Genomic DNA, 72,089 nt, shown 5'->3' on the forward strand with positions numbered 1-72,089 from the left:
CTGCTAGATGATATGCTTGTATATTTTTGAGGTTTCTCATAGAAAATTTTGGTTTTGACCACAGGAGGATCTAGATACTAAAGCGTGTTTAGGTAATTTTGTAAATCATTATGTAATACCACTAAAATCTCTAACACAGCTAAGAATTTTATAAAACAGGATATGGCTTTGGAAATACTGATTAACAGTTACTACAGCTCCTAGGCTTTGCATTTGCTTTGGTGGGGCATCACCAAGCCATTCTTGCAACTGGTTGTCAAAGGGAGGCACTAAACTGACCATTGAAAACTTGAGCTGACCAAAAATGTCAATTTTGGCTCAGGTCCTAACTAGGTATATGGAAGAAGAGAGAACATGTGATAAATGTAATGGATTTGATTTTTCCTGAAATCAGTGGTCAGCTAAGGATTTTCACAAGGCCTCAGAAGGAGTCAAATGATGAGCACAATTGTTGTGAGAGAAAGAGCATTTCTGAAAGCTACTGCTGATAAGTAGTTGAAGCTATTCAAAAGCAGCTGTTCTGAATGTGGAAGTGCACCTATGAATTGCCAGACTCACAGCTGCTGAAATACCTGCACTGGATTATAGGTATTTACAGATAGATTAGCCATGCCATGTTCTGTTTGGGAATGACTTGTGGCTGGAGCCACATTCCTTACAAACAAATTGGAGAATGTGGCATAACCTCTTATCTAAGAAAAGATTGATTATTTCTTAAGAGTTTTCATGTAAATTATGGGTTTTATGAAGAGAAATGTTAATTCTTGGTTTTAACTTAAATACTTTACAATGAAAAAACCCCAAACAAACAGTAACAATCAGTACAAGCTGATACATACGTGCTTTGGTTTATCTGCTACTAAGACATCAATATACGTTTAATTGAAATATCACGTTTCCCATTCAGACAAAATATCACCCATCCTGAGGAACTGTCTCTGCAGTTTCGACATGCAGGGGTCTAATAGCTAACAGTAAATATTTTTTTTTCCCAGAGCCTATTTCCACTGAAAGAGTGAAGCATTACAGTAGACTGGATGTTTTAGGTAATTTATTTTGTTTTTGCTTTCGGTCATTTTACAGAAGCACTTCTGCTCTCTAGCACTAAAATGAGAACTACTCTACTCCCCAGATATTACCCAGCAGCACTTGGGGGCTCTTAATGATTAATACCATCTCAGTCCAGCCACAAACCTTTCTGGTGCAGATAATGCCAGGCAGCAAGCACGCTTGACACTTTTAATGTATAATTAAGTAGAAAAAGTCAGCACTCAGTATGCAAATTTTTCAAAATGATAAATGATGCCATACAGCAGTAGGGATTGATTTGGTGTAAATGAAACTAATTAAGGAAATGTCAAACATAATTAATAAAACAGGTTTAAGCTGCAAAACATTGTCAATTGAATGAATGAGGAGGCATTGGCTCCCATTGTTTCTGCTTTATTTAGGGCTTGTGTTTAGCTTGTACTCTGTTCCTAAATGCACTTTCTCTACCTCATACACTCCACTACCAATTCCCAGAGAGGGGGAAAATAAATTTGCTTGTCTCTCCACTGACTGCAGAAATTAATTGCAGAAATCTTGTCCCATCCAAGTGTTACATTCACTCACAGGACATTAACATAACTAATTTGAAAGAGCCCAAATGACTGCATAATAGAACACTGTCAGTATGCCTGACAGTCTTTGGTCATACCAAATTAGCTTGGTTTTCTAATTGAAATTTTTTTCCTAGGACTCTATAATTTTTTTTTCTCAGCTATTCATTTTTGATAAGAACAAAGGTTTTATATTTTACAAAAGAGTGCTTGACCTATAATTACTAGGAGGAAATTAGGGAGGTAGAAAAGTCAGATTTAGTCCTGGTAATGATGCTGGAGACCTTGCTCTCTCTGGGGAGCCTGAAGAATAATGAAATCTTCTATTTTTACAGGCGACCTGTGCACTGGTGCTAACTCTAACTGTGAATCCACTTTACCTTGCAGATCACTTGCTTAACACTAAAAGTGCCAACAGAATCATGGGCCATTATTCCAAATGTCATTCTGTGCCAATGCCATTTCCAAATGCCCTTCCCTTCAAATGAATGAATCAAAGAACATCTGCCAGTCCTCTTATCTTGTCCTTGTAAATCTCCTGCTTTAAGAGTTTCACAAAATGAAAGTGGTATTTAATTTAGGTAAATGGAGTCACTAGTAAGATTTTTGTTTTAAAAAGTATCACTAGGATGCTTCTATTTTTAAAAAAGCTACATAGCCCGACCTTTCACACATACTTGGTTTTAGAGCAGAGGCTCTTACCCATCAGTCAAGAAATGTTTCTGGTAATTTACTGTCTTCTTTTGCATATCAGACTATTTGCTTGCAGCAGACCATTTAAAAAAAAATTAAAAGGTAGAATAGCTACCTAATATCACCTCCCTAAACTTAGGTTAGTTGTTTCTACCCTTTATACAGGATTCAAGTTAGATATATGTGTATATATATTGATGTGCACACACATTTATGTATGTAAATACCTCTGTATGTGTATATAACATATAATATATAAAACATATCTAGTTTCAAATCCATATTATATTTGTATGCATTCATTACGTATCTGTATATATACATTTTATATAAATAAATTCTTATTGTATAAATTCTTCTAATGGAAATTACACATCTGACATAATCTAGGAGTTTTGAAGTTGTTTTTTCTGTACTTTTCCTATAGATCAGAGATGCCAGGACAGTTTGTGGTTGAAACATTAGAAAAAAATCATAATCCTTTTTATGTTATCTTTGATGATTTTTTAAGAACTTTCCATATTGATATGAAATTTTCCATTTCAACAGTAATTTTTATTCTGCTAAATTTGTTAACATAATTTAATTATTAAAATTGCCAGAAAGAACAGTTCTGAAAACAACATATTTGGTTCTTTTCAATGGAAAAAAATTGTATGGAAATAAAATTAGTTGTAAAATTTTTCAAATTCTCTGTTCTAGAAAATGCAATAAATTATAAAGTCAGTAACAGCTTTTCAAAAGAAACATGCTTACACTTGAGGACAAAATTATATGACTATACTTATGGTGTCAGTCAGCTCTGAAATAACCCTGTGCAGAAGCTTTGTGGTAGAGGTTAAACTTTGTAAGCCCAGGTGACTTTTGGGAGCCATCACATCCTGGCCACATTTTCCCTTTCCCTAGAAGAAGCAGTTGTGCACAGTTTCCTGTGTTTCAGGGGACACCTTCCAACTCTGCCTGGGCCTTGCTGGCTTTGGTGCCTCAGAGGGTCCGATGAGAGCTGCAAGGGCCCTCATAAATGGAGAGAGAGATATCAAATACATCCCAATTTACAAACCAAACATCACTCAAGGAATTCGATGTCCTTTTCCGGACTATATAGCAGATAAGAAAATCTCAGGACTTCTATCTCTAAATTTTTTTTGTTATATTTAAAAGTCTCATTCCCTCATATTAATTATTTTCAATAAAATAAAATATATACTTTTTGTTGAAAATACATTTTGAAATGAAGAAAAAATCAATTTAATTTTAATTCTTTAAACCTGGGATTGCATTCCACCATAAATCCCAGTTCTTAGTTTCCCGTACCTGTATCAAAACTTGTGATACTCTCCCCACCTGAGAAGAGACCATTTTACATCCTTTCTCAGATACAAAATACTTCAGAATAATTGAATTTCTCATGAGTTATTTAACCAGATAAAAACTGTTTCCTAGAAGTTGCCTACATTTTCTGGAGGTCCTACTAGCTTACCCAATCTGATTCAAAATTACAGCCCTTTTCCTGTAGTTGTTAGATGAAGTTGTATATCCTCTTTACTGCTACAGTAAAAGGTTAAATAATAAGAACATCCACCTCTGCGCCTAAATTCTATTTTCTTACATGCAAATATTGTGAGTTGAACTTTGACTATATGTGTAATGCATGTAATATTTTAGGAAAATTGTTTTTTATTCAAGTAGTGTTGGTTCAATTTCTTCCAATATATGATTATGATAATGCATATTTTCAAAAAGTAGAGATAGAATAGTTCTCTAACATTTTGAGGGGGGGTTGTTTCTTCCACTATAATGTGCATGTAAGTGCAAAAATAGGAACCACTGAGAACCTCAAGATTTAGGATTATCAGCATGTCTGAAGACTGCTTTGGGTGCATGTGCTTGCTTAACTACACGAGTTTCCATAGACCTTTTCAAATGCTTTAATTACCTACATTTTCAACACCAGGCATTATCCCTGCTTTTAAGTTTGTGCTTACATCACTTGACAGCTTATTACAGTTTGGTCTATTACAACAAAGAAATTAAAGTATCTCAGGTGTATCAATACCTTTCTTAATATATTGGCATCATGGGAGAAATGCAAACTTCTGCATCTGAACTTGTCTTCTATCCTTACTTTGAGGTTCATAGAAGTACTATTGGAGTTTGGTTATTTTAATATCAGGCTAGATAGTGAAAATAGTTCAAATGACTCTCTCCCTAAAAGTGCCTACTTGATTCCTTGACTTCAATAGGAGCTTAGTATGACAAGATCAGGTTAAATCTGTCCAGACATTATTTGAACAATGGTTGCAAACATTACTGAGAGGCCACTCTATCCAAATATAATTTTGGATTATATTCAATGATGTTTGAACTTGTTTTAACTAAACCCTAAAATTTAATGGAATGGATTACCTTCCCAGAGGCTTCAGATTTACATTTCCTGCCTTGACATTATGAGAAAGACAACCCCATGAGATCTTCACAGAAAGACTTCGGGAAGTATCTACCTAGAAAAGTGGATCATTGCACTGTCATCAGCTCTCTTACCGCACATTAACTGAACAGGTAAAAAACAAAGTTGTTTATTGACACTTTTCTGTAGATCCTGCTCTTGTATATCCATGCATCCTTCCTATATCTGAGGACACATGTATATGTATATGTGGATATGTCACATATATATTATATAGGATATATTTTGTGTCAGCAATAATGTGACCAGCAGGACGAGGGCAGTAATCATCCACCTGTACTCAGAACTGGTGAGGTCACACTCAAATCCTGGGTTTAGGCCCCCAAGATTTGGTCCCCTCTAAGACAAGTAAAGCTCCTACTTCCCTACAAGTCTCCCCTACAAGTCTCCCATACAAGAAAGACATTGAGGTGCTAGAGCATGTCCAGAGAAGGGCAATGGAGCTGGGGAAGAGACTGGAGCACAAGTCTTATTAAGAGAGGCTGAGGAAGATGAGAATGTTTAGAGCTGGAGAAAAGAAGTCTGAGGGGGACCTTTTGCTCTCTAAAAACTACCTGAAAGGAGGTTGTAGCAATGCGGCGGTGAATCTCTTCCTCCAAGTAAGAAATGGGACAAGAGAAAATGGCATCATGCTTTGCCAGGGCATGTTTAGTTTGGATATTAGGAGATATTTCTTCCATCAAAATGGTTGTCAGGCATTGGAACATGCGACCCAGGTAAGTGGTGGTGTCCCCATCCCTGGAAGGATTTAAAAGACATGTAGATGTCTTAGGGACATGGTTTAGTGGTGGACTTGGCAGTGCTGGGTTAACAGTTGGACTCAATGATCTTAGAGGTTTTTTTCAGCCTAAATGATTCTAAGGTTCTATGATATTTATATATGTGTGAAGGCCTATGTATACATGCACAGGATTAATCACAGATACCAGTCCTAACTGATAGACTCATTAAGACAGGCTGTGGAGGCTGGGGTCGTGTTTTGTGGAAACCAGGCTTATGGACCTCTGAGTCTCTTTTTAAGATCCACTGTTGGCTACCATTGTTTCTGGAGGTTTTTTGAGAAGTTGGAATATGTGCCAAAATGTAAGCATGCTGTCTGGATGTCCACAAATCCATTTTAAAGTTCACCAGCATGCAACACACTCTGCCAATAACCAACCAACCTGCAAACCTGCCTGGTTTTTTTTTAACAGATGACAAGTAGTGCTGTAGAAGGTCGACTTGATGCATATGGTGTGGCAGTAAAGGGCATGCATTTCACTGCTGTCTGAGGATTCATAACTGCATATAGATAGTTTAAGCCAGCAGATTTGAAGTGGATACTTGATAATATAAAATATGTTTTCAACTGTACTTACTTTAAGGATAAATGATTGGATAAATGACCATTATATTCTAGAAAAAAATTGATTAATAATAATAATGATAATAATAATAATAACAACAAGAAGAATAGTAATTACACAATCCTTAAACTGTTCTGTTCCTCAGAACAACATATGTCATGGAAACAAATAACTTTCAACCTTGAAAAATGTTTTTCTATAAGCATTAAATAAATAATAATAAAAAGCTCACATATACATTACCTTATTGTCTTTTTTCCCCCCTAGGTTCTGATTTAATGAAACAGACTATTTTTCTACACTACTAACGTTCTTATTCTTAGTACATCATGGAAATAGAAACCTATGTAAGTATTCTTGAAAATATTGCTTCATTTACAGTTTTCACACATAGTTTTCCACGAGAAATTTTATGACAAAGATAGTCAAAACAGGAAAAACAATAGAAAAGTTTATGACGTATAAAATGAATTCTTGAAAAGAATTTTCTTTCAAAATGCCAAGGGTTATAAGTCAACTATATACAGCACATATTACTATTTATTACCTTACATTTGGCTGAAATTCATCTCTTTTGACAACCTTGGGTAAATCATGTTACAATTTCATAAAATATGAGTGCTGGACCTTTTTCTGAAGACACTACTTAGTGAGTGAACTCCTTGCTATTGGCCGCCTCCCAGCTGCCTAAGTTCCCTTAAGACTGGGGCTTTTGCAAGGTCCTGTGGCAGCAAACTCAAAGAAAAGGTATTTATAGAAAACATCTGCAAAGAGTTGGTGTCTTGTCCAGTTTTCAGAGCTCAGTTGGAAAGCAAAATACAAATTGAGATATGCAAGTTTCCCTTGGGAGCAAATTTACTGGGTGAAAGTTGCAGTTTTGTTTTGTTTTGTTTTATTTGAATATGTGCAGAGCCCCTCAAACATGCAATTACAGAGCTAATGTATTTTTTACTCTTGAAGACTCATTATTTTACAGTGGGGTTACTGAACCTAGACCGTATAGTGCACATTACTCAGCATAGTATTACTCAAAATATACATGGCAAATGGGATTCAAAACAGTGCCAAATAGGCATCTGCTTTTAACAGGGAACAAAAATGCATGTAGCTCCTTTATTAAAAGGTATTATGGTCCATTTATTTTTAAACTATCTCTCTAACACCATTAACTATCATATAATTTAATGTACTCCCAAGCAACTTGACTTTTACATCTCCTTCAAAACATTAATTTGCTTTTGCAAATTGATGTAAAAGATGCCTTTGACCCCTTCAATGATTCAAACCACTAACAATAAATTAGATTATCCTTTAAAACAAGATCGTAATTTTTATTTTTATTTTTGAATAAAAATGTGCCATTTCTGGAAATGAGATAATGCCATTTACAGGGAAATAAAACTTGGAAGAGTTACAATTATTTATTTTGTCCATCTTTATCTATAGCAGTGTTAAGAGACACGTTTTAGAAAATTTTCAGTCTACTCAAGTGTTTTAACAGATTAAATAAGAAAATTTTGTTTGGTTGTTAGGGATGATTTAACTTCAGGAAATGGTCATTAGGCTAATGCACTTTCTTACTGAAGTCACCCTCAAGTGTGACAGGGCACTCTGTTCCCAGAGATGAAGGAAAACTAAAACTCTCCAAGGACATGCTTATTTTTTAAAAATAATGCAAACGTCAATTTTCTTATTCAAAAACACGCTACTGAGAAGGAAAATCTTACCATTTACTAAAGCACATGGTACTATGGTACATTTGAAGATGCTCAGTAATTACTAGGCTTAGCTACCACAACTGGCTTTATTTATGGAGCAGTTATCACCTTAAACCATAGGAGCCAAGCAGGAGAAATGTCAGAAGAGAACACCCAAATGCATATGAGTTGAATTTGACAGAGCTAATTGCTGAAAGCTGTAACTGATTCATATCCTTATCTTGGATATTACCAGGAGAAGAAGAGAAACCTTCCTGGTGGGTTGTGTTACATTCATTTTCCCCCTCAGGTCCTGAGGATCCACTTGCTAAAACCTGATACAAAGCCTGTGGAAATCAATGGCAAGACTCTTATTAATTTTGATGGAGGCCCTAAGGGTTTGCTTTCACTCCCTTATTTGCATTGTATATTGGCATAAGCCTCCCTCAGCAAAACATCTAAATACACATTTAATTTAAGCACATGAGAAACACAATGGATTATTATTATGCAACTGGTCTTGCTGATTGTGGTCAGAAAGGTGCAATGAGGTCTGTCTGCATACTACTTTAATATTTTCTTTCCAATAAAAGACATTGATTTATAACGCATGGAGATTGTAACTTTTGTCTTAGGAAATGCAGCTGTATTTGTAGTTTCTAGTAGTAATCCTGCAGTTCTACAGTTCCCTACAGTGTAGGGAAAACATCTAGAAAAGTTGATCTCGTTATTAGCCCAATTAATTATAGTTGCATATTTTTAAAGATTTTATGTCATATTTATAAGCTTTCTTAAAATTGTAGAGTGTGGAGCTTTCCATTTATCCCACAGAGAAGGTCTGCACTGATACATATCTAGACGTTCAAAATATATCTTACTACTATACAGATATTGCTAGTCATTTTTATGAACAGCAAGTGACTTCAACTATCCACTTAATGTGGCTCTCAATTTGCAAAGAATCACTTAGATCATATAATAAAAACATGTGCAAATGAAAGAATTACTACACAAGCTTGCATTGGACATTCACCTCTTCTGGCAACTGCCAGTTTCAGATATAAGGATAATAATATGAATAGGGCAATTATTTGATTAGTTATTATAAGAAGGGCATTTCTTTTCAAAGAAACCCAATATTAAAGAGGAAGTGTTTTCATATTTCGAGTTTCAAATGTTCAAAATATTTCAAATTAAATAAGGTTCAAATGTTGTACCATTTTATTATCCTTTTGTGACTTAGAGCATTCACATTTAAGTGAGTACCACTCTGACACAAGATGTGGAAAATGGGACATTTTCCTAAGTTGAAAAGCTTTGCTTTGCCTGCTTTTGCTGCAAAAGGCATTCTTCAACCCTCAGTTGCTCCCTGTTATTCAGAAAGCTGTCTTTAATGAAAAAAAATCCTATTCTGATTTTTAGACACATCTAGGTTGTGAAACTTTAGTATTCCTGACTATGCAATTCTGCTAAACCACAATATATAGATCTGCTTTTGAAAGAAAGAAATTTGGATTTCAATGGGCATGGAGATTACCACTCAAAGAAGCTGTGACCATTCTGCAAGGAAGACCATTTCTGACAGCTGGACACTGCTGAAACATTGGTTCTATAATGCTATCTCCTTCTCCAGAAAACAAGCTATTTCTAGGTTACAGCTGATCTTGGTTTATGGCAGAACAGAACAAAGGTCTGGGGTAAAATCTGGGAGACTTATTTAGTAAATCAGAGTGTCAGGGTCATTTGTTTTATATGCCAAAAAAATGATATATTAATTTTTGTTACCGTTATGTGTTCAAAATTTTACTCTTTTCCCTGTGTTTTCCCAACTTCTTCCCTGAAAAGTCCAAATGTTAGAGTTGGGCAAGAACACATATGGAGATATATGTATAAAAATTTCATTATATGTCACTTATATCGTCCATACTTAACGGTTTAGAGATCTGACTAATAAAAAAAAAAAAAGAGTTATCTTTCTACATATTTTGCAATTTAAATGCAGGAGGAGAATGTGTAGCCCTTTTTTATTCATGCACTTCACCTTAAAGAGTGAACAGGAAAACATATTCTAGCCTGTTTTACTGAGCTGGAAAGATGGATCTTTACAGTGCTTACATGTCTCTTTTTCTCCAAGCCATCCAGCCTTGACCTCACCAGAGATTATATCCTTAGGCTACATCCAACCTTCCTAACACCCTATAATCCTCATTGTTTTGCTCATAAGCAGATCAGTATTGAAAGCTTCTTCATATTAACTGTTAAGCAGCCAAATTCAGATGAAAAGCTAATCTATTCAAAGCAGTTGCTCCTCAAAACAGGTCACACAATTTACTGTTGTATTGAAATGGAAAGTGACTTATAAACTTTTGCTTAGGAAAGTTGTTCTCATGCTATTCCATCAGTCTTGTGAGCTGCTCGGTGAAGCAAATTATCTGCTGTTTCCTTTTCTACCTTTTTTCTTCAGAGTGGTGTTCAAGCTTAGACACATATATAAAAACAACTTCCTATTTTTAAGTGGGTAACCAGTGAGTTTTTATACATATATTTAAATATCCTACAAAAAAAAAATGCACTTTAGTTGTAGAATATTTTTTCCTCGATCTTTTTATATAATGTAGATACCATTCTTACAAAAGAACTTTTTTTTTTTTTTTTTTTTTAACTGAATGCTCATTTTTGGAGCTGGTCACATCAATTAAAAATGCATCCAAATTTCAAAAAGATATTATCAAATATATGTACATGTTGGGGTTCTTTTTGTCATTTAACCAGCTTTATTATACTTGCGAGTGTGTTAATTATATATTCAAGCCTTGTCTTGTGCTTTCTGTCATCTGTGAAGAATGTGTCACAAAACTTAGAGATGGTTTTTCATGTTATCTTGGAACCTCCAGATAATTACTTCGTTTTGTTTTCATTTAAAAACAGCAGGAGAAATTCCTTTAATGTTGTCACTGTAATCTGAACATAAACTTTACAATAGATATAGACACTTTCTCAAGCTTTATTGAAATTAAAGCAGAATCAATAGCCAATTGACAGTAAAAGTATATGAATTACACATAAATATCACAAATATATAAATAATTTTAAATTTGAAATATATATAAAATTATAAACAAATAAATAAGACAATGTAATCTGTTTCTAAAGATGATCAAGAATGCACTAACTTCCCAGAATTTAGGAAGCTCAAACATGACTCAGTTAAATGGATGAAACTAACCAAGAAAAGAGAAAATACAGATTAAAGGGTCTTTTTATTCTTTTGAAAACAGAATACTTACAGCATAGTTAAATTAAAGAATCATGAGTCTCTGCGTGTGATTTGGTGTTTGGAGCAGCCTTGGGAGCTGCTGGGAGTTTTTTCACTGTTGTGGCCCACATCTCTTGCTCAAATGGGCTCAGAATTTAGCCCTGAGGCACTGATGTACCAGGTTAGATTTTAAACCCTGGTTTGCTCTTATCCTGGTAACCTCTTGCATGAATTCATTATTTTTCCAAAAGTACAGACACTGAAGTGAAGGTTCCTCTGCAAGGGCAAAAGCAGATTTATTACTAATGGAAATAGACTACTTATTCTATGTTCACTCTCATAAAACTCTTGCAGTGCAGCAGGGAACAGAAATTAAAGAAACATTTGGAAGGTCAGCAGCAAACGAATATTATGTAAAGAACAAAGACTGTGGATTTCAAAGGGTGAACTGCAGAAATGTAAAATGGGCATCTAGCCTGAACTCACCGAATATAACTTTCCATATACTGTGTTGTTGCATATAGAGAAAAAGGTCCCCTGCCAAGCAGAGCAAAAATAATCCATTAGAGTGTATGAAAATATTGCTGCTGGCAAAAGATGCCAGGTTTTTTTTGTGATTAAATTTAGTTTTCTAGACTTGGAGAGAAAGGAAAAAGAAAAGAGACAAGAAAAATTATGAACTTCCCTAACCTAAAATCTCCTTTGGTTGGCTGCATTGAAAGAGAGATGTGCAACTCTGGAATTATTCAGTGTTTAGAGACAGTGATGGGCACAGACCTGACAACTGTATTTTAAACATGATGGTGTATGTCCACATTGACTCACATATTACATACTAAAACTTCCCTTATTCTAAACTGATAGTTCAAAATCATGCAAGAAATCCTTTTCAAAGGATTTTACCCCAGTTAGAGTGATATCCATGGTGTGGTCACAGGGAATGCACCCTCTTCAGCAGACTGGAATTAGCATGTTTTAAGTATGCTGGTTTTGGTACCTTACTGAACCACTCTAAAGAGAATTCAGGTTGTTAACTATACCAATATAATCACTCGTGTTACTGCAGTGCAGGCATGTGTCATTTTTTTAGGTATGTTATATTTCTGTTTTGAGTTCAAATCCTCCCATAAAAAAAATTTGTTAATTTTTCTTAGCAGAATTTGAGTTAGAACTGGAGATATCATTTCCCTATAAAATCTTTTATTCATTTAACTCATTGGGTCCTATTTTGTTTCTCAGTAGGGAAAGGCATGACTGCTCCGTCACAATCTGAAACAACATTACTTAAACAAAAAACAACAACCCATCAAACAAAAAACAAAACCACAAAATTAGAGAGTAACAGACGTTCTGAAATAATATTTGGGGAAATTTTAATCAAAACACCAGTTTCTTCCCAACCAGCTAAAATTGGAATGGGGTTTTCAATTTTCAATGCTTTATTACTTAGTTATTATCAAAATCATATTAACATATATGTTAATATATGTCAGAAGAGCTGTAATAAGGAATCTAAATAAATGAATCATTAAGGGACTATGTGTTGACCAACAGTCACTATTTATCAGAAATAAAAATGAAAATATCTTGAAATGCACAGAAGCGCATGGCCCTGTTTGAAGCTCACATGGCACAACAGTAACCCCTACAAGCAGAAATGAATAGTTAAGCTACAGGCTTATCCTCTTGGAAGATTATACCATAGGTAGGATTAATTTGTAAAATAAATCATATAAAGAATAATAAGTAGATTATAAAAGAAAAACGCTGTTAAAGTCAACACCTGCACTCTATAAGGAGTAGATTTGGCAAATGTTTACATGCAACATGGCTGAAAAACTAATCTGATCTTTAGTGGTATATTTGGAATAGTAACATTAGGACAGAGTTATATGTTCCCTCAATACAACTGTGATAATAACTCACACAGATATTACTGTAAGTTTATAAACACTTCATCACCAGTGATAATGGAAAATAAGTATTTCAGAGAAGAACCCTGACCATGATTAAGAGATTGGAGGAATTAAAATATGAAAAAAAAAAGCACTGACTATATATTTATGGCTTGGCAATAAAAACTGGAGGGATCATAATAACGGTGAATATTTGAAGGGAATATTCACTGAGAATAGAGAATATTTAATTGATCAAACAGAGGAGATTGAGTAGGAGAAATTTAATGAAACTGAGAAGGGTTTAGCGTAGATAATCGAGAGAAAAGCTCTGGACAGTGACAGCTGCTGGAACCATAATAGTGTTTTGATGTTTTTATGCTTTGCTGTATACCTTAGCAATATGCATTTCACTAATGCCAACCATTGGTCTGTCAGAGAAGGAGACAGCTCATAAGTGTTAAAAAAAAGGTACTCCTAAAAGAATTACAAATGTTTCATGAGAAATCATTGAAAAATTTCCTCCTGATCTTCTGCTCTTGGTAAGCAGAAGAATGGTGTAATTTCCTTTAAAAATGTGGACTGCCTGCTACTTACATCTATATACCTAGGACCAATTTTTTAACTACACAAAAACATTTTGCCAGTTGCTACCTGTCAAAATATATTCTGGGAAACTCTCTTTGAAATAATGCACTGTCACAGGTGTGTGACACAGGGCAGGACTGGTTTTGTACAGCAACAAGACTGCTGATAGCATGACATCATCAATGATCATCCACTGCTGTGGTATTGCAGGAGGGCTTTACCAAAAAACCCCAGTACTATTGGGAAGGACAAATGCTTCTAGGTACAGGCAGAAAGCTCATCTTTTTCACTTTCTGCACTTGAAAGGGTTGAAAACAACTGCAAATGAAACAGCAGTGCAATGGTAGAAAGCATGAGAGACACTGTGACACAGTAGCAGCATTTCTTCTTATACATTCAAAATTCATATAACAGGAAAAAAAATATTTGAAAAAGTTCTGGCACTGACTTGTTATGTTCTTGATCCACGAACCATTGAAGACTGGGGCAGTATTTAGGGATGTTTGCTGTATTTTCAGTCTCATGGCTAGGCTTCGCGAACGAAGATTTGGGAAGGCTCTATCCACATTTGCTACAGGCACGCTGGTGGTTTATGAGGCCAATATGTGACAGACATATCCGGTTGCAAAAGGCACAGCAGAAAGACTCCTTAGGTGGTATATTCTGCAATACACGGTTCTTTCTGCGTTGCCTTTTTTCCTCGAGAGTGATCCTGCGTGTGTTCTCAAAGGAGACAGCTGCGTTACAGATGGTGTGTCTCCAGGCCTCCCGATTGGAGGCCAGAGTAGACCAGTTATGGTGATCAATATGGCCAAGGCTGAGATGTTGTTTCAGGGAGTCCTTTTCTTCGGGGCTCCTCTCATGCGGCAGCCGGTGGCAAGTTCACCATAAAGCAAGATCTTAGGGAGGTGGTGGTCCTTCATCCTTGAGACGTGCCCTGCCCAGCGCAGCTGTGTTCTCAGCAACATGGCCTCAATACTTGTGACTGCTGCTTGCTCTAGAACAGATGTATTGGTCACATAATCTGACCAGTGGATGTTTAGGACTGTACGGAGACAGCGTTGATGGAAGCGTTCTAGGAGACGCAGGTGGTGGTGGTAGATGACCCATGATTTGGAACCACATAAGAGAGTAGACAACACTATGGCTTTGTAAACACTGATCTTGGTGCTTTTCTTCAAGTGTTTGTTACGCCATACTCTTTTATGGAGTTTTCCAAAAGCACTATATGCCTTTGCTAATCTGTTGTCTATCTCTCCATCAATCTTACCATCTGAGGAGATGAGGCTACCTAGGTAATTAAACTGTTAGACTGATTTGAGCTCTGATTGGCCAATGGTGATGTGGGGATGATGGGGGACTTCCTGAGGTGCAGGTTGAATTTTCAGTCTACTCTTTAGGGAAGTTGTTTGGGAACAGAAGGTAATGCATTTGGTCAATCCTTTATCTGATCCAGAATGACATGGAATATTGGAGCTCTGCTGCTCCTAAGATATAACTTTGACTTTGATATGGGGAATAAAATAGGACCACTTAGATGGTAAGCTGCCAGTGCTGACTCCCACCATCCTTAATCTTCTTTTACATCCTGGTAGGGCTGCTTTTTCTACAGTTTTTTACACCTATCTTTCCCTCATAGACATCATCTGTAGTATCCTTCCTCAATGACAGCCACTTGGAGAAATTCCATAAAATCATGTTTCCATCAGGATCTATTAACACAAAACGTTTAATAGGAAAATTGTTGGATACCACTGAACTTCTCAAAGTTCTTTTGAAATAAACTTCTATGAGTTTCTTTTAAATCTTCCACTTACCACCCTCTTCAGTTTCATATTTGTTATAAAAGAACCCCTGAACTGTGAGAAAAGCTAGCATTTGACTACCTTGGTGGAGAAATAAAAATTATTCTCTCAGTGGAGATTTTTTAAAAGTTATGGGTTTTTTCAGGAGTGGAAAAATATTTCCTACTTCCTACCAATAGTTGTATAAACTAATCTAAACAAAATGGACATTGTGGTTTAGTAATTTGCATACATTTTCAAAGAAATTGTGCCAGGTAAGGCAATGAACACTGCATATGACAAAGTGACCTCAGCTTAGCTACTTTCTTCTGGACTGAATTTCCATTGATTCACTTGTAGGCAACAGCCACAGGAAGCCCCTTTTGTCTTGCAGTTTTAGATGTAGCAGGGAACCAACCCACATTTCACAACATGTTGCTTACCAGCTGCTGGTCAAGGCAGACCCAGTCCATTCTAGAAATCAATGCAACATGGACTGCCCTTATTATTTTGCTTGAGAAAGAAAAATAAAGAAATAAGTAGTTAAAGTACAGAGAATTATCTGAATCCTCAATGTTTTCACAGAAGTGCCTTTGTGCAGAAGTTAGTACATTTTATGCATAATTTTCTGTGGACCTAATAATAAAATCTACAAAAGAAAAAGAAGACCTCAATACAAAGAAGGTAAATTTTAGCATATTAATTTTGTTTCTTTCTCCTTAGAGTATTTCTAAAGAGCAGCTCTGTTTAAATTCTTCTCTTCAAATCCAGATTATTAAATAAAATAATAATATTTTTATTTCAGTCTACTTTTTTACATCCTACTGCCTTCAGCAGAATTGCTCTTTGATTTTACTTTGTGCATTTCCTCATTGGTTGTCCTGTGTAGACAGGATACTTTTAGAGAAGGTATGAGATAACTGGAAAAATGGAGAACTTGAGGACTGAAGTAATACCTGTCTTGACAAGAAAATATTAATACAAAGGATTTTGTGGGTTTTTTTCCCTAATATTAAAAAAAGTAAAAATTATGATGGCAGAGGAACCTATGGTTTCTCTCTTGTTCATTGCCTGTTTCATTACTATTCATTCTTATGTTTTAATTTCAGACCTAGGAGCTTTTTCCTGCCTCTGTATTACTAAGAAAAGAAATGTTATCTGTGTCTTTCAGTTTAAATTTCTCAAGCACCTCAAACACCATTGAAAATAGTATAAGTTTCATGTGGTGTCATAGCCAGGACTGAACATGTCTAACATGTAATTATATTAGTCATTGTATTGGGTCTGGCTGAGCTGGAGTTCATTTCCCCACAGTAGCCCTCACAGTGCTGTGCTTTGCATTGGTAGCTAGAAGGGTGTTGATAACATAGAGGTGTTGTGGCTACTGCTGAGCACAGCATCAGCACTGTAACATTCCTCCCTCAATTGAGGGCAAGATCCTGGGAGGGGACCCAAGTAGGCCAGCTGACCCAAACTGACCAAAGGGATGTTCCATACTGCATGACATCAGCTCAGATATAAAAGCTGAGACAAGGAGCAGGACCAGAGGCACTCATAGTCTCCAATGGCTGCCTGCTGAGGAACTGTTACACATGCTGAAGCCCTGCTTCTTGGAAGTGGCAGGACATCACTGCTCATGGGAAGTAGAGAGTAAACTCTGTTATCTTTCACTTCTGCGTGTGCAAGCTTCCACTTTACTTTTTGCTTTAAATAAACCCATGAGTTGTTTTCCTACCTTACTCTCAACCCTATCTGGCTGAGAAGGGGAGTGATAGAGCAGCTGGACAGGCATCTGCCATCCAGCCGAAGTCAACCCACCACAGTCATAGAACACACTATAATTGATAAACAGGTTATCAGAAATTTTAATTTATAATGTGCAGCCCTAGAATTTTATATACATATATTTATATTCGTATGCTCCTGTTTGGCAGGTATAGGGCTTGATTACCATATTTTTGCTGACACTACCAGGATTTATCTACCAGCTCTTATAATTCGAAAAAAAAGTGGTGACTTAACAGATACTTGCCTGAAATGAAGGCTGCCAGCACAGAACTTGTATGGGCAACATAATTTGCATTATAGCTGTTCTGTGTCCTTTGCTTACCCTTTTCCTGGACAAGGATCATGAGGATGATTTCAATTTAGCCCACATACTGAAATAAATAGGTTTTGTTGCTATAGTTGTGGGATATCCGTATACTCAAGAGCCTCATTTTGGATGGAGATTTTCAAGAGATTTGAACTTGGCACCTTGTTGTCTGCATTGCCAGAGGTGTCTTAAATCAGCACTGAAATTTCACCAAGCAGTCAAGTCAACTTGGTGCTTTTCCATTCAAATCATCAGCAGAATCAAACATGGTTCTAAGCAACCTGGATTTTTGAGTACAGGGTCTGAAAATTCTCTTGTGAGAAGGACTAAAGAAATTCACATCTTTTTGTGAAGATTGTGAAAATGGCTAACCAGATACGGAGAAATACAAATTATTACATTTAGTTTATGATATCTGCTTTTTGTGTGTAGTTTGAAAGCCAAGCCAAAAACGAATCCTGGATGTTTCCTCCTAACCTAAGGCTTTATCAAAAGTTCTTTAAAGTGGGATATTTCAAACTTTTAACCAAATCTAAACTGCACTGCTTGGATTCATTTCTAATAGGAGAAAAATTAAATTATATGTGGACGTTTTAGAGTACTCTCAATTAAATTTATGCTGAAATTAGCAAAAGTCCAGGAAGGACAATTTTTCCCTTTACATTTACAGTTTAAAATTCACACAAAATTCTGAGACTAGATGATTGATCAACCCAGCATGTAAATGTTAAATTTGTGGCTGTTTTGTTTTGTTTTCTAATACAGAATTGACAGAAAATGTCCTAGAAGTATCTAAAAATCATTTTGGATGATTTAATCCTCTTCCAGGTAATTTTAATTTAATCCTAAATCCACCTACTCAAAAGTTGATATATATGACCCATGAGACTGACAATTGCAGGATCAAAGTATATCAGGTGAAAGAGAGGTGTGTCTGATCAAGATGAAGCTGCTCCATATATTGTATCTTTCTGGCATCACTAAGCCATACAAACCTAAAATCAAGCACATGGAAACCATAAAACAAAATACAAAGGTTTGTAACCTTAAGTATTAATTCAGGAATCACTACAAGTATTTTGAATTACAGGCAGGATAAAACAGAGATAGTGCTGAGAAGTGCTGTCCCTGCAGTCTCCCCACGAATGATTTCTGCAGCCAGTGAATTTGTTTGCATGTTCTTTTTCCCTGTACTATATCTTCTCATTTCTGTTTAATTTCCCCAGGATCAGCATGGCTGCAGCTCTCTCTCTTCTCACTTTGTTCCCTGACATTTTTTTATGTGGCTTCTCTGCAGAGTCAGTGGGTCTTAGGGTGTGAATACTGCTGCCAGCATTACAGTTTAAAAAAAAAAAAAGAAGAATGTTTTGTATTTTTTAAAAATTTCTGTGTTGCTACATTGTCACTCACAAACCTTGTTTTATATATGTATAGTTATTTCCACAGAGCCACATGTTGTAAAGCTTTGATTGACAAGAAAGTTTACTGTAAATGGATCTGATGTGGCATCCATGTAAAACAAGCTTTTTGAATGACATCTTAACAAAAGAAGCACTACATGTATTACACCAAGCAAGAGCAACAGTATTTGTTATTATTACAAGAGTGCAGGGGGTCATCTACCCAAAAAACTGGAGCCTTTGAAATGTGCCTATGATCCAGCACTTGGTAGTCCTGGTGTCTCTCCATCTCCCTCCAGTTGGACACCTAATAGCATAAATGTGTTTCGATGGATTTTGTTCTTTTTGAGGTAGTTTCGTCACAAGCAATTGGCAAGGGTTTTAACACAGGAGGGCTGTTTGAGTGTGGCATATTTCTAGTTTAGTTTATATCTGTTGCAAAAAAAAAAAAAAAGCGACAAAAAAGCCCCTTCGAATATTCTCTTTAATAACTTGAAATTTTAATAAGGACCTAAGGAACAGTTGAACAGAGAGTGAACTTATATTTAAATTAGGACTTTGAGAGCTTGGAGATTCCAACTTCGTGAACTCTAATTAAATCCCACAAGGCCATCAGGTTTGCCTCCCTAGCTCTTGATGCTGAAAGTGAAGTCTTCAAAAAGCATCCCTTGACAGTATACAAGTGGGAGGAAAAAAAATCCTTCAACCCTTCACAATACCATTTTATAAAGCAAGAATTCCTGAAGGAGTACCAGCAAATAGGAACAATAGTTAGAGTGTGAGACCGTGAAAAGCTGAGAAATATGTTTTGAGTATTAGTGTAGCAAGCCTCCTGAAATTCAGTTTGTAATGTTTTTAAAAGGCCACTGTTTATAAATTACAGTAGACCTGATGCTTACAGAAGGTGTCGTAGTATACAGTATCATTCTGTTTGCTACTGCATTATATTTGGTTGAAACACAAAATAATATTAGCTGAATCCTTGACATTCTGCCTCATTTGGTAAAACATATTTGGCTCGTCAGGCAATTACTATTATTTAAATAAGCATGTAGTATACATGCTTCATACCATGAAGTACAGAGAGTTGACTAGATGCCTTCTTGAGTTTTCTTTCAGCTCAGATTTTAAGTTAACTGGAGGTTTTTTGTGGGAGCTAAGAAGATCTAAATATTTTAATTGTTATATATTCTGTACTTTAAAAGTTTTGTATATGGAGATTCAAATGTATTTCAGATTTTTCTTCATTTTTCATTATTGTTCTAGGGTTGACACAATAGTGTCACAATGTTTCTTATCTTGTCAGCTGTCAAAACACATATAAGACAAGATAGCCTTTTCCCTTCAAATAGAAACCAAAACATGAGCATTAAAAAAAAAAAACAAAAACAACAAAACCCGAAACAGCAATAACTCAAAAACTTTCTTTTTGGAAAATTTGCCATTCCTTCTGGAGAACACAATTTTTTCATTGAATACATAGACTTGTATTGAAATAACATAGTAATAACACAGCATTCATCCATTAGAGCTACTAACATAGCTCTAATGGATGAAGCTCTGGTGTAGCTCTAATGTAGCTCCTAATGTAGATCTAAGTGTGGTCAGATTTGTCAAATTTGTTCTTCATATGGAAGAAATGTTTTCTTGTTCTTAAGAAAATACCCCCAAAACTGAGAAAATAATTCAATATATGGTTTTCATAAAAATTATGATTTATTTACACTTAGCTATTTGTGAAAGTTTGTTGCCGAGTTGTCCTTGGACGTTATTTATCATTTTTCTCCCAAGAGACCCTCCATCATTTTTTGCCTTCCTCACTAAACTCACAGAAACCTTATTCTGTGACAGCCTTATAGAGAGTTAGTGGTGACTTTCTCCTCAACGACTTCCATTTTTTCTCTGAATCTTTCCTTCTCAAAGCACTAAATAAATTCACCATTTGATTATTATTTCTATTCTGAGATGTATTGACCCAGATACTGAAGATGAATACGTGCAATTTTCCTGTAGAAAGTTTCAAAGTAGTATTTTATGGAATAGGTCTAATCAAAAGACAGATACAGTTTATCTCACTGAAGTTCATTTTCATGTATTTGTACAGCATGAGGCATTACAAACATATCAAACTTATCCTAGAATAATTCTCTTTGATACGGTGATATGAATTGGTTTTTAGTGACTTCAATGCAATTCTATGTGCTCATAATTAAGGTCCAACTAGTAAAGGCAGTCCTGTAATGTCTTGGATAAAAGATACAAGTGACAAGATTAAAAAAAAAAAGGCATTCTTATGTTTAAAACATTGTCGTGGAATGTCCTGAATTGGAAGAAACCATCAAGGATCATCGAATTTCAACTCCTGGCCTTGCACAGGACAACCCCAAGAGTTGCACCATGTTCCTGAGAGCACTGAGAGCATTCAGTTCTTGAATTCCATCAGGCTTGGTGCTGTGACCACTTCCCTGGGGAGCCTGTTCCACTGACCAACCACTCTCTGGATTAAGAACCTCTTCCTAATATTTAACCTCAACCTTTGCTGACTCAGCTTTATATGATTCCCTCAGGTCCTGTCACTGGTCACCACAGAGATCAGTGCCTGCCCCTCCTCTCCCCCTCACAAGGAAGCTGTAGGGACAGTGAGGTCTCCCCTCACAGTTTCCTCTTCTCCAGGCTGAACACACCAAGAAACCTCAGCCACTCCTCATATGGCTTCCCCTCAAGGCCCTTCACCATCTTCGTTGCCCTCCTCTGGACACTCTCTAACAGCTTAGTATCTTTCTTACATTGTGGTGGCCAAAACTGCCACAATATTCAAGGTGAGGCCGCCCCAGTGCAGAGCAGAGTGGGACAATCCCCTCCCTCAACCAGCTGCCAATGCTGTGCCTGATGCCCCCAGGACATGGTTGGCCCTCCTGGTTGCCAGGGCACTGCTGACTCATATTCAGCTGGCCATTGGCCAGGACCCCCAGGTCCCTTTCCTTGGCACTGCTTTCCAGCATCTCGTTCCCTAGTCTGTCCATACATCCAGGGTTGCCTCATCTCAGGTGAAGAATCTTATCTACGTTAAACTCCATACAGCTGGTGATTGCCTAGTCCTTTATTTTGTCAAGGTCTCTCTGCAGGGCCTTTCTGCCTTCTAGGGAGTCAACAACAACTCCATGCAACTTGGTATCCTCTGAAAACTTAGTATCCCTTCCAGTCCTGCATGCAAGTAGTTTATGAAGTAGCTGAAAATTGCTGGGCCTAAGGTGGAGCCTTGTGGAACCCCACTAATGATCAGTCATCAGCCTGATGTAACCCTTTGCTCTGAATCTGTAAGCCAGTTGCTCACCCATAGCTGGCCTGTTATCAGAAAAAAAAAAATAAAAAAATTACTTGGCATATCTGTAATATGATTTCTCTGAAATGATTCCATGAAAAAATGTAGGATGTATTATTTGTTGCTATATAAAGATACTGTGGTAAGCCCAACTCTGTGTAAATGAATGGAATTTATGAATTGCTTTCTCGTTTACTTGAACCTGCATAGCTTTCTAAGCAGTTTCTCATTAGCTGCCTGAATGCAGCAAAGTAAATAAACTAGCCAACACAAAAAGCAAATTAATATAAAATGGAATACATCAGAATATGGTATTTGTTTCAAAAACATAATTTCAGAGCATTTAATTAAATTTATGGAGTTACATCAGGACAAATGAGAGTTAAGTTAGAATCAGCCCCAGTGAGGAAGGATTTTATTTTGCTATCATTAGTGTACCAGGCTAATTGATTTTCTTCCTACAAGCTGTATATCCTCTTTGTGTTTCAGCTCTGGTATGATTTAGGAAACTTATTCACTTGTATAACCTCACATACATAATGCACAAATGTAAGTATTTATATTTTATGGAAGAAGATGTGTTCCTCCATCTTGTACAAAATATATGGGGAAATACTCAAAAGCTTTATATTGTACCTTTGTAGCTCCTGTCAACTGTATGCATCAAAAGAAGATTAAAGTGCAGTATGTGTCATTTAGCTTACTTATAAATCTAGACAGAGTCATCCCTGATGTTTTTCTCAATACACCTCTGACCTGAAAGAGGTATTGAACTATCATACACCATCTTTGTTGTTGAGTATGAGATGCAAAAGTATTGTTTTTTTCTCTTTTGAACTATTTTTTAAAATTAAAACATTCCAAAGGCTTTCATGGTTTCATTCTGAAGTGTCAGTACCCATTCCTTGGATATAAAAGTAACCAGTTGAAATATGAAGGCATCTTTAAGGTGTTCTCTGATCAAAGCTCTGCACATTTGATCAAGTGCATTAGGAGAAAAGATCCATTTTTAGGAACGTTAATGTATTTAGCTTGAACTAACTCTGATCTAAGGCTTGTGAATTGCAAACTAGGTAAATTGTTTTTATAGAACTCTTAGTTCTTTTGGTTGTTCTGTGTTGGTGAAAATACAAGGAATAGCTTGAATTTACAGACCACTTGTCACACTTCAGTATAGGGAATGCACAGTGGTTTTATTGAGGGTACAAACTCTATCTTTTATGCTGGAAGATAAATTATTGTTGCAAGCACTGATTAAAAAATTTAATTAAAAAAATCTATGTATAGCTTGTTCACAACGAACAGTAGTGGAAAAAATATGCTAAAATTCTTAACACTAAGTTTTGTTTGTGTTTTATTTTTTCAGCAGAAAGTACTTTTTAACCTCAGTGAGGTAGTTCCATATGGGCTTTTTTCTGCCCGGGGTGCCTATTGGTATCAATTTATGAATGCCAAAATAGCTCAAGACCTTTCTGCCCAAAAGAGCATCTCAAACTTTACTGCAGCTGTGACCAGAAGCCATGCTTACATCAGAGGCCCTTTTCTTTTAAAGGGTGGTGAGCTGCATCACAGGGCATTCCTGATGTAAGGGCACATTTGGAAACTGTTGCCTGAATTTCACCTGAAGCAGTATGGTGCATGGCTCTTTTTTAGATTGCATGGTATATATTGTCTCGATATGTAATATATATAGTGGTATATATGTTGAAAACAAAGAGGAGATTTGGTTATAGGTGTACTGAGGTTTTCTGGGAAAGTGTCATCATTTAGCCCCAACTTTTTTTTATAGTGAGTAATTTCAAACCTCTTCACCAAATGTTTTACAAGATTTGATGACAGTCTCAGAATCTTTATTGCTTTGTTGTTTTGTTAGTCTTTCAATTTTGTGTCTTTGAAATAAAGACATTAACGTATTGAAATCTCTTCCCATCTTGATAGATGGAAGGTCCTTCACAAGATGCCACTGTCTAACTGGAGGCATCACAGAGAGCCAGTGTTCTCCAAATTCTGTGCTCAGCCTTACGAATCATTTGTTTGATTGCATCGTTGCCCATTGGAAACCAATGATTCTGTCTCACCTGTTATTTTAACTGAATTTTAAATTTCTCCAGCAAGACATTGCAGAAAAAATAAGAATAGAGTAAGCTAACGTCATTCTGCCCAGCATTTTTTCTCCAGAAGTTTTCCCAGTTGTTTACAATGCAAGATGCAGCTTCTTAATGGTCAGACTTAAATATTACTGTTGGGAACATGCGTGCAAAGCATTAAAAAGACTAGAGTAAATCTTTTATTCTCACTTCTCCTCCTATAATGTATTTCTCAAGGTATGACTGCCATCTTCCTCTAGCTATTGTTTAGGAAGAGGATTAGGTAGTCATATTCAATTTTACAAAAAGAAAGAATTTTAATACTGAGAAAAGCCTTTCAGCAGAAAATGTTCATTCAATTAATTCCGCCTGCAGGTTTGGGGTGTCTGACTACATATAGAGCTCTGTATTTATGGCTCGGGAGCCAATGTGGCCACTTCCACTCTAACTCATTCTAATGCTGTGTGTTGGCAGTGCAGGGGAAAGAGCTGATCTCTTTGGATGGGGGCTGTTCCAACAAAAAAGCAATCCGGATGCGCTGGATTTACTTAGATTTGAACATAATTGTAATATTTTCATCTGACCCCCAGAAGTATTGGATCACCTTGATGAAATTCATCACAGTCAGATTTATGAACTATTTCCTATTAGCCACAGCTATTTTCTTCAACTTGGCAGAATATATGTTAATTTAACCCACTCATAATGAGACACATGTAAGAACTTGTCACTCAAAGTGTAGGTCTGCAGAGGATTCTCCCTTCAGAGGACTTTGGTTGCAAGAGAGAATTCCCTTTGTGGCTGATAATAGTGATTCTTTTTAGCAGAAATGGATTGGAAAGGGGTAAAAACAAGGTATTGAGGATATCCCAATACACTACAGTACAAATTAAATGTATCAAAAAATGTATGGGTTTGGGATGTATTTAAATAGATAGTACCAAGGACATGAACATACTCATGTCTTAAAGCTGAAAGCAGCATAAGAGTGGAAAAGTCCTAAATGATGAGATTTCATAGAAAATTTTTATTCCTGCCTGCACCACATCATGGCTTTCATTTCCCAGTAATTCATCCACACATTTGGTTAAGTAACTAAAAATGTATTCTGAATATTTTTATAACAATATTTTTCTGTTTAAAAGAAAAGACACTGCCAGACACCACCATCTGTTGTGTAGACCTACAGAATATGCATCTGATGTCTGTGAGTTGCTGTCTTTTATATCCTCTTATATAATTAGAGATTTCTGCCCTTAGTGATGCCTCCTTCTGCACCTAAAGAAGACCAAGTTCAAGTTTACCCAAAGTGTATTAATCATTTTCCTGTTACTCACTGATAAGAGCAGTGCTCTGTACGGTTAAAAGCTATTAAATGTGTCTATTCAGAGGATGTTTAAAATCCTCTGCTGAGCACTTGGCTAAAATCCAAAATTATTACCATAATACCTTCTGAAATGAGACAGAAAACATAATGTATTACAATTGATAAGTGCATCATTTTTACTGTGGATCTACTTTATTTTGGAAATATATTTAAATATTTTATTTGTCTGTTACACACCACAGTATATTTTGGCTAACAATTTTATATGTATCCAAAGAAATATGTATAATGCAAAGATAAGTTATATTGAGATCAACAGAGAATTACATCTGAAAAATTTAGAAGCTGCTCTATGGATAGAGTCTAATTATGCCTCTGTAACTGGATTATAATAATTGTGCACAATCTAATGGAAAAATATTTTTACATTTTCAGAAACTACAATGGATTTCGGCCATTCCAACTTACCCCTTCTGAGATGCTCCCCTCTGCTTCCCACATTGGTCCCTTCAGCTGGAATAAACATTGAAGGTTATGGGTACCTATGTGTTCAAATTGACAACCTAGAAATTCCTTGAAATTGTTCACTCATTAGTTTGGAAAAAGAACTTTTTTTTAATTTTTTTTTTCTTTTTAAGAAAAAGAAATTTTATTATCAAAAGTATGACCTTAAAAAACCCCCACAGATAACTTTTTCAATCTGAAAATTATTTCGATCTTCTTGTTATTAATAACAAAATGCCTTTAGACAATAATTTACACTTTTAGAAAAATGTATTAAAAATGGCCTTTTCAATTGTTTCTATTAAAATTATTCATATTCCTGCCACTAGGAAAACATAACCAAAGAGCCCAATACAGTCTTGGATCTGTTCTGGGCAGCAGCCTTACCAAGTGTGATCGGGGTGCTTTGGAGGACAAGATGTATAAGAGTTAGCACAGTACTGCTGTTGTAGTTTATGAACTGCACTGCTTTTCCCCTACCCGCAACCCCTCTGGTGAGAGAGACAAAAGGCAGAGATTACAGGCTGAGATAAGAACAATTTACTGGAAAGTAATGAGATACGAAAAACGAACAGTAGCATCAATAATACTAATAACAACACTGTATAAAAAGAGGGGGTTTTACCTGCAAATTGCTCACTGACTGACCCAAACCAGTGTGACTCCAAGACAATGAAAAAAATGGTGGACAGACCCTCTCCACCCACGCTTTTGTCCCACCCGAAGCCATGCCCCTTTTTCTCAGAAGTGAGAATCCCTTATTTCCACCCCCTAGAGATGACATAGGGAGTATGCAATAACAACCTAGACATGGCCACACACTTCCAGGCACTACCCCCTTATGGCTACTGCAAAAAATTAACCTTGTCCTTGGCTGAAACCAGGACATTATCCACCCTTTTTTCTATATTATCCACCTCAGACCCAGATCCTACACCTTCCACCTTTATACATAAACAAATACATATAAAAATATATACAAGCACAAGTATCATCTCTGTAGTTAATGACTATCCCTCCAAGGTATCTGTTGAGTTCATTTATTCCATAACTGTGGGTTCTATCTGTCCAAGATGTCTTATAGGGCAGGAGGGCTGCTGTGCTGGTTGCAAGCTGCATCAGGAGATCACAGATGGTGTATCCGGAGCAGTCCACCCTCATTGGTCATGACAGTTACGGCATACAGTGGCAGTGTCATTCAGCAACTGATATTATACAATTCAACACTGCAGACTTCTTACTCAGAAATCAAATCCCCTTGAGGTATACATTGCATTTCCTCATCCCTCTGTGCCTACCAAGTGCACCCAGGTCCTTGAGCAAAAATAATGCCACAAATGGGTTGCCTAAGGCAGAACTAATCTAAACTGTCTTCCCTAAGACATTTCTCATATGCACCACTGGAACTTTATCCCCTTCTATGATATGTGGAAGTTTTGTTTGGGCAGGTCCAGCTCCATAGGTAGAGCCTCTAGTGACAACTAATCAAGTGGTCTCTGCTAAATGTAGATTCCAGTGTTTGAAAGTCCCATCGCTTTACATGTGGTTTTTAACAGTCCATTGTACTGTTCAATTTTCCCAGAGGCTGATGCATGGTAGATGATATGATATACCCACTCAATCTCATACCCTCTGTCCCAGGTGTTTATGAGGCTGTTTTTGAAATGAGTCCCGTTGTCTGACTCAATTCTTTCTGAGGTGTCATGTCACCACAGGACTTGCTTTCCAAGGCCTGAGAAGGTGTTCTGGGCAGTGGTGTGACGCACAGGGTACATCTCCACCCATCCAGTGGTTGTTTCCACCATTGTCAGCACATAGCACTTGCTTTGGATTGTGATGCAATCAATCTGCCAGCCCTCCCCATATTTATATTTCAATCATTATCCATCATTCCATAGAGGCTTTACCCGCTTGGCCTGCTTGATTGCAGTGCATATTTCACAGTTATGGACAACTTGAAAGATAAAGTCTGCAGTTAAGTCCTTCCCTTGATCACAAGCCCAAATTTCTGTTGCATCTCTTCCATGATGACCTGAGGTGTCTTGGCCCCACTGAAATAATTCACCCTTATGTTGCCAGTCCAGATCCACCAGAGACACTTTAATGTTGGCAGCCAATCCACCTGTCCATTGTTGTGATGTTGTGATGTTCTTCAGTAGCCTGCCTCTCAGGTACATCAGTCTACATCACGTACTTTTACAGCCAACTTCTCTACCCAGGCAGTGATGTCTTTCCACAGTTCAGTCACCCAAATGAGTTTCCCTCTCTGCTGCCAGTTGCTCTTTTTCCATCAGTCCAGCCACCCTCCCAGAACATTTGTTACCATCCATGAGTCAGTGTAGAGGTAGAGCACTGGCCATTTCTCATTCGACAATATCTAAAGCCAGCTGGATGGCTTTCAGCTCTACAACTTGACTTGATCTATCTGGTCCCTCAATAGCTTCTGTGACTTGCCATGTAGGACTCCATACAGCAGCTTTCCATTTTCAATGTATTTTTTTGATATGGCAGAAACCATCAGTGAAGAGAGGGTATCGCTTTCCATTTTCTGGTAGCTGATTATATGGTGAGGCCTCCTCAGCACATGTCACCTTTTCATCCCCCTCATTTAATGATGATAGTCTGAAATTTTTGTCTTCAGGCCAGTTTATGATGACTTCCAAGATCCCTGGGTGATTGGGGTTTCCTTTCCAAGCTTGCTGTGTGATCAGCATGACCCACTTCCTCCACAAAGCATTAGCAGCATGATGTGTAGAAAGGACTTTCCCTTTGAACATCCAGCACAGCACTGGTAGTTGAAGTGCCAGGAGGAGCTGTGCTTCAGTGCCAATCCTTTCTGAAGCAGCTCAAAGCCCTTCCTAAACTGCCAGTATTTCTTTTTCAGTTGGGGTGTAACAGGCCTCAGACCCCTTGTATCCCCAACTCCAGAATCCCAGGGCTCATCCTCGAGTCTCCCCAGGTACTTTTTACCAGAGAATACAGGAAGGACCATTCTCCCTGCCTACAGTGTAGAGCACATTTTTCATATCTTGTCCTGTGTTTCATTTGTTCAAAATTTTGTTGTTGTTCAGGACCCCACTTAAAATCATTCTTCTTCTGGGTCACATGATAGAGAGGGTTTACAATCTCACTGTAATCTGGAATATGCATCCTCCAAAACCCCTTACTGCCCCCCCCAGCACTGATGTTGGTGGTATAGAATAACAATTTAGACACCCCTACAAGATTCCACTCACTGTGCCCTCACAGCTACCGCAAAAAATTAACCCTGGTCTAGTTACCTTTAGAGAGGCTGTGGCTCAAATCGAGAAGTGTGTTCCTAATTCTTAGTAAATTGGAACTTTCTGTATAGATGATCTGAACCACACCAAAACTTATTAAGTGGCTTTCTCTCCCAGAAGACAACAACAAAGGTATATATTTTAACCTTAGTTCTTCTTTCTGCCTGATTATCAATGTGATAGTTACTCCTGTTGGCACACCTGTTTTGGAATACAAATAATATAGGAGAATGCCCACTTGTTCAGATGCAATTTCAGAAGAACTTGTGATAGACAGCTAGAACTCGATTTCACTTAGGAAGACTGTAAAATGTCTTCTCAAATGAGTTAGATTTTTTTTTCCTTTCTTCAGCATTTCAGGGAAAGTTGCAGGGAGAAGCTACGAGCAATCTCTCTCTCTCCCTGGTATGCAGAGAGATAACATGTTTGCAGACATGTACAAGGCCTCCTTGGGCCAGAGAGGGTGGGGGAGGAGAGAGAGAATATACAAAAAGCCTTGCAGAAGGCAGGCCATTGCCTTTTTCCCCTGGGGGGCCAGTGCACAGAAATGGTCTTTGCATCTGAAATAAACCTCTATTTTTTTAATCTTCTACTGCCTTGGCATCCGTGGGAAGAATACCTGTGAATGTTTTACCTTACATCAGGGAATTGCTCTGTTAGTGAAAAAACATCATGAATGTGTTGGTGATTTTAGGATTTTCAAAGTTCATATCTATTAAAAAATACGATTACATAGTATCCTTCAACCATATGAATTTCAACAAGGACAAGTACTGGATTCTTCACCTGAGATGGGGCAACCCTGGATGTATGGACAGACTAGGGAACGAGATGCTGGAAAGCAGTGCCAAGGAAAGGGACCTGGGGGTCCTGGCCAATGGCCAGCTGAATATGAGTCAGCAGTGCCCTGGCAACCAGGAGGGCCAACCATGTCCTGGGGGCATCAGGCACAGCATTGGCAGCTGGTTGAGGGAGGGGATTGTCCCACTCTGCTCTGCACTGGGGCGGCCTCACCTTGAATATTGTGGCAGTTTTGGCCACCACAATGTAAGAAAGATACTAAGCTGTTAGAGAGTGTCCAGAGGAGGGCAACGAAGATGGTGAAGGGCCTTGAGGGGAAGCCATATGAGGAGCGGCTGAGGTTTCTTGGTGTGTTCAACCTGGAAGAGGATACTGAGGGGAGACCTCATTGCAGTCTACAGCTTCCTTGTGAGGGAGAGAGGAAGAGCAGACACTGATTTCTGTGATGATCAGTGACAGAATCCAAGGGAATGGCCTGAAGTTGTGTCAGGGGAGGTTTAGTTTGGATATTAGAAAGAGGTTCTTCACCCAGAGAGTGGTTGGTCAGTGGAACAGGCTCCCCAGGGAAGTGGTCACAGGACCAAGCCTGACGGAGTTCAAGTGTTTCGATGATAGTCTCAGGCACATGGTGTGACTCTTGGGGATGGTCCTGTAAAGGGCTAAGTTTTGAATTTGATGATCCTTGTGGGTCCCTTCCAACTTAGCATATTCTGTGATTCTATGATTAAAATAATCTTATGTCTCTCATGGAAATTTCTGGAATCAAATTGAAATAATCTCCTTGGATATGAAAGATCCATTCAGTGCTTAATTGCCCTTGAGATTATACTTTCTTAACTTCAAAGGTTTGAACTAATGATGTTCCTTTACCTAAAGCATTCTTTCTTTTGTCCAAGTCTAAAATTCTACTGAAATTAGGATCAAAAGGCCTAAAGTAGTTGGCAAAAGAAGATATTTATAAAATACATCATCAGTATTGACTCTAGCTAAAAAGTCATACTTTATTTCCCTATTGGTTACATTTTGACCTTTGTTAAGCTCTCATATAAATTACATTTGTCTTTATAATACCACTGCTAACCATGGCACAGATTTTGTGGCTGGAAGATTGTATTATACATTATTTTATGTCTAAATTAACTCTCACCTTGGGAAAGATAAAACTTGCAACACTGAAGTTTGGTTAAATTCTGATTCTTCATTTTAAAGTTCTGACTATATAAAAGCAAATAAGCTATTTCTGAATGTACATGAAGCATCTACATTTTAAGTAACTTTCTTCAGTCTGCCTTCAGACCAATGTTTAGCAGATCTTTTGATTAAGATTGACATCTATAGTAAAAAAGAGTTGAATTGAAAGCTTGAATGGTGATTATTACTAAATTATCTTCTAGGAAGATCTTTGACTCAAGGATTACAGAAATAAGAAATTGCACAATGGCCAGATGTCACATTAGCATATGCAAATCCATCCTAGTCATGCAAAGCTATTTACCATGAGTCTGACTAGCTGCAGACTTGCAGCAGACTTGCTAAGACTCAAAAACAACCACTGTTGATGGTGTGGTAACAGAATTAAATGGTTAAAAGGAAACCAGCCACAAAAAATCCCAGGACTATAATGATAAAGTACACCAGTAGAGAAAAAAGTCTATATGTAGTTTCAGGGTACTGATCTCATGATGTAAGTGATGTTTATATGCACCAGTATACTGGACAACGCAAATAGGGAAGGTGGCATTTAGATTTGTCTGTATGACCTGGATTTAGCTGTCAGCCCTCTGGAGATGCCACATCACTTTCTTCTTGAGTAATACTTCGAGTCATCACCTTTTACACTTCCTGTGTAATCAGAAGTGGCTTTGTGATGTTGATACTAACATTAACTCTGCACCACTGCCCTATATCTCTGATTCTTTACAGCTTACAGTATTGTGGAAGACAGATGTGATTCAGCCCTATCTCTTGCAAGTCTCTCTGCTTGGCCTCTCCACTGAAGCTGGTCAAGTTGCATAAGCTCTCAATGACCTTTTCCTGCAACTTTCTTCTTCAGAAAAGAAAACCTCTCTCCTTCTGCTTCCTGTCAATCCTTTTCCAGGCTCTCCTATGAGAAGGGTGGCAGGCAGTCACTGCAATCAGTATTTTGAGTGTTTACAATTAGATGGGGAAACTAAGATTTCACAGCCAAATAATTAAATACAATGTTAATGAATTCTGTTACTCATATTACACTGAATCATATTAAAGTGCTTAACCATGTGCTTGAAGGAAAGAAATATTTAAAATGAGTTCTGCAAATATCCTGAATACTAATTAATTTGTTCAGAAATCCTACTTCAATGTTAGTTTGATGATATTAAGAAGCAATGCTAATGTTAAATCCCACCGTGTTTGTCAGTTAAGGAGAAATTTCCAAAATGGGAGCTTCGAAGATGTATTTGCAAGTCTCTGCTGAACTCAGGGTATAATGGTGGTGAATCTCATGTGCATCCATGGGTCTCTAAGAAAACTAGTGTCCTATTCATCTGTAAAAATACCCAAAAGGACTCTAACCTGCAAGTGTTATCAGATTTCTGCAGATGCCCTCTCTTTGACACTGGAATACTCTTGTAATTTTGGAAACCCTGTCTTTAATGCCGACATCTGTGTATAACAAAAAAACAGCCGTTTTGAGAGCCTCTAGATAATGTTTAGGAAATAAGAATATTCACATACAATCCATCAGGTGCTTTTAACATAGCATTTCCTTGCTGTTTTGATTTTTCAATTTTTTTAAATTTGTTATTTCTATCAGATTTATATACTTTAATTGATTAGAGAATCACATTCTCCTTTTGTAGAAAACCTAGTTTTCTTTCAAAGGCAGACTAACACTTATCCTCCCCTGCCCTCTCTATGCCAGTGATGCAATAAGATTGAAACAGTAACATGCAATACGGCTAGGAAACAGGTTCTTGATTATATTTTTTTCTTCGGTCTCTCTTTTCATCATCCATTATGCAAACAGGAAAAAGAGCTTATGTACAGCAGCTCTAATCTGTAAAAAGTTCCACATGGCAAATGTGTAACAGCGGAGTCCTATAGACAGAACACAGGAGGCCATGAAATTCTGTATTGGTACACATGAATCAAGATGTTCCACATAAGAAATATATTTTATACTGGCTTACAGGAGGTAATATTTAAATGGAAGCTGAAACAAAGGTAATACCTACTTAGTGCCATCAGACTATTATACCTGATCTTTTTAAAATGTCACTAATGATATTTTCTTATGATAAAGTGTTGTACTGACCGGAAGAGTCTTTGGATCCTTGCCTCTTATACCTTAGGGTAACTTTTCACACATCAGAGGTTTCTAAGAGGAAGGAGAATAAAAAAAAAAAAAAAAAAAGAAGAGTAGAAAAATTGCTGAAAGGATACATTTTATTTATCCAACAGAAAGAGCACTCTCCAACAGGCACTACTGTGTTCTGCTGTGTTTATCCAAAGTTTGTCCAAAATATTCGTGCTTTTAGTTTTCATTTTGCAACAAGATAAATAGGCAAGATACAGGTCTTTTTCAAGAATCCGAGGCAGATGGAAATGCAACGATTATCACAAATGCTCCAACCTATGGAGCAGGGAATGGCTAAAGGAAAGGTAGAACTGAATCCATCTGAATGCCAAACCTTTTCAGCTCCACCAAGCCATTTTTTAGTACGCACTAAAGTACCTTAGCTTTTTAACAGGGATTTGCTTTCAATCTTACCAACTGGTTATTATTTTTATTTGATAGTATTTTGAGTAAGTATATTATCCCTTCTTGAAAATTAAGTCTTATTAGTTACAAAATTTGCTCTGATGGCTGATCAGGTGTTGAGATAAGGGTTTTCAAGGTAAGGTGAGTGATTATATAGCTGTGAAATAGAAATCCACTATTTTGTATTATGTAGCTGCTGTTCAAGAAGAATAGTCTTTTGCAACAGCTAATGGTCTATGTGAATGTATAGCTTTTATAGCTTAGTCCACATATTTTACATTTAGTTGGAGGTAAGATAGTTGAAAAACTAGACATTATTCAGCAAATTATGACTCTTTAGTTATTTGGATTTTTTTTTTTTTAATATAAGTACCATTTGTTTTCTGGTAACTGTGATTGAAACTTCTGTGACATTACCACAAACATAAGATGAAAATATTTGTCCCTTTTGTAAGTGGTTGTTAGAGAATTTAGAAATGGATAAATTTCTTCTCCATCTTAAACAAATGAAAAAAAATCCATAGTAAAAACAGTACCTATGAAATATTTGACTGTCTGGTAGATGTAGAACTTGTGCTTTATTACAAGACAAATATTAGTTTGAAGATTTGATTATTAATATCCTATTAGAGTTAATGCAATCACAGTATTTCATGTAGATGAAGCTTACATGAAATAGAGAGTGTTTGAGGGCTGGTAGCCAGAGGATGTTGTGGGATTGTGCTTTACATTAGGCTTTTTACAAAATCAGCATGGGACTGTCAGAGAATTTGTAGTGCTAGAAAGGAAGGACAGAGGCTCAATTGCATCTCTTGTTTGTTTAGGAGAAATCCTCTATACTGAAATAGAAGTCCTCTCCTCCCCTTCCTCTTCCTCTTTTGTGTGTAAGAATGCTAGTAAAGATATGTTTGGCGCGTGTCAAACTGTTCTACCTGCTCCAAATACGTGAAATAGATGAAAAAGCTGTTTGGTATTCTGAGTCAAATTTGGAAGTGTTTGATTTCAGTAATTTATCCCAAGGTGCTGATGCATGAATTCCAAATTATAAAGATGTAGGAAAAAATCTAAACCTCTTATATAACAACTTATAATACTTAGAATGGTTTATAACCAGAAGTGTGATTTTAATAACACTTTACTGTTCTGCTTGTCACTAGACACATTGTCTCTTGATGGGCTTGTTACTCGTGTGAATTTGTAATCTCTCTTTAAATCATGTGTGTACTTCACTTGTTGTATTTTGTCTTTCACAAAGATTACTCACCAGCACCTCAGATACTATATAAATTGTCCACTTAACACAGCTTGAATTTTGTTCTGTCTGGAAGGATCTTACTTTGCCCATTGTGGATATATAAGTTTTTGTTTCGAGAAAAGACCTAAAGCTGTTACTTAGAAAAGTGACAACATATTTCAAATATTTATTCTCAAAAAACTGATATTTGTTGCAACATATTTTCCATTTTGCAAAACTGGTCATAATGTTGTGTCTTGAATCAAGGTAGGAAAATATGAAATTTAAATTAATAGTTCTATCTTTCCTGTTTTTTATTAATACAGATGTAGTAATGGAGAAACTGTAAAGAATTTTATATATAATACTTAATACTATGCATTGAGGTTGAAAAATTACTTTTATTCACTGTAAGAATTGGAAACCTGTAATTTACATTTCAGTTTTTATGAAATAGTTGCTGATTTAACAGAACTTCATTTTCAAAGGTGCGCATTTGTAAATAACATTTGGTTTTGTTCAAAATTTATGTTCAAGGTTTTTGAAAATTAGTCTTCACAGTCTTGATATCTGCTAAAATTGACAGATACTTGTGTTTTCCAGGCTCCTTCACTGCAATTCCAGAACTAATATTTAAAATTCTCTTTATTTGTAAATATACATCATTTACAAAAAGCAATATTTTGACAGTTCCAAAAAAAAAAATTCTAACTAGCTCATATTTCAAACAAACTCTTAATTTGTGCTGATTATAGTATATATACACTCAAGACTGCAGTAGTAAAAACTATGAACAGCAATCCAAATTGTTCAAAATTGTCAATACTTGTATTCATATTTGGTAGAATTAATGTTTCACCTTTTCAAAAAAACCATTTTTTAAATTTTTTAAATATTAAATTTTCTCCTGCTCAGATGGATATTTGGGCTTGCCTCATATATCATGGTCCTGATTTTGTACAATTGTCATATGAAGTTATTGACAGGATCAAATCCCTGAAAATATCTCCAGAGATGGAGAAAAAAACCTGGAAATTTACTTTTTAAAATATTAATCGTATGATCTGAAACTGTGATTTAATTGGTGTACCAGTACATTATTATCTCTCATTATTTTAAACACAATTAGAAAATGACTTTTTCTTTATTCTTGTGTTACATCAAAGGATGCTTAGTGGTAAATACTAAATACTTGTTTTGATTTCTTTGTTTTTATTTTGAGGAGTTCTGTGGTTTTGGTATATTTAGAACTATCTTTAAAATAAGAAACACATATTCTACCATATTATAAACATGACACGTATACACCAAATAAGTTTTTCTGGCATGACATTTTTCAGTTGATCAGCTGAAATTATAAGATCATTTAAGTTTTTTAAAGACTGACTTAAGGCATACAAAAAAAACATTTAAAACACATTTTCATGGAAATTTTTCCAACCATCTTTTTGATATAATTTATGAATTATTAATTTATTTCCTTTCATGGTTTAATTGAAATTTGATACTCTAATTTTAAATTTCTTCTGGCATCCCTTAGAAAATAATGGACTTAATCTACAGGAAGGGACTGGTCCTAATGAACTAATGAACTGGTCCCTATATGTGGCTTTAGACTGTCCCTAAGTTATGTTGTGTCTACTTTTCCTCAGCAATCACCTTACTGTGAAACAAATGGAGTTTTGTCCTAGAAAATTCCCAGGAACCCTAAGTGCACCCATATACAGGTCTAGATAGGCACTAAGCCCCTTTCTTACACTAATATGGATGAACTTTTTTAATTATATAGTTTTCTGTCATTTCATTGAGATATGTTCAAAGAATATGCTTTCTAGATGAGTCTCCCTATGCAAAAGTGAAGGAAAAAATAACCTCACCTCTACGTTCAAGTTGCTTCTGTGTGAGGGAATTTGAATCACAACATAGAAGAGAACAGTTTGGAAATAAAGGATTCTTGTTTGCAGAGCCCTTGTCTATGCCCTATAGCTGGTGAGCCAGGGAGTCCTCTGAGAGGACTGTGGGAGAAAAAGTGAAGAGTTTAGGTACAGGTTTCCTGTGCACTCTGATCATTAAGGAACAGATAGACCTGATGTAGGGCAGATATATACTTTCTGGAGAAGAGTTGTCCCCAGTGCTGAGATGTAAATTATGTAGTTACGTAGTGGAATATCAAAAAGATTTCAAGGTTTTCCATATCAGGTCCTTCTTCTAGATGAGGCTTACCTACACTGCTCAACATTTACATCCCTCTCTGGTTGAGGGGACAAGTCCTTTTATGTGATCCCTGGAATGTTAACCCTATTTCATTCCTACCTGCATGCCATTGCTGTAGCACTCATTCAGTTTTGCGCATACAGGAGAATTCAGGTAGCAGTGCAGTGTTAAACCCACAATAGTGCTAGTAGCTAGTTTACAACATCTTGCACAGTTTCACTGTCGTCTTAGACAGACCCCTGAGTTGTGGTCATGTGCAATTGAGTTCAGTAACCACTGAAGTTTTGCCCACACTAGAAAACACTTAAAAATAGATGCTCACGATGTGGTGAGTATTTTTGTAGTAATAGTTAAGAAATTTGTATGCCTTAATGGCTAAGAAATTTCAAAGATGAATGATATTTTCTTGTTTTCCTGAAAAAAAACTAGAGAAGTACAGCTTTAAAATTTCTCAGTCTTTCAAACCTGAAGGTAGCAATGGCAGTGTTTTATTTCAGGGAAAAAAACCCACATTGTAAATATCTGAAAAAGGCTGTCAGTTCCTAGCAGTAAGTGCCAAGAACAGTTTCTGCAGTACATTATTGAAACTCATAACTTAAAGAAGATTATGCTTTTTTACAGCACTGGTTATGCTTAACACAATGCTTCACTGGGAACTGTGTTTGTTCAAAATACACATGTGATAACTATAATAAATCCTTTTCAGGCATATTTGACCTTTTTTTTGTCTTTCTTTTTCTCCCTTCAGTTTATCATATGGCAGCTTCCTGCACATATTATTCCATGTTAATCTGTATACCAATAAAACAGTTTCCCATAGAAGACTGTTCTTTTATCCAATTAGTTTTGCTTTTTCCCTTGTACTTATTGTCTACTCATGGTAAGTCAGTTCCTTACTATGGTGAACTGGATAGCTCCACGATAACAGAAAGTCAAGTCTGCTCTTGTGTATAGAGAACCTCCACAAACTCATCAAATATAATTGTATTTTGTGGAAACCTTTAAATTTCTGAGAATCATTTGGGCAGCAGTGTCCTGTCCCTTTGTCCTTATGCCTTCTTGTTTTCTGGTGGTCAAGCAGGTCTGACAGAATTTTTTCTCCAGCACTACAGAAAACACTTGTTTTTAAGTCATATAATCAGTGACTATGGTAGTACTGTGAACTCTTCCAATTTATTGAAGAATTCAGAATGTGTTTACTTCAATAGATTAATGGATTTTTAGACAATTAGTTATATTTGTCAGTTATATTTAGTCAGCTAGTTGTATTTGATGTTCCTGCCAATAGCAAGGACAATTGTAGTTCCATTTCAATTAAGAGGTATCCTTGATTTATACTTTATGTTCATTTTAAGAATGATGCCTGAAAAATTCAAAGGGAAGATATTACATGATATTTTTGCATACGATTCAGCAGAAAATGCAAGGATTCTGTTAACATATCCAACAAAGCTGTCACAATGATGGTGGTTTCTATTAAAAAACTACTTCTTCATGCTGGTTGTTCTATTATGCTTACCCCTCTAGAGCTTCACAAAAATGTGTGAAAATGCAATCAGTACAGCAAAAAAACCATTATTGCAACATTAGCTCTGAAATTCATAAGCTCTCATAGAAAATCTCTCCTGTTTTTTGTGTATTGATTTAGTCTTTTATTAGAGGAGACTTTGTTCTGTTACAAAGGTGCTTTGCTCTGTGAATTGAAGGGATTGAGGAACATTCTTTAATCAACTGAGATGCACAAAAAAGATCTTCATTATCAATAAGGAGGATGTTACCTTACTATATTTATGACATGCTTTCTGATGTCCAGTAGGAAACATACCTTAGATCTGTGCTGCTGTTATAGTCGTATTTAGTGGATTATGCTTTTTTGTAAAGTAAGCAAGTTTTTAATTTACTGCATATATCACTTAAGAATGCATTTCCTACAGCAATAAAATGCTTAAAATGATAGAAATTGGTAGAATCTGCTTAGGTTCAGCAGCATTTTTAGGCAAATAAATGAGATCAGCTATATAGATATAAAACAAACAAAAAACCTTTTTTTTCCCTAAACTATTTAAATCAGGCAGCAAGAAGGGAGTAACACAAATTATTCATGTGCAATTTCTATTTATCTACATTGCTACCTGATAGTAGCAATTCTATTTGACTTTAGAAGCTTTCAAAGATTATATGCTGAAAAAGATTATGTGTGGAACTTAGTGAATGCCCAATGAAAAAATGCCTCATAAGCATATGTATCTCTTCCAAAAGGTGTATGGAGCTGCTAGAAAAAGATGAGGGGCATTCTTGTACTCCAAAATAAAACATGTCTGGATGTGCAGCCAAATTCCTTTGGAAGCATATTACCTGCAGTGTGCATGGGGCTTGACTTTCCATTAATTTTTTACAAAGATAAACCGGGTAACTGCACATGCAAGCTCAAAGTTGCTTGTATGATTGCTTTTAATACTTATATGCTGCTGTTTTGTTGGTATTACATGCACATATGTGCTCTTTATATTTGCTGCCTAAGGGACCAGACTCTGACACCTTGTGCAAGTTGAAAGACGAGCACTATTTGCAGTGTGAGGTGCTAATTGCTTATTTTGTTAACTTTGCTGGAAATATGAGTGACAGAATCTGAAAGAAGGTTCTGATTCAGGAAAAAATTTGCATATATTTCATTTTAAGCATGTGTTTAATCCTATTTCCTTTAATTAGAATATCCACACACTAAAAATAACGTGTATGTTTAAGTTGCTTGTTAAATCGGGTCCTGCATAACTGTTTCTCCATCTATTTTGCAAGTCACATAGATTCTTATTTTTCAGTTCCTTGATACTCTACTAGCTATTCCATAATTGACAGACTTATTTGGAATGCAATGTAACACATTTTTTAAAATTATTTTCTTTATAAAGCTACCGTACAATATAATTTAAAAAGTGGATAAATTAAATTTCTCTTATCCCACAATTTACGGGAGGAATGTCTACTGATGTCAATGCAGTAATACCTGCATTCTAAAAAATTGCTTCTTTTTATTTTATGTATTTTTCGAAAGAAATTTTATTCAAAACAGTTTGTTTCCTATTGTGCTCAGGGGTGTGGCTGATTGCTTTTGTCTCTGCTTCTTATAAACTGCTCTGCCCATAACAGACAGTCTAGTGAGAGCAATGGCATGACGCTCTGCATATTCCATGCACTTGGCATAGGCTTTTTCATTTTGTATGTTATTGTCTGTACTGTGAGATAGCACAACAGAGCACTTTGCTGGGCTCTCAGCTGAGCTGTTTATACTTACTGACTCTGCAAAGTACTTCTTTCTCTGCTGGTGTTCCACCACAAAGTACTCTGCCCCCAACATGAGGGAGATGTTGTTATTCAGACCTGAGTGTGTTGGAGCTGAAAGTGTAAAAAGTTCACATTACATTCTATTTGTAGTCAAAATAAAAGATACAGACCTCAGTTTTCTAAGTAATTAAGACATAATTTTATTTTCTATCAGTGGAAAGTAGCATCTCCCAGGGGATTCCTGAGGAGGCTTGATGGCTTTGCAGTCCTTGCTAAAAGAAAAGGAATGAAGTGTGCCCTTGGACCACAGGTTACAACAGACTGTTGTTAAACTCATCCTCCTCCATCCAACCAGGATTTTCTCAAAATGTCTGCATTTTCTGTACTACAAAGCAGTGTGGAGTTTGTGTGCTGTTCATCATTTGTGCTGTGTAAATCTCTGTTCCAGCCCATTCTGCTGCAGCATGAGGGATCCTTTTCTGCCTTCACATGTTTCCATATGTTTTATGGTACTGCTGTATTTTAGCAGTTTACCAGGAAGCATGTCAGACAACCAATACCAAAGAAAAGAAGGAAAAAAATAAAGAATATAAAATCAGAAAGTTAACAATTGCAGCCAATTCTTCTACGTCCACTAATTTAAGGACACATGTTGATTATAGTTTTCTTTTGCATTTGGCTATTCACAGCACTGCTAGTCTACATCGAACGCAAGTCTTTCTATGAACAATCAAGTAGCTATACTGCTAGGAAGAGGTCTTATTTTCTTTAAGTTTTAGATATCCACAATATTATGATTATTTACACTGGGTGCTGATGCTTATTAAAACAATGTATCAAATGACTGGCTGATCTGCGTTGTCTTCAAACTCTTTATGATGAGAGTTGCTGCTGCAGGAGGTCGAAAGAATGTTAGGCACAGGAAGTTTGAATGTAATTTGTGGATAAGTTAGGACAGAACAAGGATAAATGTGGACAGACGCAGATTGATGCATGTGAAGTGCTGACATTTAAGAGATAACTATGTGAATTTCTTTAACTACATCTATCTGGAAAGCCTATCTCAGTCAGTATACAGAACACTTCCTTGGTGTTTGGATAAATTATTTTCCAACAAAGTCATAATATTCTGTACTTGACATAGCAGAAGGGCATTTGAGGTAATTGTTAAAAAAAAAAAAAATCCTGTTAACTTCAAAGTATATTTAACTTTATATTTGACAACATGTTTTTTTCTAGTACATTCCACTTTTATATTGACCTTTTCCCTTCTGTTATTCTTGCGGCCAGGCATATACATTTTAATAATGTATTTCCATTCATTGACTATCAGGCAGTAAATAAGCACAAAAGAGTTAATATATTTGTAGGCTAATTAAACTTTCCTTAGCCCAGCACACTTAGATGATAATTTTCTTAAAATAAGCTTGCTTATCTTTTGAGTTTATTCAAAGACCCTGTCCCTGGCATTGAGAATGTACCGTACGTTGTCATAAAACTCAGGATAAAAATCTTCTGCAGCTGAAGGTGTGATAACTATGTGCTTACTAGGTATCAGAGAAGACAAAGGTTGATATTTTACACAGTGAGACAGTTTGCAACAGGTGACCATATTCATTCATCAAAAGTTTACTGTAAGCATTAACTGGTGGAACACAAGAACCCGTGGAGCGGACAAAGATTAATTATACCTGTGCTCACACAGTAATGTTTGTGTTCCAAACAAATTATATTTGCTTCAGTTTAAATGGTGCATAAGTCTGATACGTGCAGATGAACGTGTGTTCAGGATGAGTGAGCACACTTGTTTGAATGTCATATTTATCCCTGTATTTTGTCAGAAAATTAACTTCTTTGGAGTTTGTGCTTGAGCTGAGCATATGGTTGTTGATCTCTGGAGATGACAGCCTATCTGAGCAATAGCTCCTTATGGCTCGAGCTCTCCTCCGCTGGCAGATGCTTTGGGCTTTTCTACAATTAAGTGGAGATCATCACTGTTTTCTTTGAGCACTGCTGTGCCTTGTACTCTGAAGTGTTTTGTTAATCACTGTCTGCCTTCGACAGAAGCTGCCAAAGCTCTCATTAAGTTTGAATTTTGAGATGTCATGCTCGAATGATGGAATTTCATCCCTTTTCTGGATGAATGGAATTGGCTATGGAAAGGTGCCAACAAAAAATCATGACACTGAAGTATATTTGCTTTGCATTCTACAGCTGAAACAAAAGAGAGAGAGAAGGGATAAAGAAAACTTTCTTGCTGTTTGCCTCAGATGCAGAGCAAACACTGGCTTGTGTGGTTTCCTGGAAGATAATAATCGTAAGGTCTTCAGCTGATCAGCTGTAGGTCTTATGCTGCTACTTTCTATGAACAATCTGTCACTGTCTTGTTCTCACTGTCAACCTTGAACCACCTTTCCAAAAATCTTGTGATGAATGCCACTTTGGCAGTGGCAAGTGTAGTTAAAGATGTTAAGGAAGAACAAAATAAAAAAAATAAATTTTAAAAATCAACATTTAGTTTGAGGCGGGAATTCCAGTCATGACATTATGATGAACTATAATAGGAGCACAAACTAATGTTACATTTACCCTTCAAGAAGAATTTCTTCCAATGTTCAAGCAGAAAACAAAATACATCTGTTGGCTGTTTAACAATTTGCAGAGAGATGCTAAGTGTTGTGTGAAATATGGCATGAAAAGACGTTGTCCATTTCTCTTGGTGGATTTAAACATTTCAGCTGTATTAGTAAAAGTGAGCTTGGAAGAAAAAGCTGGACTAATTAGCTGCACTGCCTAATAATTTCTGTCACATTCTGTATAGCAACTCGAAGGCATAATGCATGGTTTTCACATGTAGAAAAATACTCTCTATTACTGAACTTAAGTTTTTTGCTCTCATGACAATAGAATTTGTAATTATACTGTTCAGCCCATGAGTATAATGACATTTGTATATTCTTGATTTTGTTCTGTTCTGTCTTTCTATGAAATTCCTAATGTATGAATACCTACTAGTTGAGGAGAATGAAAAGATTCCCAGTGGGTTTCAAAAACTAGAACCCAAATCTATTTACAAAAAAGCCAAGTTTATCCACGCTCTTATGGGAAGCAGGATCTTCACAGAGGGCAATGCCTGTTTATTTCTGCTCTTATAAAACACAAGGCTCCAATCATACGTTCCTATGGAATGGTAGTTACTTTCCAAATACATAAATAATTAAATAAATACATACATATGAATTATTGTGTACAGAAAGGCTTAAACTTGATGGTTTTGAGGTTTTCATGCTTTTGTAGAATATGCTCAAACCCCACGTTTACTGATACATGATTTCTATTCTGTGATGTTTTGCCTGGATACATACCCTTATGTATCCTTTATTCTTCTTGCACACCTCCTAATCTAGCAAAATCTGGTACCTAACAGATATGAATCACAGAATGGTTGGGGCTGGCAGAGACCCCTGAAGATCCCTGAGTCTAATCCTCCTGCTCAAAATAGGGTCAACTACAACAGGTTGCTGAGGACTATGTCCAGTCAGGTTTAGATTATCTCCTGGAGATTGTACAACCACTCTGGGTAACTTGGTGCATTGTTTGACCACCGCTAGAATTGATAAATACTTTTCTTATGTTCAGATGGAATTTCCTGTTTCAGTTTGTTCCCGTAGACCCTTGTTCTGTCACTGGGCAGCCTGACTCTTTCTTCTGTATTCCATCAGGTATTTGTGAACAGTGACAATATCCCTCCAAACTTTCTCTTGTCTGGGCTGAAGAGTTCCAGCTCTCTGAGTCTCTCCTTGTATGAAAGATGCTACAGTGCTTTAGATATCTTTTTGTCTCTATTCTGGCCTTTCTCTAGTATGCCCACATCTTTCCCATACTGAAAAGCCAAGAGCTGGACAAAGCACTCTAGTTGTATTTCATCACTGCTGAGCAGAGAAAAGGTTCACCTCCTTCAACCTGTTGGTGAGTTTTTTCCCAATAAGGCACAAGAGAACGTTGACCTTTATGTGAGGGCTCATTGCTGGCTCATGATCTATTTGTTGTCCACACCAACTGGCAGTTCCTTCTCTGCCAAGCCCTTTTCCAGCTGCTCAGCACCAACCTCTAACAATGCCTGGTGTTATTTTTCCCCACACGCAGGACTTCACATTTTCCTTTATCAAAATTCAGAATCTTGTACTTTGTGGTACTGATCACAACACTAATTCTAGCTCATCAGCTCAGCCAGCTTTCAGTCCACCTCACTGTCCATTTATCTAGTCTATACTTTATCAGTTTGTCTATGAAAATTATATAAGAAACAAGTTGAAAGCCTTGCAAAAGTCAAAATAGCCATGATCCTCTACTCTCCATCTATCCAGCAAGCCTTCTTGTAGAAGACTCTCAGGTTAGTCAAGCATGATTTCTTCTTTATAAATTGATGCCAATCAATCCTAATCAGCTTCACATCTTTAATATGTTTGGAAGTTACTCAGAAGAGGACATGGTCTCTCTTCCTCACCTTCCCAGGCATCAAGATGAGACTGATGAACATTTAACTCCTTTAGGTCTCCTTTTTTGCCATATTTGAGGATAGGTTTCACCTCCTTTAAGAAGGAAGAAATCTTGCCCAATTACATCTACCATTTAGAGATGTTTTGAATTGGCCTGACAATAACATAATCGGGCTTCATCAGTGCTGGTGGCACAAAAAGAGCAAGCTTTCTGAAATAAATAAGAAAACCAAAGAAAAATTTCAAAACATTCAAGAATTCACATGGCTGACCACATTGACTTCCAGAATATAATTAAGAGGCTAGATGTGAGTGTCTTTCTTTTGGAGAAAGTAGGCTTTCTAAAACTGTAGAGTTTTTAATGAAGATCATCTTTTTGTTATGTTAATGAGTTTGAAATTTTGAACCTAGGCATTCAGTGCTGCACAAATCCTGAAAAAACAGCCTTGTTGACATTAAATCTGTTGTAATGCATTGAGGTATGTAAAGGTCATCTTTGATGATCTTTTCAGATATATTTTGTGGTTATGAAGAAAAGACATTTATGGAAGTAAAATCTGTTCTCTTGAAATCGTCCTGGGGAATTATGTAAGCTTATTAATGCATCCTTGTAGTTTCAGTAATATCTTGGCTTAGTAATTTTACAATTATTCTATGTAGGTATTAAAAACAAAAACAAAAACTTAAATTTGTTTCTAAATAGTTGACAGATATGGAATTTGAGGGTTTGAGCCTTTTCTTACAGAAACACAAGAGATATCTGAAATTTAGGTCACCATTCTTAGGTGTGAGGAGATCAGCTTTTTTCTTCTTGTTTCTCATTTCTGCTCCCAGAAAGTCTTGGGAGAAAATATATGAGAATTAGGGGAGCTGTTCTTCCTGGAGAACACAGGTCAGATTTCTGCCTCACAGGAATGATAAGTTGATTGCAGCTAAAAATTCCTCTGCAATATATTTTAAGTAAGCAAGTTGTGCCTGATTTTAGTCTTTGTATGAAGGATGATTGGATGAGATTATGTTTGGGTTCACTATGTTCATATTTCCCTAACTTTGTGCTTTCCTGGTCTCCTGAGACTTGCTGGATTGCTTATTTGCCTATATGTTACCGTGTTTGTGTAAGTAACTTCTATATCAATATAGTCTATAAGCATATGGTGAGAAGTGTTCAGTTCAGCGATGTTTTTGACCCATATGCTGTGTCAGTGAAAAAGGGAAGCTTAACAACTTTTGATCTTCTCAGGTTTAAACTGTTTTAAAACTAGTGTGGCTTCAGCATATACATTTTGGAAAATTGAATAATTTTGACTCTTATAATAATAGTAATAAACTTTATGTAATACTATTGCTGAGAGAATATTTTTATTATGTAAGAGTAGAATTAGAAATTTAGGACTAAGAATTCTTTCTATGCGTTTCAGACCCAAACAATATCATAATAGATACAGGGTTGGGTCTTCCATTGTAAGAAATTTCAGCTCAGTTTTATTTGAAAACAGTAAAGTAATGAATCTCTTCAAGAAAGGATACTGTTAGATGTGGAGATATGGACAAACCATTGTGACGGCAACATCAAAAGTTTCAGGTATTGCATGAATCTTGAGAGAGCTATTGCTGAATCAGAAATAGTAGGAAGAATATGACTTAATGAAAGTTCTGAAGTAATAAGAATGAAGTTGTTTAGTTAACTGATGTTATTAAAGCCACATATGCAAAAAGGGATAGCCTAAAGCTGTACGCTTTGAAACTTGCCCACTTAAATAAACTCAATTCCATAAATACCAAGAGCATAATGAATCCTGTTGAGTTCAGTGAGAACTAGTTTACTGACATCTGTGAAAGTTGGATTTGGCCCTAGCTGCAGCTCTCAGGAGCTCTAAGCTTTGTTTCTCTTTTTGGTATTAAAAACCACAGAATCTTAGCATGTTTTGGGTTGGCAGGGACGTTAGAGATCATCTAGTTCCAACCCACCTGCCATGGGCAGGGACACCTTCCACTAGACTAGGTTGCTCCAAGCCCTATCCAACTAGCATTGATCACTTCCAGAGACAGGATATTCACAACTTCTCTGGGCAATGTGTACCAGTGCCTCACCACTCTCATAGTAAAGTATTTCTGCCCAATATCTGACCTAAACCTGCCCTCTGTCAGTTTGAAGCCATCACCCCTTGTCCTGTCACTTCGTGACTTTTTCAAAAGCCCCTCTCCATCTCTCTTGTAGCCCTTTTAGGGGCTTGGAAGGTGCCTTAGGTACTGGAAGGTGCCTTAAGGTCTCCCTGGAGCCTTGTATTCTCTAAAATGAACAACTCCAACTCCCTCAGACTCTTTCCATAGCAAAGGGGCTCTTTTGTGGTCCTTCTCTGAAATCACTTCAACAGGTAAATGCGTGGATACATAAATATGGATATCTCTGTTTATAGGTCTCTCTTATAGAAGAAAGGTATGTAATGGCACACATGGACAGAAATTGTATCACCTATCACTTTGAAGTGTTCTGGGTTTCTGATTGATTGGCATCTCCTGCATATGAAATTAAGAATCTAGTTCATGATAAATGCATAAAGTACTACAACTACTGTCTGAGTATCAGCTAGGTCTCTTCACCCTTGACAGAGTTTTCACCTGGGTAAGAGAACAGTTCTAATACCATGTGAAGTTGGAGTGGAATTGCTTGATTCTTTCACTCTTAGATGAGTGAAACTCACACCTAAGTAAGTTGCAAGTGCTGCCCAATTAACATGACATGGGAACCACAGAACCATAGAATGGGTAAGGTTGGAGGGATCATCTGGTCCAACCTCTCTTCTCAAGCACATTGCAACAATTGCGTCCGAGAGTTTTTGAATATATGAGGGTCACCTGCACAAGAAAGTTATTCCTCATATTCAGGTGGAATTTCCTAAGTGTCAGTTTATGCCCCCCAAAAAGTCACTGTTGAAAACAGTCTTTTGAAATAAAACACATTGTTAGAAATTCTATTTTAAAAAATGTGAAATTTAAGAAAAGTGCAAGATAAAGACAAAATGGCATTGATTTCAGCAGCTGTCTATTAAGATCCTATGATATAAGAATAGGAATGAGTTTGCAAGAATACGGAGCAGATTAGTACTGCAGTGCATTAGAGCAGTACCCGATCACAAACTTAAGAAAGAAGGTGAAAGGAATGGTAGTTATGATAGGGTAAAAAACTTGCGTACAGGCTCTTGGTATAATTCCAGCCTGAAGGTACCCCACAGAAACTTGTTCATGTGACCATTTGCATCATCTAGTTTTTCTGCATATCTTGGCCTCTCTTTTCCAAGGGAGTATAATTTCAGACCTGGAAACCTTTGTTTTCCAGGGAATCCTCCTTGTGAAAGCTGTTCCTCAAGCTGCACATTGTCCAAGATAGCTGTCAGAGTTATCATTTGAAGTGCTGTTTGACTGTCTGTCTTCATGCAGTGGGTAGAAAGTGTCTCAAAAGAGCATCCTGTTGGGAAATGCATTCTTTCTTGAATTCAAAAGGGATTCCAGTGTTGATGGTAAGCTAAGATATTCTTAGACAATATTCAATGGTTCAGAAGTTTGACTGATCAAAGGGATAATAATAAGATATTTTAATATTTACATTGTATACAATGTCCTTTAGAATAGCAAATGTCATTTTTTCTAGTTTATTTATGTGTATCTCAGAAAGTAGTACTTAATCTGTTTCCTAAAATAGTATGTTAAGGTGCTTTAGTATCCTCCATGAAGAAAATATTGTCCAAATGGAATTCTTATATTTTCATCTTAATATCCATGAGGTTTTTCTTTCAGAAATAAGATTCTTTAGACTAAAAAGTCCAGAGAATCCTGTAATAACAGGTTGATTAAGGATTTCATTAAATGCATTATGCAGAGGACACATGTGAGATGCTCAATTAATGTAAATCAATTTTACTCTATTTCTTTTATTGCACTATCACTAATTTTACTAATAGGAGGCTTGCACCATTGCCTGACAAAGTTTGGATAACCCTGCAATGTATTTCCACAAAATAGAATCTGTGTATCCACCCATGATGCACAATCCTGCATGTGTAAGTTCAATATTACTTGAAGAAACTGTGTTCTTAAAAGTGCCAGCTCAGCAAGATGGAATGCAAAAGCCAGACTCAGTGTGAATAGTCAAAAATGCATATACACACAAGGTGACAGGTCTGACACTATATTTTGAAATCTGATGCTTTCAGGTGTGTAAAATGGAAACGATTTTCCTCCATTTATTAGCACCATGTGGGAGAAGGAATAAAAAAACGAAGTATAAAATGCTGATCCAAAACATGAGAAGGGGCTTGCAGCAGCTTTTGCCACGTGGCATACATGTCTTTGAAGTGTGAGGCAGACACGTCACACACCTTTCTTTGAACTGAGATTTTGCAGAAGGTAGTGGTGACATGGCACAGCTTGGTGGCTTTCCACAGCTGAAGCTGCAGGTATGTGACATGCCTGTTCCTCCACCGAGGTGTCACACAGCTCTGTGCATTCCCACTGTCTTTGTTTTTGGAGCGCAGCCTCTGACAACAAACACAATTGATGAGCACAGACAGCACAGAGATAATATATGTAATATGTGACATTAGGGTGTCCAAATCCACATTGCAGGCTTTCATATTATGAGATAGGATGTTTTACCTCGAGCAGAGGAATGCATTTTATTTATTAGTTCCAGGTGTGTCTGTGCCATCTCTTGTTATCATACATGTCAAGAGGTATGTCCTTCGCAAAATATGGTTTCTGCTTGAGGGAAGGGATACAACTTCAGGTAACAAAATAACCAGAAAGCTTATTTTTGTAAATTGCCTGAATCAAACATTTTCCAGTTGAATACACAGTCCTATATAGGCACCAATATACTCACTACTATTTATTGAAGTTCGGTTGAATGTGTTTGCTAGCTCTTTACACAAACATTCATTAGCTTTATTGACCTATTTGTAGAAGAAAATAAGTTACAAACATGGTTTAGTCCTCAGCAAAAGGAGGAGAATCCTTTGGCTTTGGAAGTGGTAAAAGATTTCTAAGGATAAAAACACTCTTAAACTAAACAAAACACTCTTAAGATTTTTGTTAATTTTGTAGTACTTTTTGAGATATGTTTGAAACATTTACCTTGGATTAATTACATTTATTTGATGTAATGCATAGTGTTTAATACACAGATAATTATCAGCCTAGTATAATGCATAGTGTACAGATAAAGGTTGTGTTAATAGAAGTTAGAGACAGCTATTTCAATGTTTCACATATGCTCTGTAATTTTTCTGTTAAAATCTAAACCAAAATAAATAGTTGTATGTGTGACTTTGGACAAAATGAAGACACAGTATTCCTAAAATACATATATGTATATGTATATAAAATCTTATACTAAATAAACCATTCCTGCTGAGGCAAAAATGTTACTTTCTTTTAAATTATTTATCTGTGAAGAATTTCTACCTTTTTTTTGTGCTTAGTCTGTATTGCAAATCCCAAATACTGTCTTCTAATAATTTATCTGTCATCTTTCCAATTATTTCTGTTTACTTTAACTGAAGTCACAAAGGATATTAATATGCTTTTGAAACTGGTAAAATATGCACATTGATGAAAAGCAGGTATTTTTTTAAAGCACCTGTAAGTCTTTGAACTCTATTTGGAGGTTGGAGGAGAAGATGAGACATTCTTTTGTTTCTAGGGGTAGAGACAGACTGAAGTGCAATGCTTCTTGTTTGGTTTATGAAGATTTTATTCTACTAAATAGGCACTGCAGGCACTGCAGAGGAGATCCTGTGTGCTGGTGGAGACCTTCATCTTCCATTGTAAAGAAGATGGTTTTGCCTGGCTGAGAGCCTAAGCCATACCCTGTTCCTTCAGTGAACAAGGCTCCAAATCCAGGAAAACTATGAAGAAAATCTGGTGGCATGTAGGCAGTGTGCAGCAACCGTGCTTTACCATGTGCTTATCAAAACAACTTGCTGTACACGAGCTTTTTTAGGGGGCATTCAGTCCCTTTCCCACATAACCATAAGTTGTTTTTGCTTTTATATTGGTGCTGAATGTTTGATCAGCTGGACCAGGGACCATGCATCTGCAAATTAATACTTTTGCATTTATTTTTATTCACTCATTTCCTGGATTCATCTTCTTCTTGAGATGGTCAAGACATGACAGAAGCATGAATGTAATGGTAAATAGAAACTTATATATCATATTTTATAGAATATTAGTGCCACATTACTTTGCCTTGAAGGGTACACACAAATGATTTAAAATAGATCAGCTAAGGACTTGATGACTTTTAAGGTCTTCCTTATCAAAACGATTCTATAATTCCATGATTCTATATAGTTTATGTTATGATATGTGCAACTTCTGATTGTCAGTGATGGCTTTGGAAGATACACTAACTGAGTCTTCCTCTGTCTCCACATAATTATGTTTGTACTCCCAAAGGGATACTTCTCCACTCCAGGGTCCTGAACAACATTCTCTGTTTATGGATTAGTTCTAATAAATACATATATTATTTATTTGTGCACTCTATAGAAACAAACAAACAAAAAAAACCTCACAAATTTTTCTTTGGCACATGAGAGAATGATGTATTATGAATAATATTACTTATGAAGGGTTGTTGTAAGTACAGTTAGTAGAGTCAAGAAGTGTTACTCTAATACTGCATGGGTAGTTTGCTGTACATGCGAGTTATCTGCTACATTAAGTGCCTGAAGATTGAATGGGCATTTACTAAACTTAAGTAGAATGTTATGTATCATTTCATTTAGCTTGTTCTTAGCTGGGTAAAGTAAGTACTTATGATGTCTATGTACTTATTGCATATAAATTCCCATAGATTTTTACCTCCAGCTCTCCTCCGCTTCCCTTTCTCCTTCCCTCTCCACCACCTCCCACTCCAGGCTTTCATCCAGAACAACAATTAAGCATGTGCTTTACTTGGTTTCTTTTGGTTAGTTGCTTGGTTTGTTTGTTTTTTGTTTTGTTTTTTTTTTATAAGCACCCTCATTTCAGTGGGACTTGAGCAGGCTTTTGAAGCTGAGTATATGATAAAGGTCTTTCTTGCACTAAGATGCATTTCTAGTTCATCACTCTTAGGGCCATTAGCTTCAGAGACTTAAGTATATGCCACTATTTACTGTTGAGTAAACTGTTAAAATCAGGGTATAAATGCTTAATCTTACTAAACATTGAGATTTTCTAAATTTCCCCAGAGTTCCTAGAATTGATATTATTCTTCGTGCATTACCCCACAAACCCTTAATTTCCTAGAAGAGGTATTTTTTCTACGCACTGGACAATTGCTTAAATTCTGACACAGATCAAAAGACTGACAATTTTCAGGTAACCTTCACTTTAAGGATATGTAATAGTATAATATAGTCAAAAAGAATTCTAATATAGAAAAACTATGCGTATGATGCATACTACATGTTTATATAAAAGTTAATTTGTATTAAAAGTAAAATCATTCCAACATGAAGGATTTACCATCTCCGGAAGTTTCTACTGAAACTACTAATATTGTTTCAAATGTTTTTTATTCATATAAAAGATAAATGATCTTATTAATGTTTAGTTATATTTAATTTATAATTTTTTCCATGTGTGCAGTCTCCACACTTTCATCCTCTGTAGCTTCAATAGTGTGTGTGGCTCTTGTTGCACATATCAGCACAGCTATTTTTAAACGGGTTTTTTTTGGCTGATATAGATGTATTTTTTAGGGACATTACACATGTATACATGGGTAGTGTAGCATCGAGCAATGGAGTTCTACAATAGAAGTCCATGCATACATCATTAGTCAGATTTCAGGAAGATTTGAAGCAGAAGAGTTGTTAGCTCAGCATAATAAATGTCTGCCAGCCATTTTTTTATAATGACTAGCTGCAGTTCTTATTGTATGTCAAACCTTATGCTGTGCTGTACTGTTAGCTTTCTTGTTTGGCACAATCAAGTGATGTAATATATCCCTAGAAGTCTAGCTGGATCAAAGACATGTACCACAGGGTGGGTTTTTTTTTCTGCCAGTAGTATTGTTGCATATTTTGCTAAAATTATAGTGCAAGTGATAACAAATACATGATCACTTATCATTTATAATGCATTATTCCTGCCACACAGTAAAGACACTACAAGAATGGACAGCTTTGCTTGCCACAAAAGGAATGTTTAGATATTAAGTAGACCAATGGGTATTCAAAAATCCCTTCATAGTTGTAATATTGAACTATGTTCATTGACATAAAGAATGATAATTAAAAAGAAAGTGCTTTCCTTTCTGTGTATTGATGAAATATGACTTTTTTTTTTTTCTGAAAGGTAAGATAGCAATGTAAAAAAGTAGTTGAAATGCAGATCATTTAAATGCAGTTTAAGAACTCATCAGTTTTTCATTTTTCAGGCACTGTGTAAGGCATGGGAAGCTTGCTTATGCTTACCCCTGATGTAAAATCCACTGCAGTATGAAAGGACAATAGAACTGTATTGTATGTGTACTCACTTTTGTGATAAATGCCTTATTCCTTCTTCAGAGGATTATTAAAAGACTTCTCTGGAGGAATAAAACGATGGAAGTCACACATTTAATAGCTCAGGTACAAAGAGTCAGATTGTGCCAGTTGGCAAAAGTTAGCAGGAAGCTGTCACAATAAATGGCAGCAGCTGCTCATAGTTCTAAAGAGTATGTCCCAGTCAGAACTGAAAACTGATGGCATCTACATTAATACTACCTTAATGGTCCATCTGCTGCTCCATAGGGTCCCTAGCTGCTGTATGGAGTCATAGGCATTTGACAAGCAGTCTCTGTATGCCAGACACACATTATGCCAAATGTTTTAGGCTGCTTCGTGTCGTTCTGATCTGTCAAACTTTCCTATCATTTATCAGGCGAGGAGTTATGAGGGATTTTTTTATTCTTTTCCTGTTTTTGTTTGTTTGTTTGTTTGGGTTTTTTTATTCCTACACATCATTGGCTTTTAGTGTATGTGGCAGCCAGGAATTTGGAAAGAAAGTTATTTTTGGTTACTTTCTCTTGAAGGATAACCTCACCTGTTTCATAATCTGTATGCTATGCTAATAAAGCAGTGTGATAAACCCCATAGAGAAATCACTAGCAGTTTGCCATATAATTTTAATCTTTTTATTGTAGTAGGTAGAAAATTAAATACAAGTAACCACAGAAGAACTAACAGTGTTTTGACAGGCTCACTAACACTCATTTGCTAAAGAGCAGTTAATTTCTAAATACGCAGTTGCATAAATATTTAAAAAAGAGTACCCATACATATATCCATATGTTCTTAGAAATTATAGCAGTAATGTTAACAAAAGGTTTGTTTAATTGATTATGAAGTTATTCTATAAACATGTAATGGCCATTGCTTATATATTAAATTATAAGAGAATGCAAACTGTTTTACCCCTGGAATGTTAAAGCAGTGTACTTTCCTAACATTCCTTCATGCCATAATGTAGGTCTGATTTTAATTCTATAACATGCATGTTATAATGTTTAAAGCATCAATAGTATTAAAACTGTATGTAAAATTTTTGCAACACTATTGTCTAAACAAGAAAACAAGTGGAGTTGTGCAATATTGGTTACATTAAACTACCCACTGTTTTTGATCATTCTATATCTCACAAAAGAAAAACAAGTATCATTCTTTGACTATATTTTGTTCCCAAAAGGCAGCTTATTTCCAGTAAAATTGGAAACTTTTGTAATTTTTTTTTTCTTGGTAGTTGTATAGCTCCAGTGAAAATGCACTGTTTATTTAAATTTGCCATTTGTGCGAAAATGTTGAAGTTAGCACAGAAAATCATCCAAACTATCAGTAATGATCAGGGTATAAATGCTTAGAGAGAGAGAGAGATCAGGATGTCAGCAAAAATGTCACCATTACTTTTCGCAGTACATGTTTTGATTATTTTAGCTGGATTCATTCAAATCAGCCAGATGCTTGAAAGTCCATGATACTGCTTTTTTTGTTTCTTTCTTCTTGGAATTGACTGAGCCATGAACTATGGAAAAATCAATGAATGACCCTGACTTGGTTTCTGAGGAGAGCCTTTAGGCTTTTCTGCCCTTTACTTTTCTTCCAGCTACTTTTCCCTCTTTCATGGGAAAACTGGTCAACCACAAGAAACACTTAACACTCATTGTATTGTACATGGTATCCTAAATATTTTGCATTATTCCATACTTCTGAATATGATTGCCTAAAGATATTTTCTAAATTGAAAGCTGGCTTGTGCTGCTCTGCCCTGCCTCCACCAACTCCATTTTCTTCCTGTATTTTCATCTCATTCCATTTCTTGTTTTCCTACCATGTGGCAACTTCTTATGCAGTGGTTATAAATGGGTGTTTAATTGCTGGTAAGCCATTCTGAAAGGAAAGTATATACCTTGGCATTAAAAGTTGCATTCTAGCTCTCCATAAAATGAAAAGGGGCAGATGCAGGCAAAAATGTATAAGTTGCAAAGCAAAGGAAATACTTTCTATAAATAACCCACAGCTTTATTACAATGCATTTATATCTCTAAAAAACTGCCATCAAAACACATCACCTCTGATTTCCAGAAAATTGCAAAGCTGGCTTGGTTCAGCGGCAGGTGACTTAGATATGGGTAATGAATTTTAAGTGTAGGATTCATTAGCTGCTTTTAGTTCATCAAAATGAGCATTTTGGGTGGTGAATAAAATCCCAGGGTATTACAGAGGATCTTGGTACCTCTTTGCCTGACAACAGGCAATACCTGTCATGAATCAGGAAGTCAACGGGAGGTCCATCAGATGTCATTCCCAGCACCTTGGAGACCAGACATGCACAGCATAGTATCTGTGCTCTCTGGTACTCCTGCACAGGACCTCTTGGGCAGAAAGGCACTATGCACCTGACACTGTGCAACCTGGGGAAAATCAGTGCAATTTTTGACATCAGCATAGTACAGGAAAGAAGCTCTTTTATACCCCCATTGAATAAAACATTAGGAATTTCCATGATTTTGAGCACAACTGGGAATGTAACTGGCCATTCAATAGGGAGCTCTCTCTGGAAAACTCTGGTCTGCCTCTGCTCTGCAGGGCGCATAAGGGAAGATGCACCCTATGAACATCCTTCCTCTGATAGCTGGGAGTTTATCTAATCAGAACTTCATAAAATCTCAGTTTCAATCTCTATTTAATCCTATACATCTAAAAACGTACTTCAAGATGAATCAGGGAGGCTGCTTGTGTTTATACTTACACCTTAGGGACCTAAAGAGCACAGTTGCCTGTCTCAAACACTGCTAAGGCCACAGAAGGACTTTGCCATGAGATAAGCACAGAATGGAGCAACAGGATGGTGCTAACCCCAGGCCTGGGGGGAGGCAACCTCTGACTAGCACATTCTGGGTAATTTATCCAGACAAAAATTCCGACTGTGGCAAACTGTGTAAAGAAGCAACTGCTTGTACACTTATCACAAGTCAAAGATCACTCCAAGTTATGGGACAGGTGGCATCTGCAGCCACCAAAGACCACTGAAGACACCCCCTCCAAACATGCCTCCATGGATACCTGAAACTTGGACTATGAATGAAGCCACCACACTACAGCTGGAGCTTAAGACAAGATAAAGTGGTACTATTGTCCGTATGTTATCTCAGAGGGAGGGGGAGAAGCTTAACAAAGCTGGGAAGAGGAATGTATCACTGATAATGCACACAAAGAATGGAGAATTTATGCGTCACAAGGAAAGTCAGCTCAGTAACTGTGCCGCAATCAGTTTTACCTGACTGGGTAAAAGGTAACTCCATCAGGGGGAGATTGTGACCACAGACTCAACAGCCTACTGACTCAAGAACCTACTGCCTCAAAAGAAGTGAAAGACTGAGCATGTGACTAATTAGCATTAGAGGCAAGGGAATCATTTAAGCAATAGCACAAGAGAACTGTGTAGCCAATGAGCATTAAATCCTTTGTTTGGTAAAATATATAAGTAATGAAAGTTTTGAATGACTTCAGGACCCCCAACAATGGGAAACCCAGAATGAAAAGGGACCAACAGATGCTGCTAGATCCATGGACAGTGACTGTCTGCTGCTTGATCTCTCTGTCTCCTCTTTTTTTCTATTTCTTTCTACCTCACATTCATTGTTTAACAAAAATAGTTTTATTGACTTCAGCACATGCACCTTAATTTGGGCAGAGGCACCTCTCACTAGCTGGATCATAACACACGCCTATGTAAGCACCTGTTCATGGTGATATTCCTGATTTCCTGCTGTACCTATCACTGACTCTCTTAATGAGAATGATTTTGTGTTTTTGTATGGGTACCCTGTACACTAGCCGACATAAGAGGGGCCCCTGTTAACTCTACCAGCTATAACACAACAAGGTGTTTTAGCAAAAGCTGCTATAAAAAAAAAAATATGGCAGCAGCCCTGGGAAAATGGTTGAGAGGAGATGTATTATGAAAACTGTCCTGAAAAAGGTGCAGAGAGATTAAAGAGCAAACTGAGGCAAGGGACTGAAACAAGAAAAGGACAGAAACAAGGTAGAACAATGGAAAACATTGGTGATGGACACTAAAAGAGGTGATGAGAGACTGGATTTACAGTCCCTTGTCTTTGATATTTATGCTCAAGCTTAGCTGTGTAAGAAGAAATTCCTCCCTGACCCAATCCCAAGAAAACCAACTCCAAACCTCCCTGGCTGTGTCACCCATAAGTCTTTCTGCATAAGAATTTCTATAAACATCCCCTGAATGCAGGCTGCAAGACGTATCTATGACACCATCATAGAGTAGTAAATTTTGATCAGTGTGTGAGAAGACCATTAAGTAACAGGGCTCATCCACACGCAGAGAAGCAGAAAGCCCTGGCAAGTTGTATGTATTTGCTATGGCAGGTGTCATGCTAAACAGCTGTCCCATGTCAGATAGCTGAGAAAACATCTTCAAAGATATCCTGTGTGTTACAGGAATTTAGTGCTGTAGTGTTAGGCTTTCCTGTTAAAAGAAAATATTCCTGCTATTGACCTGAGTATTTTATTCAGTGGTGGAAAAACTATTTGTCTTAACAGTTGTAGATTTTCACTTAATTTTCTGCTGTTGACTTGTTCCACTGATGGATGTCTACTTATTGCCTTGTCTCTTTCTCTTTTTTTTTGCCCCTCTTCTTCCAAAGTTATGACTTCTTTCCTAAATGTTTAGCTGTCCAAAAAGTGTGCAAAGACTTGCTTGTGCATGCAGCACAAATCACAACAGATGGATGTTCCACACTTGATATGAGCAAGTCCATGCACTGAGATAGCTTCTGTTATGAAATAAGAAAGAAATGAAATCCTTATAGAATCATCTGTGCTTTAAACTTTATTTATTATTATTTGTTAGTTCAGCCTGCATTTAATGTAATCAGAAGAAGAAGGTTAGAAAGCATTTATTCTCATTTATCTGGACAAAAGATTAAGTGATGGAATCAAGTGTCCTGAATACTGACAGGTAAAGTCCCTCTCCCCACTAAAACTGTAGGTAGGAACGAATGTTTTTTCAAGGATCTTAAGGAGCAGAGCTGCTATGGATGAGAACTGCATATTCAAGATACATGAGAAACTTGCTTCATAGTTTGATATTGAAGGGACAGAATATGCATTGTTTCAGAAAGGAGAATTTTGTCAGCATTTTCTTGTCCCAGTGAAGGCCTTAAATAGGCTTTTTTTTAAGAATATATAACCCCTAATGATATTGGTGGATGTGACAATCACGGCAGGCTGTCCTACTGTTGAACTATCACATCAGTATTGAATTTGCATTCAAGGGGAAAACATCAATAGGTGAGGATTTACTGGGGGTTTTGGTATGAGTTTTGAACTAAAAAGTAAAAAGTTCCTGAAAAGATATGCTAAAAGAACAAAATCAAAAAAATGTAACAATTAAATACATCAAATCTGTAGAGGTAGATCAATAAAAGGAGGAAGAACACATACAGTAAAAAAAGCTATTAAAAGGCACATGGGGAAAAAAACTTTTAATGGTGAAATTTTGACTTAGATTGATATGACTTTAATTTGCATAATTCTGCATGCACAGTGTGCAAGACAGTGAGTGAGATGTCTTCATTCTATCTGAACTACATCAGCTAACAAATTGACAAAATGAATTTTGAATTACTCCACACTTTCAGAGATGATCACAAAGTAATATCTTTACAATTTTTCTATTAGCTGAAGACTTGGGAAAAAAATCTAAACCAACAAACTAACAACAAAACACCAGTTTGCAAGGATAAAACAAGCTAATCTTATGGCAAGAATTTTTATATGTGTTGTCTCTCCCTATCCTCAGCCCTTCTTTCCCCAATTGCTTAACTGATGTTAACTGCATAAGAACTGACAGCAGAGTAATTTGAAACATAGCTTGGTTTATCTGCTCAAGCCCCGTGATTGCTTTTTCTCTTGCACTTCAACTACAAATAAACAGTCACATATTATCTGCGGGGTATTCTGTCCATTAATCAGTACTAGAATTTGGATTGTTCTCTTTTGCTACTGTACGTATATCTATGTCTAAAAATAGCATTTCTATTCACTTGCATATATTCATCTAGGGTCATCATAGTTTTATCTATACAGAATGCAAAATCTGATGGAGCATTTTTGATTCATATTTGCAACCTGAGAGATAATGATTGTGGCTGTTGAAATGATAATTTTTAGCACAGGGTTCAAATGATAAACATGTGCATAAGAAGGGACCTTTCATTGTATCTTCAGCTCTGGTCATGTCCTTCATCAGGGATTGGCTAAATGTGTTTATAAACTGACTGATGAGGTCTACTCTTTGAAGTAGCTTTTTCATCAAGTTTATTTGAAGGTTTCTATTCTTGTTATTATCTTAAAATTGTTTCTAAACATGCTACTATGATGGCTGGGAAATTTGCTTTCAGCCTGAATTTATTTATGACCAATTAATCCCATTTGTTCTTCTTCCTGTATTCTTGTACAGGATAAATAATTTTGCCTTATGTTTTCTTTCCATCTACTCTTTTCTTCTGATATATGTACAAATCTTTTCCCACTCTCTCCCCTCACTCAACAATTTTTGTTTGTTTTTAATTAAGCTTAACAAACCGCATAATTGCAGCCTCTTGTAAAAGAGGTTTTCTCTTTTCCTGATCATCCTAGTAGTTGTTCTCTGCATATGTATCATTTTGTATTAATCTGTCTTGAAATGCATGACCAGAATGACATAAAGTGCTTCAGATGAAAACCACCAGTATTTGGAGTAGTGATATTAATATTCCCTAAGGTCAAACAGGAATACATTTTAGGATTACATTCGGCTTTTTTCATGCCTGCTTTAAACTGGTGTCTTAGTTACCCTGTGACCAAGTAGTGCAAAAGAAGAACAGAAGGAGATCTGGTTGCTTCCAGCTGATGAGTTGGTGTATGCTTGGTTTGTGCAATTACAAAGCCAGCTGCTTGGGGTATGTCATTTGCAGGAAAATTCGAGAGGCAAAAAGTATATGCACAGAAGACTGAAATTTGGGCTCAAGTGCAAAATGTGACTGTGGGCACCTAAAGCCAGGCCTGTTGCATGACTGTAACATAGAGAGGCAACATCTGTAAAGTGTGGAGATGAATGTGTATCTGGATTTCAAACACTCAGTGAATTTTAAAGTATTTAACTCAGATTTGGGCATGTTTCTCCTGCTTTTTTTTTTTTTAAAAAATAATGTTTGTGAAAATGAGATATATCCATAGTCTGACTAGTACTAATGTAAAGGCTATGAGATGTTTTGTATTTGTGTACATTCCATGATGCATATTTTTGATGCTTGTGAAGTTTCTACATGATGCCTATTGAATGATGCTTCACAGATGAATTGCAGCCAGCAAGCTGAGAGTATGCTTAGTGAAGAAAAATCTGTTGTGTCCACCACATTCTTGCCCTTCCAAGATGAAGTACTGGTTGAGACTGTTAGTAATTATCTACAAATATATGGGTTTATAGAGATTAACAAAAACTTTGGTAAACCAGGCTGTTTTAATTTATCAGTTTTAGAGCTATGGAAATTAAATTAATTTATACAATTAGGAATCAATCTCCTAATTTCTTCTATTATGATTTTGTTATGTTTTGAGGCGGGAACAAAAACAGTCCCTATTGCTAAATCTATCCTAGTAACTGAAATCTTTTGGAAGGGAGACCAGTGAGTGGCCAACAGCTTTGATGGGAAGGTGCCCAAATTCCATGGCCCCATGCACAGTCTAAGTCCTCTGCATCAGCATCATCCGTAGATGTAGCTGGCAGGGGCCAAAGCACTTTTGACCAAAATTTAATAGTAGAAGTTCTCAAGCTGCAGTGCTTAAGAGGGGACATCTGGGTATGGGAAGAGAATGAGAACAGTGGCAAGGGAAACCTGGTCCAGACAGCCTAGACTGCAGAAGCTAAGCAGAAATTATTTTTCATTAGAAAGCACGGTTCTTAAGAAAAAAATAATAGTACTTGATTGCATTTAATTTTCTGGACATTTAGAGAGACTTTTCTTGCATTCTGCATGCATATGCATGTCAAATGAGTGAGTTCAGAGAATAGTCCAGAGCTTACCTTTGAAGATCCTCCTGAACGGGGCAGGGCAAGAGCCTTCTGGGAAGACAGTACCCAAAAGGCTACTGGATATTTTGGACACACTGGGTCTCTGACTCTTTTAACCCACTGCAAACTAAGAATTATTTTTTTATAAGATAAAAATCTTTAAAAACATTTTCTGCCCATTTCTGATTTCATTTTAAGGGTCTCATTTTTAACAGAAAATATGAACATCTCTTTCACACTCTTGAGGAGTGAACCTTCCTTCTTCACCCTCAGTCCTGCCAGAAAGGGAGAACATGCTGCCAATATCTTCTAGCAACACTTAAGAAAATATGAGAAGAAATTGGCCTTGTTTTTTGCTTAGAAAAACGTACATAATTTTTCTGTGAAACCAGACCTATTTTAGAATGGACAGACATAAAAATAATTCATCTTTTTATGTGTAAATTTTATTTTTTTACATCTATAGATAGATAGATAGATATGTAGACAGAGAGAGAGAGAGAGAGAGAGAGAGAGAGAGAGAGAGAGATGATGCTGTTATTGTGCCCAGTTATTCCAGGTCTGTTTTGTTAAACTATATAATCTCTTTTCAAAGAGGGGGTAACTATTGGGACCCAGCACTAAACATCTTGCTCAACGTGTTTTTCTCTCTACAAATTTAACATGCTATTTTTACAGATATTATGAAGATTACATTAGTTTCCAAACAGTATATATTTTTTAAAGATTACTCATTGCCTACTGGTTAACATTTTCACACTGTATAACATTACAGGCATTTTTGTCTGAAACTGTCAGCATTTTGTCAGCCAAAGCGAGCTTTAATAAAAGTCAGGCTCTGACAATTTTCTGGAATAACCCAGAGCTCAGCTCTGTGTGTCTATGTGAACAGGATGTGAAGATTTGATCTCCTGATGAAAATTAGCGTGAGCCACTGCTGCACTTGGCTGACACCTACATTTTGGTTTCCTGTGTGCTGGTGCATGCTATCAGGTCTAGGCACTTGGAAGGAAGCTGTCACTCACTTTAGCTAATCAATCAAAGTTTGTCACATCCTTGTATGTTTTCACTAAAAACTCAAAGTGGGACACCAGATGTGGTGAATACATGGACAGTCTATGTTTTTGTATAAAAACATCTGATGTGACAAAAGAGCAATCAAAAGCAAGTTTGGCTTTAAGCACATGCTTTTTTTGTCACATGCACACTCATGAATGTTTTCATTACCTATATCTCTCTGAGATTGCCATCACTAATTTAATTTGAGAAAACATTCCCCAGCTATTTAATTGCAAATTGTGTCTAGCAAATCAGTTTTGCTAGTCTTTCCTAGTTAGCTAGATGAAGAAAGCTTGGTTGAGGGAATTAATGAAGCATATATTAAAATGAATCTCTTCTTTAGGTCATCAAATCACAACCTGAATTTTTAGATACAACTGATAAATAAAAGTAAGACACTTGAAAGATCATAAAATATTTTGCTTTTGTACTGCCTCACCTTTTCTTTTCATTCCTCTTGCACGTCATAGCTGCTTCCACAGTGCTCCATGGACTTTTTGCTGAGTTTTACAGATGAAACCTCCCAAATATGCTGCTGAAACCTCTCACTGCACTCATTTATAATATGCAAAATGTCATGAGACCTGTGAAGAAAAGGCATGAGATGGTGTCCAGGAAGGACACCCTTTAAGAGGATATGAGAAAAATCCAAGGTGTTGACACTTCAACTTTTATGTCAGCTGTCCACCTACAAGTATGTTGTTAGTGTGAGCTTTCAATAGTACTTTGCAGTCATAATGGCTTGAAAATAACAAGCTATTTGCTGCTCAACAGACAGTTCTACTTTGCATTTGAAAATGAGATTGAAGACCAGTTACAGGTAGACACTAAAGGGAAGAAAAATCACTATATTGATCTATTAGGAAAGCCTACAGTGGCATAGATAACACTTCTTGATTTTTACTGGTATCCCATTCCTTAGATTCATCAAAAAGATGAGTCATACTGTTTGGAGCTGTTCACACCTGCTGGGAGAAGGGCAGTTCATGCTTAGCGCCTGATAGCAATAATTTCCCTCAGGTATGCTTTAAATTAGGATTAAGCACAGGCACAAATGGGGCTACTAAAGACAAAATATTTTTTGAGGAGCTAGGCGATATGTTCTGGGTGTGTTAATTTTTTAATTGCTTCCTCAAGATTAAAAGTCTCTTATGCAAAATTGTCAGATATGTTGAGCTCTGAAATACCTGTTTAATAGGACATCAACAGAAGGGAACAGTAAGTACAGAAGTGGCTTAGGGGTTGGGTAAAGAGAACAAGATGAATCATGGCTTGAAGACCAAAAACAGGAAGAACAGCTCAAGCATCCCTCATCAAAAAAAGTGACAGATTTAGGATTGGCTGCTTAGGAGAAAAGCATTTTCCTTTCTCTGGCAATGGTATGTCTATAAAGTTCATGAAAATTCAGCTTCAGTCTGATACACTGCCTGATTTTCCAATTTGCTGTAACTGCATTTGTGTATTTGTAAATGTTTGCAATATGTCTCTGTGCTCTCTGAACTCCAACAGTTGATGCAGAATTATAGACAGGTCCCCAGGTGCCTGCAAATAAACCTGCCTTTTCTTGGAGTAAAGGATGGTTGAGCATGGTGACATATCCTTATATTCAAAATATATATCAAAATGCTCTGGGATGTGGTCTAAGATGACCCTGCTTGAGCAGTAACTTCAGACCAGATGACCCCACTGGGGTCCCTTCCAACCTTTGCTATTCTGTGATTAAGGAAAGTCCCCGATCTTTTATTCTAGAAAAAGCATGGAAGAGTCCTGGCACAGCTACACCTGGACTACTGTAATCCCTGAAGTTAGAAAACAGTAGGACTTGGAGCCAAGCTTAGTCGACCTTGCATAGCAGGGAGAAGTGTTGATAAATCAAGGAACAGGATTTCTAAAGCATTCAGGTACGTTCCAGCTGCTTCTGCCAATGTTGGCAATAGACAAATTGCTTGGTCATTTTTCTTCTCTTACTTCTCTGTAGAGATAATTGCTTTACAGATGATAATTGCTTTAGAGGTGATAATATTTTTAATGAAGATATGATGCTAAATTTTTCCAGTTTAAGAAATATTTACTAATAAGGAGATCATGTAAATAAACATCCAAAATCTGTGATTTTCTTCCTCTCCACCCACCTCACAGTTATTCTGGTCCATCTTTTCAAACTGATCCCAAAAGCAAAGCATATCATGAACTTTTTGTCCAGCTACAAGCTGCCTGCATCTGACAGCCTGATCTGAATGCACAACTACCTGATTACGAGGATAAACAGCAAATACATGCAGTTTTGGAGGCTAGTTCTGAAAACTTGACCTGTAAATACAATAGGTCAATTCAGAACATCCACAATTCTCTTACTCTGTATTTATTTCTTCACCGAGTCTCTTTCATAGGCTATATGGTGGTGCTTTGGTGTGGTTTTCTTGTGGCTTATTTATTTATTTATTTATTTTAATTACTGAGTCTTTGTCTTGTTATACAAAAAGGGTTGTACTAATATTGCTACTCATATGAAGCAGAAACGAGGAAAGAAAAAGTTCTAATTGATCTTTTCATTCAAACCCAAATAAAATAAACATGGGGAATGATGAGTTACAGTCAGATCTCCTGGTAGAAAAACTGAGCTAGAATTTTTATGAGAATGGATCTGTTCTTGACAGATTTCATGTTTTTTTCATCTAAGTTGAAAATAATTTATCTTCCTGTTTTATCATTGTTTCTTCTAGTCCTAGCCTTAGCAATAAGGAGAAAAAGAGCACAATAACAACTAGCAATAATTTGAAGATTTATTCATTTCCAACTTGTGAAGATTACATAAGTAAAAATCTTTTTTTTTATTGCAGTTCATACAGAAAATACAGCGAGGTTTATGTCTTTTTTGGGTTTTGGTTTGGTTTTGGTTTTGTTTTGGTTTTTTTTTAATGTGTGGTTCAGCTGGGTTTTTTTCCATTTGGATTTCAGATATTTTTAAAAATAAATGACATATTTTGAGTCAGATACATTCATATATATTTATAAGACCTTTAGAAAAAAAATTTACATTTACAGTCCTCTCTTTGCAAGTAGGTTTTTATGATGCTGGATTCCTGGTCAGCTTGGACCCACTAAGCAGATGAAGAAATGTTAAGTCTTCACAAAGTACTCTTAGCCATATACTCATTTGCACCTTTTTTTTTTTTGTTGTTTGGTTTTGGGTTTGTTTTGTTTTAAATGTTTCTCAGTGAGAAACACAACCTTGAGAGACATCTTGTCCCATGAGGATTGACAAAGATTGTCCAGGTAATGAGAAGAAAGAAAGAAAACCAAATTGATACCTATTCCTTTTATGGCAGTACCTGCCTCCTTTTTTCTGTTGCCCTTAGCAGGAAATTAAACATTTAGAGTTAGACTTCAAAACAGATGGACATATTAAACACAAATAAGATGATCAATCTTATTTGATAAAATCTACATCAGTTTTAAGGAAAATTCAGTTTTTAAATGTCACATTTGAATGGCTCAGACTTGTACTCTGCACTTGATTCTAGGCAGATTCAAGTTCACCTTTTGTGAACTCGTAAGACACTTTTTTCTTGTTTCTCCTTACTTGAAAAGCTTCCAGCAATGGCACCATGTGCTTATCAGGACTTGTGAAATTGATTATCTAGTTGGTTAAGCATGTTCTGATACTGGAATCCTAGAATGGTTGTCTATTTAAACAAACATCGTTTTCACTGCAAGACCCACTTCCCTGTTTGTCTGTTTTAACTTTATAGTGAGGTTCCAATATAAGAAAGAAGGAAATACGGATTTTTGTTTTTCAGTTCATGAAACTTTTAGTTGCCAATGAAGTTAGTCCCAGCATACGTAAAAGCCTATCCCTTAATATCAAGTTCAAATAATTTTAATTAAAAATGAAAATAAAAGGCCTTTTTAAAGTGCCTATCATAACATGTTCATCAAACTTTTTGATTTATAACTGCCATCTATAATTCCTTCTCAATCTCGCTGTTGCCCCATTTTTAAGGTGATTAAAATATTCCACTTGAAGAAACTTCATCAGTGAAAGTTTTATTCAAGTAACAATCAGGTTTTCTTCAAAAAATAGAGATACGCTGTGGTGCATCATAACAAATTCTGAAGTATTATATAGAACTGAAAAATCTTTTTCTATGTACAGTTGGTAACTTACACTGCTGTTCAAATCATAAATGATCATGTGTACCCTGAAAATGGTGCACTCTAAAATACTCTTAAAACTAGTGAGATTCATAAAAAAGTATATATTTCTGTCTTCGAGTAGCATGCTTTATGTTAAATCAGACACATTGAAGATTCTTGTCTAGTACTTATTTATTTATTTATAGTAATATGAACCTCTGAATAGATTTGAGTACTTGAAGCACACCTGATTGATCAATTTAGATTAAATTAAAAATGAGAGGCTGGTCAGCTCTAAGAGATGTTTAAAAACGCACTAGTTTAAGTAGTTTAGCTTAACTTTTAAGTATTTTTCACACACTCTTCAGACACACAAATCCCCATACCTGCTCCTGCCCCACAAAGGTGATTGGATTCACAAGACCATTATGTTTGGTTCATATTTTTGAAAGAAAAATTGACAGTTGCATTGGGTCCCCATCTACTTCTGAGCATGTTGGTGCATTTATAAAGTTGTACTGGATGACGTGGCTTAAGATGGAAAGCTAATTCCTTACGTATTTCACTCTTCCATTATGGTTCTGCAGACCCAAACTCTTATGATGCAATACTGTGTTTGTCATTTGTTGGTTTTTTTATTTAAAACATTAGTGGAAAATAATCTGATGTTTGGGCTGGGAAGTGTAATGATAGAATCATAGACTGGTTTGGCTTGGAAGAGACCTTAAAGAACATCTAGTTTCAACCACTCTGCCATGTGGCAGAGAGTCTGAGTGCAAGTTTTTGTCATGCACCAGCATCTTTTGCACTGGCACAGGTTTGTAGAATAGTGCAAACCCACCTAAAAAAAAGAAACAAAAATACCCCAACACGTAAAACCCCCAATCCAACCCAAACCAACACAAACCAAATCTTTATCTCAGATAAAATTTGCTTTCAAATAACTTCTTCTACAATTAATTTTGAGTCTATGGAAAATGCCTGCTGTCCTGGTTCTGGCCAGGACAGGGTTAATTTTTTTGTAGTAGCCAGGAGGAGGCATGGCTGGGACCATTCTTCTTCTACAGATATAAATAAAGGTGGTTATTCTACATCACCTCACATCATTGCCAGGGGTAGGTGGAAGGGAATATCTTCTGGTCAGGGTTAGCAGTTCTCATAGTGCAAGTTCCCACATGGGAGCTTTTTTCACGTGTGAATCATTCACCTTTCTTGTACACCCTTTTATTAATATGTTGCTGTTACTCTTATTTTCTTATTTCATTGCTGTTTACAGTAAACTGCTCTTATCTCAACCTGTAATCTTTGCCTTTTGTGCCTTCCATTCTCCTCTCCATTCCACAGGGGGAAGGGGAGACAGGAAGGGAGTGAGCCAATGGCTTGTGGTTTGGAGTGTTTCAGTGAGAACACTAAATTGGGGAACACCATTCCTAAACCACAACCACCTTATTTGGTGCCCAGTATGGGGTCTGAGGGGTTGAGATAACAACAGGACTAACCAGAGAGGGCTGGAAGCAAAATTTCCTCTAAGCATTTGTTGTATTAGATTGGGAGTCACCGGTCACAATGTTGCTTGGTCTGGTCATGTGGGTGTGGTACCTAACTCTGGATATGCTTCCGTATATGCACTATGTGCCCATCTTGATGCTGTTTTTCAGAGAAGGGAGTGGGATCAGAATTGTTTTGCTGCTGTACTGTGTGATATCAGCATATGACATGGCAATATGAAGATCATTTGGTATGTGTAGTCACTGTTGCTCTCCTATCCTTACCTCAGGTACTACCTTTGGGAGTCCATTAATCATCATACTCATTCTGAGCTGGGGAGGATGATTTTCCCCAGGTTTTCACCTCATTTTTAATTCTTTGAGCATGTTACAACAGCTTTTGAGAATGTTAGATTTCCTTTAGATGTTAAGGAAAGCATGCTCTTGTTGCTAACTGTCTCAGTTTAACAAGACAGAAATGTTTCATTAGGAGGGTGGGATACGGGAAAAAAAAAAGCTCCTCCCTCTGAGTAATTATAAATTCAAAATTAAGAGGCTCCAGTCAAAAGGTGCGGAGAAGAAAAATAACAGCTCTTTACTAAAGAATACATATAGACAGATAGATAGATAGAAAGCACAACAACAACAAAAAAAACCAAACCAAAACAAAAAAAAAAACACAACAAAAAAACAAACCAAACCAAAAAACCCAAATCAAATAAAAACAAACAAACAAAAAAACCAAAAAGAACCCCAAGCAACAGTCCCATAACCCCATTTCCACCGAAAACAATTAAGTACTTCTTTGCCTTTCGGCGCAGGTATAACCACACCGAGCAGGGGGCGCGTTGGGCTCCGGAGCAGCAGGGGCTGCGCTTGCACACTGATGGCCAGCAGAGGGCGCTGCAGATGGTCCCCACATGGCAAATGGCGGCTCTTAAATGTGGCGGCTGGTCGGAGATGCCAAGGCAGGCCCCAACCCCTTGGCCACAGGGGTGGCAGCTGGCAAGGGATGGAGATGGCAGTCCTCCCAGTGAAGAGCAGGGAGACCCAGAAAAAATGAAGATACTGGCAGACAGCAGAGGTGGTGTGCCACCCGCTACCAAAAACACCACAGGGACTCTTTCACCGGAGAATGAACTGGAGCTCACCTCGGTCATTGATAGCTCCAAGGGGCACCCAGGCCATGGGCAAAACAGAATGTGAGGGGTCAGAGGCAAAACTGGGACCTTCCTCAGGGCTTAAAGAACTGGTGACCCAGGCGAAAAAAAAAGACTGAGCTCAGAGATCACTTCCCCACACTACTCCTGAGTCTGCCCAAAAGCCAAGTCCTACCCTCCTCCCCCCAGCGCAGGGAAAGATAAAAACAAGCAAACCTGAGCTCTCCCTCCCGCAGCAGTAGCTATGGGGGAGGGGGGGAGGGGTGGTTATTTAGCATTTCAATGAAGCAGTGGTTAAGCTCTGGCCTTGCCTAACAATAACATCTTAGCTTGCTAGAGGCTGTTGGTATGGAAAAATTCACTAGGAAAAAGCAAAAAAGTATAGAACTATAACGCTAACTCTCCTATGTCTCCACAGTCTACAGCTTGTTTGTAGTCAAGATAGAGATTTCTAGGAAGGTCATTCAGAGATCTGCCCTATGGGTGGCTTGTCATAAGTGGCAGGGAATGTGGGAGAAAATAGGCCAGTCTGGGGGGAAACCCAGATTGGTGATTTGGAAGTTCACCCTTGAACAACTAGAGGGCCCTGATAAAGTGACAGAGTACTTGCAAGGAGAATGCTGTGACAACTCCATAGAAGAGCAACTTACTGGATAGTGTTGGACCCTCCTTAATGGACACACTTTAATACTCCTCCTCAGTGGGAGGAGGAGGAAAGCAGATCAACAGGCACAGTGGCCACTCAAACTGCAGCTGAACCAGAGGAACAACCTGTGCTTGGTAGCAGTGACTCCTATACAGAAGAAGAAATCCAAGACTAAATTAGTTCAATTAGTGGGGGGATGAAGAGGAAGTAGGGCCCTCCAACAGGAGGAAGAGGCAGGGCCAGAGAAAATCTGTTTCAGTGGCAACACTAAATTGGGGAATATCGTGCCTAAACCAAGACACTTGCTAATTAAAAAAAAAAAGTAAATAACATCTCTGGTTGTGGAAAAGATGCATGGAGTACAAGCAGCAAGACAGAAAAATGAGTGGAAGCAGTTTATTTTGCACGTAATTATGCAGCAATTACTTTCAGCTAGCAGTTTCTTTAAATGGTTGTATAGAATTCCTTAGTAATTTATGATTTTATATCAATAGCAATCAATTTTTTAAGTGCAAACATATTTGGCGTCTTCTCTTTCTGTTGAAAAGAAAGCATTGTATTTTATTTTTGAATAATAATTCTTTATCCTTAGTGAAAAGAAAAGTTAAACTACACTTTTAAGACAAAGAAAAAGGACTTGTTTTTAAGGTTAAAAAAACCCCATTCAATATTCCTGGAGAAACTGTCAAGCAATTCGATTTCCACACTGTTTTATCTCCTACCTGCACCTTCTTCTATTACAATGCCAGGTCACTGTGGTGCAGCACCCCCTTTTCTTCCCCTTTTTTGTGATAGCTAAAGCTCTGGGACTTCTATGTTCAAAATGGAAATATAATTTTACAAACCACTCTCCAAATGAAGATGAAGAAATAAAATTTATTCATTCAAATAGTATTTTTAAGGTTGTCTGATCAAAAAGAATTTTTTACAGAAAAAACGATAACTTTTTCAAGTCACATTTTAGGCTTCAAGGTCTGGTTGCTGTTTGCTTGAGTTTCTTTAACTTAAAATTTGTGTCTTGATGTCTTAACTTGGCAAGGTTGATTTTTAGTAAGTTAAATTTAAATGAGTAATTTTAATAACCTTTTTAATATGGTTTATTTTTCAAAAAAAAAGAAATATCATCTCTAGAGGACAGTGTTAAATTGAGATGAACATTTTGGATTTTGTCATACAAACCACTTGATGTCTCATTAACTGACCCTCATCTGGAATTTTTTAATGGTGATTTTAAAATAATGTTTAAATATAGCCATTAAATATTCTTAGAAATAGATCTTGTTTAAAAATTTTTAAGGTAAAATGTTTGCGTTCCCATGAATTTTGTGTCTGAACATGTAACTTTCCATGGCTTCAAGCCAGTATCCAGCAGCAGTGAGAAGGCCTGAATAGTCAAGATGTGTGGTCAATATTTGGAGTAACTTCTATTGACTGAACACAGAAAATGAAGAAAAAAATATTTTCTATAAAAATAACTCTTCACTATACTCAGGACTTTTCTAGCCGGTCAACTTATGAATTTAGTGTGACTGCAGAAATGGAAGGTCATACTACATAGACATTATCAAGAATTTATCTTTCTGTTTGGACAGAACTGAATGTTCTTTTTCATAAGTAGTGACTGTCTCTCTTCTGTATCCATTTGTAATGACACTACAATCCTGAGTTCAGTTCCTATTTTTCTGTTTTCTGCATTAACTTTTGTTCTTGCACCTATTCACTTCATGCCAGTGTACTTCAGATTTATTGTTTAATTAATACCTTCATTTGATACATACAATCAAAGACACCAGCATGTGTCATATACCGAAATCTTTACCAGTCAAGATCTGCAAATTCCTGGTCATCATAAGCAATTATGACATACTTTTTTT

The 72,089-nt window shown here is 36.7% G+C and overlaps 1 long non-coding RNA gene across 1 annotated transcript; it reads right to left on the reverse strand.

Annotated features, from left to right (window-relative positions):
* Window positions 1-25,148: 25,148 nt before the first annotated feature.
* LOC135406966 (uncharacterized) lies at window positions 25,149-28,421 on the reverse strand. The gene is made up of 3 exons (XR_010426606.1): window positions 27,680-28,421; window positions 26,027-26,071; window positions 25,149-25,509 (listed from the first exon to the last, which is right to left on the reverse strand). It is a non-coding gene; the product is annotated as an uncharacterized LOC135406966 (long non-coding RNA).
* Between the last annotated feature and the right edge of the window lie 43,668 nt (window positions 28,422-72,089).

Source organism: Pseudopipra pipra, chromosome Z, assembly GCF_036250125.1.
Source record: "Pseudopipra pipra isolate bDixPip1 chromosome Z, bDixPip1.hap1, whole genome shotgun sequence".
Taxonomy (NCBI): Eukaryota; Metazoa; Chordata; class Aves; order Passeriformes; family Pipridae; genus Pseudopipra; species Pseudopipra pipra.